Source organism: Glycine max, chromosome 9, assembly GCF_000004515.6.
Source record: "Glycine max cultivar Williams 82 chromosome 9, Glycine_max_v4.0, whole genome shotgun sequence".
Lineage (NCBI taxonomy): Eukaryota > Viridiplantae > Streptophyta > Magnoliopsida > Fabales > Fabaceae > Glycine > Glycine max.
Window position 1 is genome coordinate 5,326,174 of NC_038245.2, and position 72,089 is coordinate 5,398,262.

Below are 72,089 nucleotides of genomic sequence, written 5' to 3' on the forward strand. Positions count from 1 at the left end.
GTGGAGATATCCTTGCTTCCCTTACTTGCACTCAAACCTCCATTCCCTTACTTTGCTGCAACAATCCAATCAAAACAACAAGTGTCGCAAAATCACACACCAAAACTCCTTAGCTCTCACTCCCTGGACTTCCCATACCGAACACCGCCTCTACTCTTCCAACCTCCTCCACGCAATCCGCCGCATCAGCAATCCTACCTCCGCCCTCCAAGTCTGCGCCGCCGTAGATCGCGTCCTCACCACCACTGCCAAAGGCCGAACTCGTTGAGCCACGCCATTCTCGCAAATTCGTTCGGCCGGTGGAGGAAGCAGAAGCAGGGGCACCACAAGAAGGTCAAGAACTACTCCGCCAACCAATAATAAACTTTTCCCAATGTTGTTATATCCTTCATACAATAATAGTATTAGCAAGCTCAAATCTGAAAATGATGGAAACAATTCATTTAGAATGAAAGAGTTAAATAAAACAAACAAAAAAAGTTATACCTTTAGCACATCCATGTGTGAGCTACAGGACACCGTGAACATGAAACCTAGTTTTGATGACATCTAAAGGACACACAAACGTAGCAGCAATAACCCCTGCATCAAATTGAACAAAAAAATTGAACGAATCCAATTGAGCAGGATGGAAAAAGGAAAAAGGAAAAAGGAAAAAGGAAATTGCGATTGGAAAAGGAGAATTGAGGATACCTGCGGAAACACCGGCAGCAGCATTGTAGAGGAGGGGCCTTGGGATTGATATCAAGAGCGACGTGGGTGTTGGCAGTCATGGTTGGCGGAATCGATGGAGAAATCGAAGAAAACGAAAAAGGAAACCTCTCTGGAGTGGTTGCATCGCCTGGGAGAGAGACAGTCTTGCTCGCTGGTTCGATTGATTGAGAGAGACAAAAAAGATTTTTGGGATTAGATTAGGGTTTGGGTTTGGATTCGATTAGATGCAAGAAGGCCAGTCAAAATGCCTCATTTTATTGGCAAAAATTTTATCACAGATGGATAAAAAAAATTCAAGGTGTCTCTCAGACGTTAACACATGATAGTCAACGTCGCTGACCAACCTTACAGGATTTTACTAAACAGGGAACCCAATTTATAAATTAAATTATCAGGAGACAAATCCAAAATTAGAGTTAAAGTAGGGGACCAAAAGTGCAATTTAGCCAAAATAAAATAAAAAAACCCACTCTAAAATCATGTTACACCTAGCTATAATTGAAAAGGATTATGATAAAAGACAGGCCTCAGAATATGACAGCTAATTAAGAGTAAGAGACGGATCTCAAGGAAAAAATAATAAGAAAAATAAGGAGAGTAAAATGGAATGGGAAATATATATATATATATATATATATATATATATATATATATATATATATATATATATATATATAACTCCTGATATTTAGAATCCAAATGTTTCACTAAATTTTTTCTCACATGAAAATATTTCTACCCTTTACAAAAAGGTTAAAAAAAATCATTGATGAATCCTTCAAAGTGCTATAATCAAAGAGCTCCAGACAGAGGTATGCATATATACATCCTCAAGCCCATTCAAGCCTTCAAGCACAAACATGGTAACCATTGTGGGTTCTTAAAATGTCACTCCAAATCGACCAACTCCCAATGATCCTTTATGGCTGTCCGATAGTGACATCGGGCACCTTCTTAATGTGCCCAATATGTACATTTACAAAGCAAAACAATACAGCCACACCATTGAGAGGATGAGAAACTCTTATAGAAAGCTTTCGGTATGCTACTATCATGTAGCTGGCAGGCTGAGCTTCACAAAAAGTGGTCGAATGGAAGTGGATTGTAACGCAAAGGGAGTAACATTGCTTGAAGCCAAAACTACAAAAACATTTGGTGATTATGGAGACTTTTCACCCTCCGAGTCCACCGAGGAACTTGTTCCAAAAGTTGATTATACTCAACCTATAGAGGAGATTCCCCTACTACTTCTACTGCAATTAACAACAAGGTTCCATGGAGGTGAATGTCTTGCCATTGGAGTTGTTATCTCTCATTCATTGACTAATGCAACCGGCATCATTCACTTCATGATCGATCACAGATGGGCAAAGCTGACTTGAGGAGAAGAACTAGACCCTAATGAAATTCCATTTCTTGATCGAACACTACTCAAATTACCACATCAGCCATCATCAAAAGATAAGGGAAGCAGCTCATGTGATTACGGATGAGTTTATAAGGTCACAATTGAATGTTATTTTAGGGCAAGAGCAATTCGATCACATAAGGGCTTTTTAATTTCATGGGACAAGGACGCCGTCTGAATGTCCCCTATGCTGGGGATCATAACATCCTACTATACTCACAAGCTTGATGACCATGCCAGTGTATGAAGCAGATTTCTGGTTTGGGAAAGCCTGTGCTCTTTGGTTTAGTAAGTCATCAGTTTCAAGAAGATAGGGCAGCAATTCTTCCAAACCCAGATGGAGACAGTGTCATTGTCAGCATATTTTTCCAGAGACAGCACTTATGCAGCTTTTCAAATTAGTCTTCTACGAGGATATGTATGTATCCTAGTTATAGCACATATTTGGAGCTACGAAATATCCTGTTAGTTATTGTGTCCAGGACTACTGCAATGATTGCAGTTTAATTTCAAAGTTCTGGTTCCTCGTTTTTAGATGTTGATAATGTATGTTCGGTTTTTCTTTATTAAGTATGCTTGATCGTGGGCTGACTAGAGCACAGAGCACATGATCTACAATCAATAATACATGTGATTTTCCTATATATTGATAGAATAAAAGTCTTTAATAGTGTATGAAATCAAACAAATATTAGAAGGGTTATGTATTTATTATTAACTTAGAGAGTTTTGACAGTACGTATGTTTTGTTGTTGTCTGGCAATCTGTGACTCTGTCTTATAATTCTTTCACTACTCATTAAATAAAAAATAAAATAATTTTATCTTATAATACCCAACTTAATGGTTAAAAGATATATACTAGCTACTATGCCCCAGTAAGCACGGATATTTCGTAACCATTAATAAAACCCACCACCAGCTTCAGCTAATTAACCAAGAAAGACCCACATTCTATACTTAAAACAAGATTTCAACCCACCACAAAAACCAACACCCGACGTACAATCGGCAACACCAGACACCAATATACTTTGGAGTAATTACAAGCCAAAACCATTATAGCCATACACGTGATTCCCATGAAACCCTACATAAAACACTACGCCGAAAGTAACTTTTGGTTCCTTTTACCGACAATGTAAAAGCCACTAAAACTTTTGGTGGCAATTGTCTTAATAAAATAATAGCAAATGCTATTACCCTAATAAAAAAAAAGCTTGTATACTTTACCACTTACCCTAATAAAAAAAAGCTTGTATACTTTACCACCTAACTTTCATGATTATGTAAATTTTAGGATCAAACTTTTTTTTCCGTAAATTTTACTATCTAACTTTTATATTTTTACAAATTTTACTACCCAAATTTCATTTTCACGGATTTTACCTTCCTAAATTTTTTTATTTTATGAATTTTATCATCCAACATTTTTTGTGTATTTTACATTGGTACCCCCAAAAAATTTTCTACAAAATAAGTTTTGAATGAATTAGTATCTTTTATCTTTTATCAGCTAATTTTATTACATTAATTAATAAATTGCAGTAATTAAATGCTTGATTTAAATCATGTTTATAACAAATAGATTGGTATAAATTTTAAAATCGAGACAACATAGAATTTCTTTCCAAAACTTTCAGGACAATCAATTAATATCAAATTGTATAAGGTAATCATATTTATACGATTATGCTTATTATATTCATTTAGCTTTCATATTTTTTATTATATAAAGTGATGTATAATAAGCCTAAACTTATAGGGAAAATTAGATAATTCCAGATTCATAAAATGGTCATTAATACTGTCATCCAATCACAAGTATCATTTGAATTATTTTAAAATAATTATTTTAAAAGTAAATAAATTTATTATACAAATGGATTGTGATGGAATGATTATGTACAACTGTTAAATCCATACATTTTTTTCTCTATTCCTTTTCCATCCCTTTGTGCTCATTCTTCAAGCCAAATCAATTCTAATATTCTGTATTTTCCAAATTTCATCTTGTTATTTACTATTCTTCATTTTATTGAATTTAATTTCAAAAGAAATAAGTGAGCACATTGCACAAACACTTTGGAATTGAAAGAGACAAATTAATCACAATTCGAGTATAGTGTTTACATTGCTTCTATAATAGCGGGGAGCAATAATATTGTTTTAAAATGTGATAGTGGCTGCGGTTGTGTTACAGTGAGTCATAAAATCTTTATATTGTGGAAAAATACGACTGATGTGGTCACAATTGCGGTTGCAATTGTGTTATGATGAGTCAAAATACTTTGACATTGCGACCACGATTGTGATTGCGGAATGTTATTTAAAAGCATGGCGGGGAGGTAAATGTTGATGGTAGTGCTTTGACAAATTCAGAAAAGACTGGATTTGATGCTATTTGCAAAGATCATAGTGGGAAATTCATACTTGGCTTTGATGGCAATGTGGGGGAGTCAAATATATTGCAGGCTGAAAGAATGGCTCTTTTGCATGGGATCCTTTTGTGTTGGGAAGAAGGTTCTTAAAATATTTTGTGTGTCTTTGATACGAAACAGGTTGTCAAATTCATCATCACCATGCTAATGAGTTACAAATCATTTGTAACCTCATAGCCAAGGATTGATCTTTTATATTGCGCCATATCTATCGGGAAGGTAAGTTTTATACGGATATATTAGCTATAAGATGGGTTCCAATTGTGAGGATCAGGTTTTAAATAATTGTGGTTGTCATGAGTAAAAAACCTTTACATTACCGGTAACTTCAGCAAAATGCGGCTGATGCAACCGCAATTTAAAAAAATCATACTGTGAGGATATTTAGGTTTGGTGCTGAATTCCTTGCTGCAATCAGAGGTTATGGGAATTACCTTCCTGAGATTCTAATTTTCTGCTTTTTGTTTTCTTCTCTCTTGAAAAATCTCAGTTTATGGTTTGCTTGTAGTGTCAGTTTTAGTTCCACCATAGTTTTTTTTTTCTTAACCGATTTATCTCCACACCAAAATGGAAAAAGAAAATGAAACCTGTACAGGCACTAATTTTTACTAACCTCTCACCAATTCCAACATGGACAGACATGGATGATGATAGAAATAGTTTAAAAAAATGTGTTCGTTTATAAGTAAAATTCTATACTCCTATCATACAAAAATATTCTCTCTGTTTATAAGAAAAGAGAGGAAATCTTCATTAGTTGATTTGCTCAAAATAAAGACTATCAAATCATAACACAAGTTGTTCCTTGTTTCCTAGATTGATTCTTGGAAGAGATATTGCAAAAATGGTCCTAGTAAACAAGATCATGCAATTTTCATGTGCTGGGTACCTTTTAAATGCCCTTTAATTTTCCATTCCCTGCCATCAATTCTCTTTTATATATGCAAATCACACCTTCCACCAGGTCAATCAATACATATCTTATAAAGCCTAAAGATTTCCTTCTCACTATAAATTCCAATCATGAATGTCTTGGGAGCTATATATATCTACAACCTACCTAAACTGAAACAAAAAATTCAGCCACAAAGAAGATCAATATACAATGACATTTGCACATGAACCATTGCATCTTCTTTTGCTGTTATCCTTATCAACATGTTGTTTCTCATCAACTAGCACCATTTCATCTGTTAAACCTCAGAGACTGGTCTCCAAACTCATTCACCCTGGCTCAGTTCACCATCCCCACTATAAGCCAAATGAAACCGCCAAAGACCGAATGGAGCTCGATATCCAACACTCGGCTGCACGTTTCGCTTATATACAAGCAAGGATAGAAGGTTCTTTGGTCTCTAATAATGAGTACAAAGCTAGAGTTTCTCCCTCCTTAACTGGTAGAACCATAATGGCCAATATCTCAATAGGCCAACCCCCCATACCACAACTAGTAGTTATGGACACTGGCAGTGACATCTTGTGGGTCATGTGCACCCCTTGCACAAACTGTGACAATCATTTAGGTCTACTCTTTGACCCCTCAATGTCTTCCACATTTTCCCCACTATGCAAAACACCCTGTGACTTCAAGGGATGTAGTAGATGTGACCCTATTCCATTTACCGTCACTTATGCAGACAACTCCACTGCTTCAGGAATGTTTGGCCGTGACACGGTTGTCTTTGAGACAACTGATGAAGGTACCTCTCGGATACCGGATGTACTATTTGGATGTGGCCACAACATCGGACAAGATACAGATCCAGGGCACAATGGAATACTAGGACTAAACAATGGACCTGACTCTTTGGCAACAAAAATCGGACAAAAGTTTTCATACTGCATTGGCGACCTGGCTGATCCATATTACAATTATCACCAACTGATATTAGGTGAAGGGGCAGATCTTGAAGGCTATTCCACACCTTTTGAAGTGCACAATGGATTTTATTATGTCACCATGGAAGGCATAAGTGTAGGGGAAAAAAGGCTTGACATAGCTCCAGAAACTTTTGAAATGAAAAAGAATAGAACAGGTGGAGTCATCATTGACACAGGAAGCACTATCACCTTCCTAGTTGATAGTGTTCATAGATTACTATCCAAAGAAGTTAGAAATCTCCTTGGTTGGTCCTTTAGACAAACTACAATTGAAAAATCCCCATGGATGCAGTGCTTTTATGGGAGTATAAGTAGAGATCTAGTTGGATTTCCTGTGGTTACATTCCATTTTGCTGATGGAGCAGATTTGGCTTTGGATTCGGGAAGCTTTTTTAATCAACTCAATGATAACGTGTTTTGCATGACTGTAGGTCCAGTCAGTAGCCTTAACCTTAAAAGTAAGCCTTCCCTTATTGGATTGTTAGCCCAACAGAGTTACAGTGTGGGATATGACCTGGTTAATCAATTTGTTTACTTCCAAAGAATTGATTGTGAACTTCTTAGTGGTGGATGATTGTGGATATATGCATTCACAAATCACAACTTTTGATCTCCAAAATTAGAGCAAGTCCTGTAACATAATTTGTACACTAACAAGATAAACAGCAACGCGTTGCTCTCATAGCATATAAATGGCTACAATTATTTAAAATTTAACAAGAATATGCAATGTAGTGTTCTTTATGAACAAACTTAGATACAAGATTCACGTCAATATTAGAAAAAGACACATAACGTTTTTGGTTCAGGAAGGGCCTGTTAAATCCTGGAGGACTTACGTTTTTCGTAGATAAATCTTTGAGAACAGTGTGTCTAATACATGTCTAAAGTCATACCAAAGGCCATCAGTTCTTGTTTTCCAGCCTCGAAGACATCAAAACGTGAATGCATACTTTTTAATGGCTCAGTGCTGAGTCCAACAGGTTCCTTTATAGCAACTTTATAGGTTAAAGTGCAGACGGGAGAGCATAGTTGAGCAATGAAAGGTAGTAATTATGTATTGGAGCCAAAAGGCAAACTAGCTGCTTATCATCCATATTATATAACTGCGATTTCATACATGATCCAACATTTGAGATGATTCTGTTCCTACTTCTGTTGCTATACCTTTAACCAATAGCTTGAATTCTCCACTATGGATATCGTAGTTCTCATCAATCTCCAGATATAGCATTTACTTCTAAGACATGATTCAGTCCTGTGACTTGAATCAATGGCACAAAATTGGAAGAAACAAACGGAAATGTCAAATGTAAACAATACCTTGAATGAGCTTTCATTGTCTCATCCTTGAAACAATTCTTTATCACAGTTAAAAATCACAAAATCATCACTATTTGTACAGTATATTTTAGGCTAGTTCCCCCTTTCATTTTAGTCATTTGTCCCTTTCAGATCGATGATTAAAGCAACAAGACAGAGGGTTAGCAAATAATTTTTGCAATACCATAAATTAATAACCCTATTTACTAATTAAAATAGATTCAGTACTAGTAAAAGCCCAAGCTTTGGACAATAAAACTAATAACCCCAATCTAACAGTGGGGAGTGACAACAGGAGAGCCACACCCAAATTAACCAAATAAACTTAGTGTTGCAGAAGGCAATAAATTTGATAAAAGAATGGAAATTGTAAGGAACATGGAAGCCATGCCAAAATTGTCTAACAAAGAATTTATTAATTTATATAATAAATAAAAGGTGACATCAATCCTTTAGGTAATATTTTAAGGCGCCGTTTTAGTTTGACCAGTTTAATTACATTAAGATTCATTACTAAAGGAATGGTAAGCATTTATACATGTATATACACCTTAGAAACTTAATTATAACGAACAATTAACCTGCAGGTGTCACTTCTCATCCACATGCTCTCTTTACTACAACACAGGGAGACTAGTTCCTAAAAAAAATTCTTCTTTTTTATCCCTCATGTTCAATTCATAGACTCTGACAGCTCAGAATGCATTTTTTTCGCTGATTGATTTGCTTTATCTAGCTCCCCTTGACACAGAGCAGCAATTCTACAATAATAGAAGTCAAAGTCTTACAACAATAATGGTTGTCATATAACCACCATTATTTGTTGTAAGATTGCTTACATCTTATCTTTGTCATCACAAGGTCCAAAATTCAAACCACTTTTGCAAGAGGAAGGTGGAACTCTTGAAGATCTTGAACAAAAAATCCTTTCATTCATAAATCTTCTGTTGTTTGTGGAAACCTTGATTATCAGTGGACAACCTTTAAACATCAAAAAGCATACATCAATTACTTAGAGAACTGAAACAGTTTCTTGAACCCTTCCTTGCTCATACAAAGTGGCAAGGAAATCACTTATTGACTTCAGTATCACCTCCTTGTTGATTATGTTATTTAACTGCCACATTATTGTCTGGAGCATTTCTCTCAACAAACTCCCAGCGTCTTCCATACTTCGCTGGGTACATCTACCACTTATCAAATATTTAATTAATAATAATAATTGTGTGTTCAAGTCTCAAGAGGTCCATGTGCCATGTTCAAACTTCAGTTTCAGTTTCACCATAGATTTTTTTTTCTTACCAATGGATCTAAATACCAAATGAAAAAAAAAAATGAAACCTGACTTCTCACAAATATTGCAACATGATTGAAGACGAAAAAGATAGTTTATGAAAGGTGTTTACATGCGAAATCGTTACTCCTATCGTTATGGAAAAAGATCTCCATTTCTTTCCCTTCATTTCTTCCAACATTGGTGTGATGGTGACATCACGAGCACTAAGAGGAGAGGAAATCTTCTTTGGTTGATTTGCTCAAAATAAAGATTATCAAATCATAACACAAGTTGTTCCTCGTTTTCTAGATTGATTCTTGGCAGAGAATGTAAAGATTGTCCTAGTAAACAAGATCATACAACTTTCATGTGCTTGGTTAAAGGCCCTATACTTTTTTATTCCCTGCCATCAATTTTCTTTTGTATATATACAAATCATACCTTCCACCATGTCAATCAATATATGTGTGTTAAAGCATACAGGTTTCTTTCTCACTATATATTTCTATCCTAAATGTCTTGGAAGAAATATATATCTACAACCTACCTAAACTCAAAACAGCAAACACAATAACAAAGAAGGTCAATACTCAATGGCATTTGCATATAAACCATTGCATCTTCTTTTGCTGTTATCCTTCTCAACATGTTGTTTCTCATCAACTAGCACGGTTTCATCGGCTAAACCTCGGAGACTGGTCTCCAAACTCATTCACCCTGGCTCAGTTCACCATCCCCACTACAAGCCAAATGAAACAGCCAAAGACCGAATGGAACTCGATATCGAACACTCGGCTGCACGTTTAGCCTACATACAAGCGAGGATAGAAGGTTCTTTGGTCTATAATAATGACTACACAGCTAGTGTTTCTCCCTCCTTAACTGGCAGAACCATACTGGTCAATCTCTCAATAGGCCAACCCTCCATCCCACAACTAGTAGTTATGGACACTGGCAGTGACATCTTGTGGATCATGTGCAACCCTTGCACAAACTGTGACAACCATTTAGGTCTACTCTTTGACCCCTCAATGTCTTCCACCTTTTCCCCACTGTGCAAAACACCCTGTGGCTTCAAGGGCTGTAAATGTGACCCTATTCCTTTCACCATCTCTTATGTGGACAACTCCTCTGCCTCAGGAACATTTGGCCGCGACATTCTTGTCTTCGAGACAACTGATGAAGGTACCTCTCAGATATCTGATGTAATAATTGGATGTGGTCACAACATCGGATTTAATTCGGATCCCGGGTACAATGGAATACTAGGACTAAACAATGGACCTAACTCTTTGGCAACACAAATTGGCCGAAAGTTCTCTTACTGCATAGGCAACCTGGCTGATCCATATTACAATTACAACCAATTGAGACTAGGTGAAGGGGCAGATCTTGAAGGCTATTCCACACCTTTTGAAGTGTACCATGGCTTTTATTATGTCACCATGGAAGGCATAAGTGTAGGGGAAAAAAGGCTTGACATAGCTCTAGAAACATTTGAGATGAAAAGGAATGGCACAGGTGGAGTGATCCTTGACTCAGGGACCACTATCACCTACCTAGTTGACAGTGCGCATAAATTACTATACAATGAAGTTAGAAATCTCCTTAAATGGTCCTTTAGACAAGTTATATTTGAAAATGCTCCATGGAAGCTGTGTTATTATGGGATTATAAGTAGAGATCTAGTTGGGTTTCCAGTGGTTACATTCCATTTTGTTGATGGAGCAGATTTGGCTTTGGACACAGGAAGCTTTTTTAGTCAACGCGATGACATATTTTGCATGACTGTAAGTCCAGCCAGCATCCTTAACACTACAATTAGTCCTTCAGTTATTGGATTGCTAGCCCAGCAGAGCTACAACGTGGGATATGACCTAGTTAATCAATTTGTTTACTTCCAAAGAATTGATTGTGAACTTCTTAGCGGTTGATGATTATGGATGCAATCATAAATCACAGAACTTGTTCTCCAAAATGCAATTTCCGTGCATTAATATAAGAGCATGTCCAGAAGCATAATTTGCACACTAATAAGGAAATCAACAGTGTGTTGCTCTCTCATAGTACATATATGGCTATAATTATTTTAAATACATCTAATGTTCAAAGTGTTGACATGAGAGACACGTTTTCAATGTCCGACACTTCTTATTAGGCGTTTAATTATAAGAAAAATAATTATTGACTTAAATACTTAAATCGACAGTTTTGCACAATTTAAACACTTGAAAAAATACTTCAATGCAGTTAGACACACATTGATATGATTAAAAAATTATTAATTTTTTAACTTTTGAGGCTTAAAATATAGTATAAAATATAAACAAAAATAATGTCTCTCATTTCTTCTAAAGTTTGTTATCATAAGAAAAACATAGATGATTGGTTTAAAATAAATAAATATATCATTAATTTAGATATTTTGTTATATGTTACTCATATCTCATCTCATTAGAATCTCTGTTTGTATGTGGTATGCACATATCTTATATTTTAGACATTATTAACCTTGTTGGAGTGTTTATGTCAAGTTAGATATCCTTATCAGAGATCATCCTTCATATATCAAAAATATGCAATTTATTATGTTCTTTATGAATAAATTTAGACACGAGATTAAGGGATTAACAATAGTTCGGTATGAAGAGAAAGAAATTAGAAAACAGAAAAAAGAAGTGTCTCACACGTTAAACAATAAGCATGTGTCTGGATCAACGTCAAACACCCATGGTCAATCATGCTTCAACGTCAATTTGCATGGACAATCTCAACTTATGTGGTAAGCAACTTAATGAAAAATTCAAGTTTGCTAAACGAAACATTCAATCATGAAGTTATAGAAGAAACAACCTATCTTTTACTAGTTTTAGTTGTAACTTATACATATTGTTAATTGATTGCATATGTTAGTTCACTTTCTGATTATCCTAGTCTCCTATCCCGGTTACATTTTTACCACCAATATTACTGTCACCATCAACGTTTAATCCACAACTACCAAAGCATGGTCTCAACACATGAGAATTCCAAATAATACAGTTAAAAAGAACAAAGTGAATATTATATGAGCAGTTTAAGTAACTGGACTGAGAAGGAAATTTGAACTATTTATCAGTACATTCTTATATAAAATTTATTTTCAATCACCAACTAAAAACATCTTTTCTTTTCTTTTCTTTTTTGAAATGAGAATTATGAATTTCATTGAAAGATCACAAGAGCATTATAAAAGGCTCCCACGTCACAACATTCTACATCAAAAGAAAGTTGGGGTGGAGCATCCTCCACCCAGACTTGATCAACCAAAACAAAGGCTAACTAAGCTAAAGAATCAGCAACAATGTTTCCTATCTTCTTTGTATGTACCAAAGCAACAGTGTCTATATGTGTTGTCATGTCTCTACAATCCTGCAAAATTGCATCTAGATATGTACAATCCTTTGGCTAGCATTCCTCCAAGCACTTGCAATCTCCCTGCAGTCAGTTTCAAAAAAGACATTCTGCAGCAGAAGTTGGTTCGCCATCTGGATACTCCATTTGAAAGCTAGGTACTCTGCAATCTGGGGGCTATAGCACTGATCTTCCAAGCGAGTTGCAGATGCAAGGACCTCACCCTTATGATTGCGGAACACAAGGCCGAACCCCATCCCTTTACCAATCTTTATCGAGGCATCAAAATTTGCATTGATCATTCCCTCTGGAGGTGGCTCTGATCATCTTCCAAGGTATTGGGGAGTTTGGTGTGTGACTCTGATCATCTTCCCTCCAGATGTTTTTTTCCAGACAGGCATCTTTCAATGCCTAATTCCTCCTGCTTTTTCCATAGTCCAACCATCTTTGTCACAAGTTCATGACACAGCCCATTTGCAATTGCATGCAACTACCCAGTAGAGAAATACTTCTTGGAGATGAGTCCTCAACCTAGTGGAAAAAAAATCAAGATCTACGAAAGCCAGAGAGACTAAGGTAAAAGTTTAATGCTTCAAAGTCAACCATCCTTCAGCTCAAAAGAGGGGTAGAAAGAAGGAAATGCCAGAAGGAACAAAAAATCCAACTCAATCAACTTATTTCAACATGAATAAAAAAAATACTTACATTTAATAACCATAAACAGGGGACACTTTGGTGAATTCAAGCCTAAAGCAGCAATCAGCATGCAATTCATCGCCATTCCTCTTGAAAGACAACATTATGACAGCTCTTGTATTCTGAGTATTGTGACAGCAGCCAACCTATATGTATACCAAGGGCAGTAAATTATAACAGCAGAAGAACCAATCACAGATGACATAAATGCTACAAAATATACAAAATAATGTTCAACACAATAGATGATTCACTAGCATTCTTGTAACACGCTTACTCTACTCTTGGAAGTTACAGAAAGCCATTCTATTGCAAATGTGTTTGGCCTATATAGCGTTTAGTAAAAAATTCATGTTGCCACTTATTAAGTAATTTCAAGGGCAAAAAATATAAAATTGGCCAGAGTCTAAATCAATTGTCAAAAGTTTGTCATCAACACAACACAACCATTGTTCAAGTGTTGCTTTAGAAAATTATAAGTTAGTTGCTCCATGGAAGTTCACAGGTGACAGGTCTAGCTCATCAAAATGTCCATGTTTTAAAAAAACATCAAGATAAAACAGCTCTTATAATCCAATATAAGAAAGAAACCATTTTCCATTCATTTATAGCACGTTAATGTGCTAACTTGCAAACCAATTGAAAACAATCACAATGAAACCATATATAATCCAACCATCCAAGACCTACAAGTGTTCAAAATTATCAGAATTATGTTAAAACTCCCAAGCAAATCAAGTTTCTAAGGTAAACCGAGCCATGACTAATTATAATAATAATCTTGGCCAAATGTTCAGTTCCTCAAAGCCAAGAACCCTCCAGATTCAGGGTTTTTAAACCAATACATGAAAAAACTAGAAATCACCTAGTATATAGAACGTATAACTAGAAATCACTAAGTATATCAAGTATAATCAAAATCAGAATCTTCAAGTTAATGAAAGGTAGAATAAAGGCATAACATTTCAGTAGGCACTGGAAACAACATAGTCAGAGTCAATGGAGAGAAATGACTATCCACTTAGATTTCAAAAAAAAAAAATCAGGAAAAAATTACAGTTCAAAGCAGCCATTTCCCTCATCAAAATGCAGATTAAAATTTTCCCCATGAATTCACAATTTGTAAAGAAAACATAGAGATGAAAAATTTAAGTTTATGGAATGAAAAAAGAAGGCCGGATGATTTGTTCATAATGTGTCTTCTGTAATATTTCCAGGCATTCAGGTTTCTTATTCTACATTTCTTAACCAATAAAATTTTATTTCTTTTTCATGTTTAATAAAGCCTATTTTATGGGGATGTTACGATTCTTGAGTCCATATCATTTATTGTATGGAAAAAAAGGTGTCAAATAAATAACAGTTGGAAAGAAAATGCAATCATGACACTATCACAAACAGGCAGTTGTCTTTTGCTAAAAAAATTACTTTACACAATTAGCTAAAGAAAAGTATTACAGTCTTCTCATGTAGAGCCTAAGAAAAATATTCCGTTAGTTCTTTTACTTTTTGGCATAGAAGCCCTATTTTAACCACGGCACATATCACCACTAGATGAAAACCACATTTAACAGAAAACAAATAAAGTATGAAACAAATTGCATCACTTATTGTAAGTATATATAGTCTATTTTTGGTACAGTAAGTATATATAGATTAATAAACTGAAAAATATTATAAAAAAAACATTGAATGGTTTGTTGCAGGGGAAACCACACTAATGTTTGAAAAGGAATAAATACAGAAAAATAAAGGTCCGATTATATCTTCATGATGTGTTCACCAGAATTATTGCTGTAGTCTGTAACTGAAGTCCTTTCCGGGCAACAATTATAATTTAAGCAACAAACCCAAATTAAAAAAAAAGAGTAAAGTTTACGCACATTTACCATTTCTATTAGCAGACCTTATAATGGCTCAGTGTTGAGTCCAACAGGTTCCTTGATAGTTTATAGGTGAAAGTACAGACAGAAGAGTAAAGTTTAGCAATGACAGGCACTAGTTATGTATTGGAGCCAAAAGGCAAACAAGCTGCTTATGGTCCATATTATATAACTGCCTTTTATACATGATCCAGCATTTGAGATGATTCTGTTCCTACTTCTGTTGCTGTCCCTTTGACCAATAACTTGAATTCTCCACTATGGATATCATAGTTCCCAATCTCATCAGCCTTCTGATATAGCATTAACTACTGACTCAGGATTCAGTCCTGTGACTCCAAACCATGGTGCAATTATCAGAAACAAAATGGAAATGTCAAATGAAAACAATACCTTGAATGAGCTTTTGCTGTCTTGTGCTTGGAACAAAATTTTATGATAAGGTTAAAAATCACAAATTATCATTATTTATACAATATATTTTAGGCTAGTTTGTCCCCTTCATTTTAAGCATTTGTCCTTTTCAGTCGGTCAGTGAAGCAACCAGACAGAGGGTTAGGAAATCACTTTTGCAATACCATAAACTAATACCCCTATTTACAAATAAACTTAGAGCCTGTGCTAGTACTACTAATAAGCCCAAGCCATTGGACAATAAGACTAATTAACCCCAATATCTCCCAACAGTGAGGACTGGGAACAGCAGAGCACATCCAGATTAACCAAATAAAATTGAAAGGCAAAGAATAAAAGCACACAAGCCAACAATTATAGGCACTTACACAGAATAAATTTAGTGATGCAAAAGGCAATAGATTTGATAAAAAAAAAATGAAAATTCAAATGGATGCCATGCCAAAATTGTCTAACAAAAAAGTCTTAAATTTATATAATAACTAAAGAGTGACATTAATCCTTCAGGTAATATATTAAAGCTCGATTTCAATTTGACCTGTTTCATTATATCAAGTTTGAGTACCATAAGAATGGTAAACCATTATACATGTATATAAACTTTAGAAGCATAACTATATATATTGAACAATTATGTACCTGCAGGTGTCATCAGTCATCCATGTGCTCTATTTGCTGGCACTACTGGGAGAGTAGTTCCTAAAATAAAAAGAATTCTACATTTCTATCCCACATGTTCAGTTCATAGACTCTGTCAGGTCAGAAAGAAATTCTTTTGCTGATTGATTAGCTTTCTGCAGTTCCCCTTTGGCACAAAGTGGGGCCATTCTAGAATAATAGAAGTCAAAGCCATGCAGCTGGGATCTTGTCATATAACCACCATTACTTGTTATAAGATTCCTAACATCTTTGTCATCGCAAGATCCAAGATTCAAACTACTTTGGCAAGAGGAAGGTAGAATGCTTGAAGATATTGAACCAAAATCCTTCCATTCATAAATCTTCTGTTGTTTATGGAATCCTTGATAATAAGTGGACAACCTTTGAACAGGAAAAAGTAGGCATGCAATTTGATTGAGAACTGTAACAGCCTCTTGAACCCTTCCTTGCTCACACAAAGTGGCAAGGAAATCACTTATTGATTCAGTATCAACCTCCTTGTTGACTGTGTTAATTAACTCTACCACATTCTTGGACTGGAGCATTTCTCTCAAGACACTCCTGGCTTCTTCCATCCTTCCCTTGGTACATAGACCTCTTATCAAATACAAGAACCCAAAAAAATCAGGTGACATATCCTTCCTCTTGAACTTATAATAGAATTCAAGAGCTCCATGCATGTTGCCCTTTTGGCAATAACAATTAATTACAGCACTAATAGTCAGACTGTCAGGCTCAATATATTTTGTCTCCATATCATTTAGAAGCTCAAATGCCTTTTCTAGTTGACCAAACTTAGAAATTCCATCAAGTAATGAATTGTAAACTTGTGCTTTTGGCTGAAAGCCCTTGAGGACCATTTTCCTATAAACATGCTCTGCATCTAACAAAAATCCCTCCCTACATAGAGCATAAATAACTGTAGCAAAAGTTATTTCAGACGGTACCAAATTAAGTTTCTCTAATGAATAATAGCCGAAATGTTTCAATAAGACGTCCCTCATGGCACAATCCATTTATTATTGAATTATATACGACTATGTTCAAATTCATCCCCTTCTTTTCAACAAGTGCACAAAGATCCAATGCTTTATTGAGATATCCCCCCTTGCACAAGCCATCAATCAGCATACATGACTGGTAAATGATCTTGAGTCTCTGTGACAAGCCTATATGCATCTAAAGCTCTACTCTCCTTTATGAAAATCTTGAGAGTAGAGGCAAGAAAAGTGACTGTTGAAGAATTATTCACAGTTTTCCAAGAAATATAAGGGCACTATTGACATCTTTCAGACAGAGGTAGCATGCAATTATTGTGTGTACCATTGGTTCTAGACCATAATCTTTCAGAAAGCAATTCAAAAGAGGCAAAATTTGCTCCCTATTCTTATTATTAAGATGCCCTCTCAAAATCGAATAATAAGAATTGCATGTGACATATAGGCCTTTCTTTTTCATCATCATCCACATATGATTTGCATCATCAAGTAATCCTCTTTGACATAAAAAAAAAAGATGAAATCATTACATACTGCACTATATATGTCTGGTCCCAAACCTTCCATTCTGTAAATTAAATCTACAGCCTCTTTTGTATTGTTTTCTTCAAAAATTGTCTTCATTAACATCCTAAATGTACCTGGATCCAACTCAAGACCTTCATGATTGAGTTCAAGCAAAGCCTCAATGGCCATTTCTGTCATACCATTCTTGCAAAGGCCATTAATAATGGTATTGTAGCACGCAAGTGACAAGATTGAAGTCTTTCTAAATTCATCAAATACCTCAAGTGCCTCGTCAATTCTACCTACCTTGCAATACCCATCAATCATTGTGCAGTAAGTCACAGAATTCGGAACCAGATCCATTTCAGGCATTCCTTTGTAAAGTGCATAAACATCTTCAAATGCCCCCATCATAAACAGGGCTTTGATCAGCACATCACAACATCCATAGAAATTCCAGATTCTTCCAGTTGCCTCTTTGTTTGCAAAATCCCCGGAATGTTCTTCTCTTCTGTATATCCATGCAGCAACGTGCTGTACGTAATCACATCCACAGCGACATTTTTCGATAACTTGTCCGCCCCGGACGTCCGCCTGTGCTTGCACAAACCATTCATAACAGCATTGTATGCAACAACACTGGGACCAATCCCACTCCTCTCCATCTCATCAAACAGACAAAACACCTTATCGAAATCCCCTCTCCTCCCAAACCCGTCAATCAAAATCACAAACACATATTCATCCCGCACAATTCCCAAACCTTCCATGCTCTCAAAAACATCAAATGCTTCCTCCAACTTACGCTTCTTACAATAAGCAGACATGATTGCACTATAAGTAACCTTATTAGGTCTATGCCCTTCTTTTATCATCTTGGCCAAGAAAGTAAACGACTTTTCCACATCACCAAGCTTGGAAAACCCACCCACAAGCACAGTATAGCTCACAAAATCATGACCTCCCTTCCCCACCATCTCCCTCATCCTCCCAAAAACCTCCCCTAAAACCCTCTCCTCAACATACCCACAAGCCCAAGCACTATACAAAATAACATCCAATCCCAACCCTTCCTTCTCCATCCACTGCACCAAACCACAAACCTCACCAACCCTCCCCATCTTACAAAGAGCCGCCACAAGAGCAGTGCAAGTCACCACATTTGGCCTCAACCTACCACACTCCGTAACATTCTTGAAAAACCCCAACGCAAGTTCCGGTTTTCCAATCCTACAAAACCCCGAAATCACAGAACTACAGTCAAAATCATCAAAAGAGTACCTAACTCCATCACCAGCCATCAACTCCAGCGCCTCAATGGCCCTACCCATCAAGCCCTTCGAGCTCAATTTGTGAACCACTAAAGAAAAAGTGGAAGAAGAAGGAACCACACCACGGTCTTTTACGCAGCGTTGCAGAACAGAGAGTGCTTTCTCGGGGTCGTGGAGGCCTTGGATGAGGGAGTCCCACATCGAGGAGTGGGTGTGGGTGTGCATGAGTTGCTCTGCTTCTTCGAAATTTCGGGATTTGAGGAGTGGCCATGTAAGGAGGGAGAGGGTTGTGCCGTGGAGACACAGGTAGGGGTGTATTAAAAGTCCCATCCAATTCAGATAAATTATATATAAGTGGGAAAGAGTTTGGATTTTGTAGGATTGAATTAAGTTGAAGTTTTGCATTCTTTTTTTGTTTCCTGCACCCCCAAAGGACTACAAAGACAAAATATCTCTTTACTCAAGCACCTCTATTCTAAAATGATCATTCTCCAAGATGACTTTATTCCATAAAAGTCATTTTGAATTAGATATTCTATAATAGTATTTTTATTTTTAGAATAGTTACTTTGGAATAAAATAAATAAAGTCAAAACTTATTTTGAAATAGGTATTTCTAAATATGAAAAATTATATACTAGAATAGGGTACTCTTCCAGAATAAAAATTCTAGAATAAGGCGGAAAAATGTTGGACGCCCAACCTCGACATAACTAGAGTAGGTAAAAATACAATGCACATTTAGGTTATGCATTTCATTCATTCACTCACTCCTAACAATCATTTTCTCTATGTTATAATATTTCTTGCCCAGTCGCCCCTCCAACTCCATCATTGTCGCCTTCCTTGCCCAGCCTCACTGCAATCCTATTGTTGATGGTGGTAGAAGAGGTGGTGCACTTGGCATGGTGGTGGAGAGGTGGAGCATGCACACAATGCAAAGGTGGGATAAAGGCGTGCGACACAATGTGATGGTGGGTGGCTGTAGAGTGTGCAAGGGGGTCTAGGCGACACGTGTGTGCGGATTAGGGAGTGTTTAGAGGGGATGTGTTGGTGAGGGTTTCTATGGGGACATTGAAGATGCTGAAGCATATGAGTGAGAGAGGGAAGTAAAGGTAACAAAAGGTTATTTTTGTCTTTTTTGGTACAGGAAGCAAAAAAGGAGGTGCATGAAGAAATTCCTCATGATGCTTCCACCACACACTTCCATTGGGCCTAGCCTAATATTGTCCAATCCTCTACATCCACGGTCCATTCCAACACCTAGGCTAACAACATATTCTTTTATACAATTGTTATATGGACTCTCCCTTCCTACTAATACCCTCCTCTTTTAATTTTTCATTCCAATTATACCTAAGCACATATACTCCCTTGATCATCGGAAAAGCTTCTCTAGCCCAATCTTACCCGTATTCTATATAGGTTGTACTTTTTTGGCTCAATCTAGCTTGTTGGTGAGTTAAGTCGACATGAATCGTGTTATTTTGCTTTTTTTTTTTTAAATTATATAAATTAAATTAATGTCAGATTAAAATATGTCTGATTCATTCTGGGCTTATAATTTTTTAGCTATGCTAAAGTGGATCAATCGAGATTGATTTGTTTCTCTTTAGGTCATCTTTTCTTTGACTCATCCAAACAAGCATATTCATCATGTTGGACCATTTTGAAAACTCTAATTTTTATTATTAACTTGAATTTATTGAGATCATAAATTTACATTAGTGTTAATCTTTATTTTATATGTTTCTACTTATGATTTTATAGTTTTCAATAATATTATAGTATAAAAAATGTGATACAAGAGATGTTAGTAATGAACTAATAATTTGTATTTTTGATTATTTTAGAGTAAAAAAAAATACTCAATTACCCTAAATTTTATTGCTTATATAAATTAACTTGGAAGTTGGAACTTTTTCTTCATTAGTTTGATTATTTCTTTGCTAATAACATTTGATTTGTTAAATTCAATATGACTATGAGAAAATAGAGAGAAAGTAGAGAATGTGGGTTTAAAGAGAATGATTATTGTTTGTATTCATTCCAAGAGCAATAGCCTATTTATAGATGCAAGAGGTAATTGAAGAGTTACAATAGATAAATACAAATAAAGATAAAGGAAGATAATGACATCCATAAGAGATTATTCATATCACTCCCCTTTGGATGTCCATTATCTCAGAATGTGTCTCATTAAAATCTTATTAGGAAAAATCCTATGGGATAAAAAGCTAGTGAAGAAAAAAGAGTACATCATTTTTCAATACGTAATCATTTGTCTCATTAAAAACTTTGTCAGCAAAACCCAATTGGATAAAACTGTGGCTAAGGAAAAAAGAGTACATAACATATTATTTCTCCTCTCATGTGGACAATTATCTTTAAGACGATGAAGTTCAATCTTGTTAACCAATTGCTCAAAAGTCTTCTGAACATTTATATCATCATTCTTTTAGAGATCATGGGTGAAAAAGAACTTTGGTAAAACATGCTTTATTTGATCTCCTTTGATGTATCATTCTTTCAACTGAGTAATACATGTAACATTGTCTTCACATGTGATTGTCGGTATCATTTTTCCTCATGTTGAGCTAAAATTTCTACATGGTTAGCTAATGCGCCTATTTTGGCTTGTTTCACATATTTTCATGGAATTGTTGTAACACTTCATGTACACTTATGATATATCATTATGGGGATCTAACAAATAACCTCTAAAGTAACAAAGTACATGCCTAAATGTCTTCATATTGGTGACTAATTATATTATGCTATTAAATTATGGTGGAGTACAAGTGTGAGGTGAAGTTCCACATCGAGTAGAAGTGGAAAATTCATAATCCATTCTCCATACATACTAGGGCTTATTTGGTGTCATATGGAACGAACACCTAGAATCCATAATCCATTCTCCATTAGATTTCCCAGGGCCTACCATTAAAGCTTCTACAAATTCATAACCATCTTGGACTATCACTGCATTTCCTCCTTCCTTTGATCTATGAGAATTGTAACCATTCGCCTTTTTGGACAAAATCTTCAAGTGTGACCTTCCTTTTTGCAGTGGTAACATCTTATATTAGGCACATTTCAACTATTTCCAGATTGCGGCTTTGATTTCTTCTTCTCAAGATGGTTGTCTTTCTTGGTTCATTTTCCTCGGACTATTAAACCTTCATCACTCATAGAAGCCTTTTGCTCATTTCTTTCATTCAATTCCTTTGAGTTCAGGGCTAATTGAACCTCTACCAGGGACAAAGATTCTCTCCCATATAAGAGAGTTTCTTTAAAATGAGAGAAAGACTTTGGTAAAGCACATAATAGTAAGAGGGCTTGATCTTCGTCATCAATAGTCACATCTATATTTTCTAGATCAAGAATCAGTTTATTGAAGACATCCAATTGAGATTTCACGGTTCTATTTTCTTGCACCTTGAATGAGTATAAGGCTTGTTTAAGATAAAGATGATTTATTAAAAATTTGGTCATGTACAAACCTTCTAGTTTTGATCAAATTCAAGCTGCTATCTTCTCTTTCGAGACTTGTCTTAGTACTTTGTCTCCAAGACTCAAGATGATTACAATGTGAGCCTTATCCATCAAGATCTTCTTATCCCTTTCCTCCAGCTTTGCATCAAGAGAGGTTTCACCTTGCAAAGCTTTTTCAAGACCCTGATGAACAAGCAATGCTCTCATTTCAATTGCCATAAGCCAAAATCATTTTGGCCTATAAATTTTTCAACCTCATACTTGCAGACGCCATGACTGATCGTTCCATGCTCACCGCACCAATTTGTTGTGCAAAGTATCATAGAAAAGATACACAGAAAAAATCAAAATTTCTTTTCTCAGGATGAATTTAAGATTACAAAGAATTTTCTAGAGAGAATTGAAAAGAATCACTCTCAATCTAAAGAGTAGTTGACCTAATTATACTAATTTTTACAAATGAACAACTCACTAACTTTAGTAGTTTGTTACAATTGTTTTAACTACCAACTTAAATTTGTTAGTTATGTAGATCAACTTATCAACATGTTCAAATTTGGAGGGAACACAATGAGCTCCAAATGTAATATGCAACATGTGGTATCATTGTCCATTATAGTGGCTGAATTTATTGTTGTGATAAAGGCAATAAAAGATGAAAGATGGATGAAAGAATGGTCACAAAGCTACGAGTAAAAGAAGCAAATGTAAGGACTTATAGAGACCATGAGAGTGGTATTCATTTGGTAAAAAATCAAGTATATCATGAACGAACTAAACACACAGATGTGTGGCTTTATTTTGTTTGGGAGGTAATTTCCAAGAAAAAAGTGACCTTGGAAAAGGTGTGCACAAGTGATAATCCAATTTCACAAAGGTTTTGCCCAGTGAGAAATTCAAGCGAAGGTTTTGCCCAGCGAGAAATTCAAGCATTGTCTTAGAATTCTTCAAGTGATGAAAAGTAAATTCAAGCTAAGGTGGAGAATTGTTAGATAAGTGACTTTTGACTTTAGCCACAATTATTGTTACACGTGACTAATAGCTTGTACACGTGTCTTACTAGTCTAAGTCATTGTTTGAGTTATAACCAAACTGTGATTAATGTATATAAAAGAATACAGTGAGTTACAAGTTAATGGGTTGTTGTACATTTCTAATTCAATCAATAGAGAGTGTTTTCTACACAATCTTCTCTGATTTTAGTTCTTTTAGTTTTGAGTTACTTTCAGATCTGTTCATAACATAATATCAATATATAATTAGTATCTTTTGAGCGAGAAACTATTAAACGTTTTATAAAACTATGATTTGACCAATCTATATGTTTTACGTAACACATAATTGAATCTTTTTAACTTTTTTCATTAAACTGAAAAACCCAATTATGTGCATGTAAGGGTTGTTTGGGATCATGATCATTTACGGTCCGTTTGATTTGCAAAACAAGTGTAGTACCATGGACAACACAACTTAGATGATGATAGACAAGTCAAAACCTTTATTTATTGTTACTCAATAAATTATGGGAAAACTTTTATTTCAAGTATAAGTTATTTAAAAGTACAAAACTCAATAATTCAATAAACAAGTTATAAGGAAAAAAAAATACTGCAATTAAGGAGAGGGTGGGAAAGCCCCAATAAAGGTCATTCTATGGTAATAACATACCACATTCAATTCAACGTTTTCCCACTGGGAACAGGCACAACATCGCCACTCTTCTCACCTCACGTCAAATTCCTAGATCAAAGATTTTCAAATCCATCATATTTTCAACAATGTTTTCTTTTTGGTCTCAGGTGCTGGAACGACAAAACAAATATAATAAAAAAAGAAAATGAGTAATCAATAAACACGAATCCTTACCTGATGAAGAAATGTATTGTGCCACGAGTGTACGTTATGAAGGAATTAACCTCCGTTTGACTTACGATTGGCATTGGAAAATAATTTGGATGTTGAAAATTGATTTTGTTTACATCAAATAATGTTTGGAGTATTTTTCTTTTCCATTTTCAAAGTTCATTTTGCGTTGAATGGAATAAAAATTAATTTTGAAAAAATAATAAAAAAATATTAATTGTTTTATTTATCGTGAAGAATTAAACCATTTTTTTGCGTAGGGGAAAATTTTACATAAAAAGCGTCACAAAATAGCTTAATTTTGAGAAAAATCACTTGTTCGTGCTTTGGTACGAAAATCATTTCCGTACTAAATAGTATTTTCCTTTTGTAAATTGGGAGGTAAATTTCACCGGGACAAAATTTGGGACATTGTAAAACTTTAGAGGCAAGAAATATAATTAAGCCTAGATATAAAACAAATCAAAAGATATGTTTATATATTTATCTCTTTTGTAGACATAAATATGTTTTTAGGTTTTCAATTAATTTTAAAATTTTATCATTTTTTAACAAAAACCAATGTATCATTAAAATTAAAAATATGTAGTGTAAATATTAAAGGAGTATTTTTATGAAAATAAATAATAATATTAAATAAATGGTAAATGATAAATTTATTAAAATAATAATAATAAATTATAAGTTCAAACGTAACTTAAATACCATCTAAAATAAAATTATAAACTAATGAAATAAATTCGTTTATTAAATAATTTTATTTTAATTAAACAATCTTATAAAGCAATCGAGCAAATTTAAGTACATCGTACGAAAAAAGAGAAAGGACAACCGTACATTATCCCTCCATAAAAAAAAGTGAATTTAATTGTACCAATAAAAAAAAAAGTGTGTAACTAACTAACTGTATACAGAGAGAGAAAATATTTTATACTATTATTTCATTACATATTATTCGTAACATAGTTTTTTTAAAACTATTGTTGTATAAATAAATAAGTTTTTCAATATGATGATTTATGATTAAATAATTGTATAAAATTATTTTCACTATTTATTCATAGTCTTTTTTTCAAATAAAAGAAAACTAGATAATAGCATAATTACAAAACCTGTTGGCACTCACACTATTTATCATGTTCAGAGCACATGCCGGCACTGTAGGCTGTGTAATAATGATAGTATAAAAAAAAATCAGCATGCTTAAGTTATCTGATGCTTAGCAATTTGCATACAAGGTGCAATTTCTTTTTCAGAGATGTTTGCGGGTATAATTGCGATATGTATTATAAAATAATGAACGCGTACGTCTTACTCTAAAGTACTAAGTAAGATAAATGCATTCAAAAATCAAAATAAGATTACCTACACATACATCTAAGCTTGAACTTAGCACAAAATAGAAGGCAACACGGCAACATCAAGATAGATAACTGGCATAAAACCAAAAGGCTCAGTCACTATTAATAGAACTAATAAGTGATTTGGTCTGAATATTATTGGGTTCTATAAAAATTTGTCAAAAATGATTAGACATATTTTTTAATGAAAATTAATTATCAATAAAATTAGTGATACCCGTATCATTTATAAAAAGTTCACTAATAGATAGTAGAAAGTTTGTGTTTCTTATACTTGTCAAGACTTTGTGTTCTAAGTCCACTTTAATGTCTATTTCCATCACATTCAAAGGGGCCAACCATATACTATTGGCAATGCTTCTGACACTAACCTCACGGCCAAGACATTTCCATTTCATCCAAAAATAAAATCAAAATCAAATGCTAATTATGCCATTATAGCCTTGTAATTGTTGAATTTACATCTCCATGTATGATTATAAATAGTAATTTGGCTTTAGTTTGAATGTTTCAACGGTTCAAGCTTGCATCATCTTTTAGCATAGAAAAAGGCAGGTCCATTTGGTCAATTACCCATTTCATACGGTTGGGTTAGAAATTATGGTGTTTGAAAGAATAGAATTGGGTGCTTTCTGATTATTGTTGAAATTGGTCATTGCACTACTACAGAATTTCTCACTTAAACTAACATAAATAAATATGCCTTTATTGGCCACATGAGGCTTCAGCTTTGTGTTTCCAAGCATAAGCACTTTCATTAAATAGCCACCCTTTCGTGTCCTTGAAGTTGAATCCACAAGTAGATAAACACAAGGAACCAGTCAGAAAATTCACTGCTTAGCTAACCAAAACCATCCATTTCATTTCTATATGTCTGCTGAGGCATAAAAAAAACTAGAAACTTATCCAACCACGCATCAATAATCAAATCCTAGTTGTCTATTGTATATGGTTAATTGATTAATTGATATAGTCATATACATAAGTATACTACAACCTTAGTAGCAATACCCTTTCATTGTGCATCATTTACAAAGAAAAAAGCACACATGGGAGGTTGTTTTTCTTCTAAGCCATCCTTCACAATCAACAATGTTCGTTTGGTTCATCTGAGTGGCTATGTGGAGGATTTTGAGAATCCAATTTCAGTGAGCCAAGTCACAGGCACCCCTCCAAAGCACTTTGTTTGTACCTCAGTTCAGCTTCTTTCCTCTTGCTCAAAGCCATTGAATGGAGACACACAACTCCAACCAGGGAATGTGTACTTCATGCTACCATACTCAATCCTTCAAGCTGATGTTTCTCCTGTGGACTTGGCTTCCCTTGCTAAGAGGCTCACTGCAATAGCCAAAACTAGAAGCAGGAAGCTTGAGGGCAAAAAGTCTTCTTCCCTCAAAGATGGTTCCTTTTCAAGCAATGTTTGGAGTTCACCTTCAAGGAGTCCTGGCAGGCTTGGTGGTGTGGTTGAGCAAATTGGCATGCCATATGGAGGGCCAAGCCCGTGTCGAGTGCGTCCGTGGAAGCCTATCTTGGACACCATCAGAGAGAAGTCTTTCAATCGGAGAAGCGAGTCAGATTTGCAAGAACACAATTGATGTTTCAAAGACCTTGGATGGAGGTAGCACTAGAAAGGAAGAAGGCATGTTAGGTGGTTTGGTGTATCTTTTTTTACTAGGGAAAAAAAGTGAAATTTGAGACAATTGCTCTTGAAAATTTATTGTGTATAGTTCTTCTATTTTGTATTTATGAATGTTCCTCAAGGCATGATCCAAATGATTAAGCACTTGGTATTTCAGTTTGCAGATTTCATAAACAATCTTTGGTCTAAGCAACCTAATGGGTATTTCAAATATGTGTCTTATAATTAAAATTAATGAAGCAGTCACATAAAGAGAAATTTTTGCTAGTAGATTGTAGATTAGGATATGCAGCACAAACTTTTTATAGTATTTTAACAACTGATGATAATTTTGTAGTCCAAATGAAGGGAAAGGAAGGGGATTAAATTCAATATTTCGTTGAGTCTGGTAGCCAAACTTGTATTCTACAGATAATTTCTTCCTTCTAAGCACCAACCCAATAAGGGGCCTAATACCAGATAGATTTTCGTTGTTCTTGTTTTTAGGAAGGTTGACCAAGCAAATGATGTCTTTGACAACAACTTTCACATGCCTAATTTTATAAAATAGTACTAATAATGTAGTAGTGGAACTAGTGGCAAATATAAACTATATAGCAAATTACAAGGTGACAATAGGAGATGCCGGGACCCACTTTTGAATAGGAGAACAGTCCCAGATCCCTTCTTTGCTTTGAGACAGAATAAAATGCTTAGGAACCCAAGTTTCTCCTTTTGATTCTCTCTCTCTCAAGAGCTCCCTCTGTCTTTCCTCCACAGCTTTCTTTGCTTCTCTTGCTTTTTCCCAGTCTTTGCTTAGAATGGCTTGGCTCAACTCACTCCAAATAAGAGCTGATTCAGTTAGCCACACACTCTGATGAAATACACACAAGAAAAATCTTAGATTAACTTTAGGAACACTAGAAAACTCATCCATATATTGCCTAAAAGTATGCTTTGTCATTGAGCTAACATATGCATGAAACATCATGATTGCCGGCACACTACTTTTCATTTTTTTAAACATTTTTACTTTGATTGGAACTGAAGGAATCAAAATCTGTGTGAAGGAAGACAAAATTTGATTTGATTGATTGAAAATAATAGTTTCTTCTGCTATAATGTGCTTGGATTTTGGTAGAACTGATAGTGTGCATATGAAAAATCAAGAGCTAAATATTAGAAATGATTTCAGTCTCACACTTTCGTTCATATCAAACATACACACAACATTAATACAAGAGTGGTGTGGTATATTACTCAAGATACTGCATGTGTTACTTCATAAAGGAAAATAAGATCTCCTTTTGACACTATCAACTTCGTGGAGGGAAAAATAGGAGATGTATCCCTTAATTTTAATAATCTAACCATTATTTTAATATTTTCTCAATGGTCATGCACTTATATGTGTGTTGTGTATATCATTTATTACCTCTGCATCCTTCAAAGTAGGAGCTTGAAGCCCTGAAATGACTTCTTTGGCATCATATATCACTCTTATTTCTCCACTTCTTGTTTCCTTTAGTGTTACGGTACTGCATAATGTTATGAGATTTGTAACATAGCATCATCAGAATATTAGAAAGGACCAATTAGTTACTGCTTGTTAAGTAATGTAAGATAAGGTAATGCTTTTCACTTTTCAGGTAGGCAATCAAAACTATCAAAGTTAGATACCTATCCCAGTGACCATTAACTTCATGCAGAATCTTCAATGAAGATGAATCAATGATCTTCCCTTTTATCAATCTTTTACTCCCTCCAAATCCAAAGAAAGATTGACTAGTGTAGCATAATTCAGCCACAAGGCCTGTTTCTATGCACTTGATATTTACATTGCCAACCCAATCAATTCCAGGCACTGGAAGAATTTTGATCAAGAGGTGAGGAGAATTCATTTCATATGTCTCTCCATGATTGATGAGCTTCAGCTGCCGTTTCCCATGCACCTGAGCTTCCACTGAAGTACCTGCATATTTGATTGTTTATACATGTGACAGAACATTTAGAGTATACATGTTCCAACTCAATTAGGAATATAATAAGGGGAAAAATAGAAGAGCAGACACTACCCATATATTTGCATACAAATTTATCAAAAGTAGTAATTCATGTAAAACTTTAGAACAAATTACATTAACACCCCCGAAGTTTTTTTTAATTACTCACTATCCCTCCTTGTTTAATGTGCACAAAAACCTCCCTTATAGGGGGTGTTATTGTAATACATAAGGGAGTTTTAGTATAATGTTTTCAAACATTAATAAGGGTTGGTGTACTATATAAGAGATGTCAGTGTAATGTTTTTAAACATAAAGCAGATTAGTGTAAGAAATAGAAAAAAGAGTGGTGTTATGTGTGATTCAAAAAAAGCTTAGAGGGTGGGAGTAATTTGCTCTTTATTTAATTCCACGACAGATATCATGTCAAAGAATTATACCATTGAACTTTGGAACAGGATACTGGCACCATATAATTTCTATATTTTCTTTCTCATCAGTTGCATGGAGGGCAGATACAGGAGGGTGGTGTGAAGCCTGCAAACAAATAAATAAAATAGCTATCCATGATATGTCATGATGACACATGAGAGGCTCAAAGATTATAACAACATAATGAAATAATCAAATGTAATCATTTTGTGACCACATTGAGCATGTAACAGAATGTAAAAGCATGTGCCTGCTCTAATAAGACATTAAGGTTTCCTTTGGAAACATGATGGGTCTCTCCAAGAGTGGGGTTGTAGGGAGCAACTCCAAAAATTGCTGGTCGTGTGGTGGATATGCTCCATGCTACAACAAATATGAGCCTTTCAAGTGGACTCTGCCCAGTGTTACACCTGCTTAGCAAATCTGAAGTTGAGGAATATATAGATTCTCCATAGCACTGAAGTTGTGACTTAGGGAAGTTGAATTGAGGAGGCAGCTGCATGTAGGAAGGAATAAAAGAATGTTATTTATTTTTTGCTTAAACATATTTTTGTTACTTCAAAGTTGGACTCTATCTTTTTTAGTCTCTCAAATTTGGCTTAAACATGTTTTCATAAAATTTACTTTTTTTTATTTCTCAAATTTGCAAAATGCTTCTTGTTAGTCCTTCATGACTAATTTTTTTTTGGTGATTTGAATGTATTATTTGTGGTGGGTTTTTTTCAGTGCAAAACTAAAAAAGCATTTTGCAAAATTGAGGATTAAAAAAATGCAAGCTTTAGTTAGGGGGAGGACGATAGACCCCCAAAATTTGAGGGATTAAAACATATTTAAGGTTTTCCTTTTTATGGTACATAAGAAAGAAAAAAAGAATATAGGTTTATTTGAAAATATTTAATTTAAATATGTTTTTCGTCCTTAATTATAAAATTAAAATATCTATTTTTTTAGTTCAAAGTAAGTTCATATATTCAAACTCGAACCTACGTATATAATTTTTTAAAATTATGTGAATAACTAATGTAAAAACATTACATTAGTTATAAAACCAAAATCATATGGTTAAAAAATGATATTCTTCTTAATTTTTTAATTTTCATACATACTTATAGGAAAATAAAATAAGAAAAAAATAATAAATTTCTTGTAAGCTCAAATTAACTTATTCACAGGTTAAGAACTAATTTTGAAAAAGCTAATATGAAAAAAAAATCAATTTTAAAAATTATAAATAGCCTCGTAAAAATAAATATTAAATTAACCTTGTATATTTTATGATATTAAACATTTTTAAAAAAATCATTTATTAAGCCAATATTTTTATTTTATTTTTCCAACTGTAAATGGGCGTTTAATGGTGGTGAAATGTAACTTGCCTGAAAGCGAGTGAGATCAGATCCTGGCCGCACATTCGTAAGCAGACTTAATATGCGCTGCAAAATATTTGGCGCACTATAAACCTCAGAATCTGATTCATTCCCATTTCCTAAAGAGAATGGCTTCGTCAGCACAATGTTTGTCTCACTCTCCTGCTCCTGCACCTCAACACCCAAAACTGCGTTGTTACCTTTAATAAGTGGATTTAAAATGAGATTAGGTGCCACTAAATTCATGTAATCACTATATAAATCCCAACCCTACGTCATTTATCAGAACAATTCCCCACCCTCATGGTTTATCTTCAAATCACATATTACACTGCATATAATAATGTCACTTAGAAAAAAATATTAATATATAACATACTATATTAGTAATATATAGCAATTTCTTGAAACAGAAATAATATATTACTAATATGGTTTTATAATGCAATTCTAATGGTTTATTATTATGAAATAAAAATTATATTACCAAAAACTGATCTAACGCACATGAGAATTTATTTTTAATCATACATCCAGAAAAAAATAACCTTAATTGCATAACAAGGACTTTAATATGCATAAAAAAGGACTTTAATTAATTTATTGCGTTTCTGGTTATACTTGCCCCACCGTATTTACCCGATTCATATGCAACTAGATTTCCACCAAGAAATCGACGAACACAAAAGACATAAGACACGACACGTCGACACAACTGGCTTATTTTTCAATGTTCTATGGAAGTTATTATTCTTAAAGGCGAAGGGTAAATGGTACTAATAATAAATAAATTGTCCTTAATTTACCACTAGCTAGTCAGCTGTTTTAATAATATGGGTATTGGGTAAAGTATTAGGTATTGAAATTTCACGTTTTTTTTTTGTAATATGATTTCAGATCTTTTCCTATTATTGAATAACACACCACGTAATTATGTTGAAGGGAAGAATATATAATTTGATATCAACAAAGATTTTTCATAATTAATTAATTATAAGGCTCACTAATTATTATATGAGAAATTACAAATTTTGGTGCATCTTCTTTTTCATTTAAATATTCTCCTCCTAATCTAAAAGTAAAACTCACTAAGATGATGATTTTAAACATATTTTAGTCAATCAGGAAGAAAGTTGTTATTAATATTCCTCTTATTATATTTAATTATATTTAATAGAAAATGTGTTTTTTCTTCTTTCATAATCATAAATGTATATCATATTATAATTTTTCTAATCTGTCTAATATAAAATTTACATGGCTACACTTTATAAATAAAAAATAAAAACTTACATGTTACCATGAAACTAAAACTACTAATTAAACTCTGGCTTATTTCTAAAAGAGACCCTTGAGGATTACTTCCATGGATTTCTCTCTATACTCAGTTAACACCAGGAAAATTTCCGATGAGGTCGGTGGATAATCATTAAATATCAATATAAGCGAAACTACAACTATTGTCATATTCTTCACTCAGCGTGAAATATACGAAAAGATGAAAAGGAATCAACAAAGTATGATATTCATATGCATATATATACGCGCGTACATGTATACATAACATATATACATACATTTTTTTTTTCAGGATCAAATACATATATAAAAAAGAGAATAATAATCGTGATAACATGATAATCCATATGCATGTTCAAGGTAATAGTATAGAAGAATCCACTAATTAATATATATATATATATATATATATATATACATACGCGTGTTCTGTACTGAAACAAAAAAAGATTGCCGGAACGCTGCTTTGTGTTCTTAATCTGTTCCGGGCATCATATACATATACAAATACATATATATATAATGTGCAAAAAGGTGTAATATAGAAAGGAAACATGAAATTAAGAGAATCAGAGAAGGTGCGTACCATATTATCTGAAAACTAACGAGGGATATGTACGTGAAGATGAATGAATATATATGTTGGTCTTGCTTTGATCGGATTGTGAAAATAAATATATATGAAGAATTAAAGAAACTTTGCCGTTTGCTGCATATATAACGCAGGATTTTGGACAGCAGATCACAGTTGATGCTATTGCTGGCTTATAATCTTCATTTGTCAACTATGCTACCCCTTCTTCTTTGTTTGTATTTATACAAGGGAGAAGGGATACAGCCATACAGGCTTTTTGGAAATCAGTAATCCTGTTCAATGTACTTAAATTATTTTTTATTGAAAAGTTAATAAAAAAAGAGATAAAGACTTTTTTTTTATACTTATATTTTTAAGAACAATTAATATGGAGAAAACTAAGAAGCACAATAATAAGGATTGAAGATAAAAAAATACATGGCAGATAATCAAGAAAGAAGATTAAAAAAAAAAAACTCAAAATGGAATTATATGAGGAGAGTTATTTAATGGAGTATAATGAAACTTATAGTATAGATTTGATACATACTAAGATACAATACAAGAATAACAGTGTAAAATTATGGAACTTTTAATTTTGACCATTATTTGATAGAGAAAAGACAACGCAGGCAAAATAATGTGAAATTTATTGCAAATCCCATTTTAATATAAACTATTTCAATATTTGTATTAATTATTTTAATACAACAATATTAGTGGTGATGATGATGACAAAGACATCAATGATAATGATAATAATTGTGGTAACAATGATAATAACAAAAAATAACGACCATTACGATAGTGACAATAATTATAACAACGATGATGATAACAATAACAATGAAAACTTGGATAGTAAAAGTGATGGTGGTGATACCAAGTTGTGGTGGTGGTTGCAATAGCATAAACCTTGGAACAATCAAGGTTGTAATTATAATAATTGTCGTCTCAATGATGATGGCATAATAATGATGAAGATGGTAATGTAATGATAATGATAATGATAGTGATGGTGTGGTGAACTGATGATAACAAGAACAATCATCGAAGAAAGATAAGAGAGAAAAAATATAATTATTAAATAAGAAATAAAAGTAAATATTTTTATCTTTTGAGTATTTTATATTCAAGACAAAAAGTTATCACATAATTTACTGAGTAAAAAAAAAAATTAAGTTTGTGTTTTTCCATCATCACTTGAATTATGTTCCCTCCAAAAGATTATTGTTAAAGACTCCACATATTACAACTAATATTAATTTTTTGTTTGTTAATAAATAAAATATTAATTTTTGTTTGAAGTTTTGGTAGACTGTCTGTTTCCAAATAATAATAATAATAATAATAATAACGATTTACAGCAATAATTTCACAATTTAAAAGAGGAACAAAGTTATTAAATATATTAATAATTGTAACTTATCAAATTTTATAACAATTAATATGTGTTTATAATATAAAACGGTGTATATGCATTAATTTTTTGACACAGACCTTAATACAAACTTTATTCTTATTTTAATATATCTTAAGTTTTAACTTATTGGAGCAATAGATATTGAATTGGTTTGTTTAAATTTAATTATTTAAAAATTTTATTTTAATAAAATCAGTAATTTTTTATTTTCTAAGTATATTTGTCTAAATTATTTTTATTTAAAATAAATAATTTTCTGTATATTTTAAGAAGAAAATTCTATTTGCTTCTTAGAAATGTATTTTTTTCAAAAACTTTTATTTGAAAGTTTCTTTTTAAGTTTAAACATATTCCCCCATTATACTCAACTAAGAATTACTCTTCCCGTAAAAGAAGTGACAAAGCATTGCATAGTATATCCACACCAACTCCAAAACAATTAGCATTCGAACTTTATTTTCCCATTAAACTTGTCCTCAGTCCTCACATAAAAGCAGCCTTTATGTACACTAGATGTTTGATTTACTTCTATCTTGTAATTTACTTGTGAATCTGCATCTGTATCAGCAATTTCATGATATTCCTATACTCAGTTGGTTGGGCCTTCTTAATACACATATGAAGTTCAGAACGGGTTTGTCCTCGCTCATGGCTGGTCTCATTGCCGGGAGTTGCTAGGTGCACCAGTAACATTGCGCTGGTGCACCCAGCAATTATGTGAATGGGTAAAATTGTCCTTATTTAAAAAATGTGAATACCTTCATACGGAAGAAGGTTTTTCCATTGTTATTATTTTCAACTGCGGAAGAACCTTCTTTCGTGTCATCTTGTGGTTGTGGAAGAACTTCTTCCGCAGGAAGCCACGGAAGAAGGTTCTTCCACTGTTATTGTTGTTATTTTCAACTGCGGAAGAACTTTCTTCCGTGAGTTAATTTGTTTTTTTTATTTTTAAATTTTTGGATTATTTTGTATTTTCTATTTTTTATTTTACTATTACAAAATTTAATGATATTTAATTCGGGCTATTATTACAAAATAAAAAATATTTATTTAATATATATTAAATTTTGTAATAGTAAAAAAAAATTATGATAGTAAATATTTTTTATTTTTAAAAAAATATATAAATTAAATATTTTTTATTTAATTTGGGTTACTATTACAAAATTTAATGTATATTTAATTTTTGGATTACTATTACAAAATTTAATGTATTAAATATTTTTGTAATAGTAACTCAAATTAATGCATTAAATATTTTTTATTTAATTCGGGTTACTATTATAAAATTTAATGCATTAAATATTTTTGTAATAGTAACCCGAATTAAATATGCATTAAATATTTTTTATTTAATTCAGATTACTATTACAAAATTTAATGCATATTTAATTCGGGTTACTATTATAAAATAAAAAATATTTATTTAATATATATTAAATTTTTTAATAGTGTAAAATTTGTGAATTGTGATAGTAAATATTTTATATTTTTAAAAAAATATACGGATTAAATAATTCGTATAATTTATATCAAAATTAATTATCACAAAATTTATTATTTAAATTTACATGCGCATTAAATATGCATTAGAAATTATAGTGATATCTATAGTAATATTATTTATTTTATAACCTAATTGGTTCATTATCTCAGTTGGTTAGAGCGTTATGTTAATAACCTATATATTTTTTAATGTGTATATTTTTTAAAAATAAAAAATATTTACTATCACAAATTTTTTTTACTATTACAAAATTTAATATATATTAAATAAATATTTTTTATTTTGTAATAATAACCCGAATTAAATATGCACTAAATTTTGTAATAGTAACCCGAATTAAATAAAAAATATTTAATGCATATTTAATTCTGGTTAATATTACAAAAATATTTAATGCATTAAATTTTGCAATAGTAATCCAAATTAGGTATACATTAAATTTTGTAATAGTAACCCAGATTAAATAAAAAATATTTAATTTGTATATTTTTTTTAAAATAAAAAATATTTACTATTACAAAATTTAATATATATTAAATAAATATTTTTTATTTTGTAATAATAACCCGAATTAAATATGCATTAAATTTTGTAATAGTATAATACAAAATACAAAATAACATAGACAAATACAAAATAATCCAAAAATTTAAAAACCAAAAAATAAATTAACTCACGGAAGAAGGTTCTTCCGCAGTTGAAAATAACAACAGCAGAAGAACCTTCTTCCATGTGATCTCGCGGAAGAAGGTTCTTCCGCTGTTGTTATTTTCAACGACGGAAAAACCTTCTTCCGTGCGATCTCGCAAAAGAAGTTCTTCCGCAAGAATTCACGGAAAGTTCTTCCGCTGTTGTAATTTACAACTACAGAAGAACCTTCTTCCGTGAGATGGTACGGAAGAAGGTTCTTCTTCCACAGTTGTAACATTAAATGCAGAAGAAGGTTCTTCCGCAGAAACATTAAAGGGTATTTTGAAAATTAAAAAAAATTGATGGTGCCCCTAGCAATTCCCCTCATTGCCTGTTAACATTATAGTGTGTTTTTGGATTCGCGCTCAAGAATCCAAAATCACACAGAAATACCCATTTACTTGATTGTATCATGTTTGGTTTGATACTAACTTCAAGAATTGATTCAATTTTAGAATTAATTATAAGTTAAAAATACTTTTAGGTGTTGTTTGTGTTAGATAAAAAAATTATACTAAATTTTATAATTAACTTATTCTTAGAATCAAGACATTTAAACATAAATCATATCATTTAAAATTAATTTTAACTAATTTTTTTTATAAAAATAATTTTATTTAGAATTAATTTTACAAACACTAATTCAAACACACATAAGTGTCTTATTTTTTAAGAAAAAATTCTTTTAACACCCAGCATCATTTGACAACTTGAGAGAGATGAATAAAATAAAAAGAAAAACATTGATATAATAGATGATACAATGTGTTAAGAAGAAAGAAATAGAAAATAATAAGAGTTATTGATTAGTTGTTTAAAAAGTAATATCTTCTTAAATAAGTAAAGAGCACCTAAAAACAAATATATATATATATATATATATATATATATATATATATATATATTGTCTAGATAAGAAATTTACATATCTGATTCTTGTTATTTTTTTACGCATGTCAAATCTAAGGATACTTTTGACATTTACCTGGATTTTTGTCCTTTTTCAGCTTTTTTTTTTTAAATCAACGATTAAAATTGTAACTAATTTTAAATTTTGTTATATACTTCATTGTTGTCAAAATTTCAACCATTAAATTTTTTTATGAACATTCTCTTCTAAAATGTACTTTAATGCTTTACACTACTTGACAGTGACAACAATTATAGGGCTGTGATGGGGGCCGCAGGTACACTCTTATGAATAGGTGAACATTGCCACCCTTCTTTGTTGTTAGAAACTACAAAATGCTTAGAAATCCATGTTTCTCCTTTTGATTCTCTTTCTCTCACAAGCTCCCTTTGTCTTTCCTCAACTTTTAGCTTTGCTTCTCTTGCTTTCTCCCAGTCTTTGCTCACAATGGCTTGGTTTAATTCACCCCAAACATGAGCTGATTCTGTTTGCCACACACCCTGATGAAAAAGAGAATCTCTGGTTACATTCATGAAAGCATGGCACAACACAATTACTTGAACAAGAAGTTTAATTGTTTAATTGTTTAATGTGTATCTAACTAAATGAGTTTTGTTAATTTATCCATCTAAATTCTATATAATGCACATTGAGTATAGAATGGGGGGAGGAGAATATAGAGAGAATAGGATTTTTAGTACCTCTATGTCCTTGAGTATAGGAGTTTCGAGACCTGACATAACTTCCTTTGCATCATATATCACTCTTACTTTCCCATTATTTGTGTCCTTCACTTTTACGGTCCTGCATAACAAAATGGATAAGAACGTGCACTATATAGTTAAAAAGGTATACCGTTCTTGAAAATAACTTTGGCTCATAACTAGTGAATAAGTTAGGTATGTTTGGATAAATTTCTCCACTTTTATGAAAAGAAAATAAGAAGAAAAATAAAATAAAATATTTTTTTATAAACTAAAATTAGCTTATACATAAGTTAAAAATTATTTTTCAGAAAAGTTAATATAATATTAAAAAACTTCTCTAAATTAGCTTACGGAAAACATGTCATTTTTTCTTCTTTTAGAAGGGTTTCTGAAAAAGTTTATCTAAACATGTCCTTAATTGTGTTCCTCTACTATTATGCACTTTATATATTTTTACTACATATGATTAAAAAAAACATGTGAAAGTTCTGACATGTGCTTGGAAGGGAGATAATACCTATCCCAATGACCATCAACTTCATATAGAACTTTCAATGATGAAGAGTCAAGGATCTTCCCTTTGATCACTCTATGATTCCCCCCAATTCCTAGAAAAGAACTTGATCTGTAGGATAATTCAGCTACTAGACCTGTCTCTAGGCACCGTATATTAACTGTACCAGCCCAATCAGCACCAGGAACTGGAAGAATTCTAAGTAAAAGGCGAGGACAATTCATTTCATATGTTTCACCATGATTTAGGAGCTTCAACTGGCGTATTCCATGCACTTTAGCTTCAACTGATGTGCCTGTACATTTAATTTGCAGACACATACATTAATCTACCCAATATTTTACAGTAAGGACTAAGGAGCAACATTTAGAACATGATAGTTGAAATTGGCATACTTAGAGTCAGTTTGTTTAGACTTCTTTCCACATGTTAAAACCAATTTATGCACCTTAACTTATTGAACAGTTAAATGAAAAGGTTTGTTTAATGTTGAGGTGCATAAGTTAATTTTAATTTTTGGGAAGATGAACTCATTTTATTTTCATTTTCTATAAATGTTTATTGAGAAGTTTATTTAATTCGGGACGTATTTTAAATCATTTGTGAAAAATTTCAGAAATCCAAGACAACTCATTCAAAATTGTGACCAAAACTTCATTATAAGCAATGTAATGCACTGTTCAGGATTCAAAATCAGAAAGATCTATAAAGGGTTAGATAAAGTTTGACAGTATGAGTTCCTAATAATTTTTCCAAAATGCAAGTAATTTTTTATAGGAACAGAAAATGATCAAATGCAGCACATGATAGAATGGATTGATAACAAGTGTTTCTAAGTAGAGCTGCTTCTTAGATTTCCCTTTGTTGACATATGATTAGTAGCCAGACAAAGGCATAATATGAAAAATATGTTCTCTGCATTGATTCTTTATTGATCTGTGACATGTGAAGGTTTATTATTCAGATGGACAATAGTCTATTTGAATTAATTATGATCCTAGAAAAAGGTCAAGAAGTGAGATACCATTAAACTTTGGATCAGGTCGCTGGCACCATAACATTTCAATGTTTTCCTTCTCATCTGTTGCATGGAGAGCAGTTACTGGAGGGTGATGTGAAATCTGCAGACAAGTAAACCAACAAATCCAATTAACTTGGAAATGAATATCAAGAAAAATGGTCAGGCCAAAAATTATGTTTGAAGTTTAAACTAATTAATAAAGACTGGTTCAGAAAAGCCACCAATGAAGAGATCAGGAAAGATTGGATTTGCACAAATTGTTGTACAACAAAAGAAGAGAAGTATATACTACTTATATAATAAGATGATTGATGTGATCCACAAAGATAGAGAGAAAAAAAAAAGGGTTACAGAAACTATTTCATGAATAATATTACTTTATATCATGTTTTTAGCATTTTGTGACCAAACTAAGAATTTAGCCATAAGGTTAGGCAAAAATGTGCAAATGTAGAAGTGAGAAGCAAGTACCTGCTCCAATAACACATTAAGATTTCCCCTTGAAACATGGTGTGTCTCACCAAGAATGGGATTATAAGGAGCAACACCAAAAGTCACAGGGCGAGTGGTAGATATGCACCATGCTACCACAGATATGAACCTATCAAGTGGACTCTGACCATTGTTGCACATGCTTAGCAAGTCCGAACCTGTGCAATACACTGATTCACCATAGCACTGAAGTTGTGACTTTGGTAAGTTGAACAGAGGTGGCAACTGCAAGTAAGGTCAAAGATTTTCATCATTTTCTGTAATATGTTGACTCAAGTAATAGCACTATCTTTTTTTTTTAAAAGCCAATGTTAGTGTTTGTTGGTGGGAAGGATTCGTATCCACAATTTCTCCTTCCCCTCTTTCTCTCATAACCACCAAGTTAACCTTATAACTATCCGTAACACCAATTGACAAACTAATGAAATATACCCTAACACTCCTTAATTTCATACCCTACTATCAAATATACCCTAATACATAGTGCCAGCAGTTATTTTCTATAAATAAATATCATCAAGACAGTTTCTAATTTTGATACAGAACAACTGATACTGGGCAAGCCATTTTCTGTCAAATATACCCTAATACATACTGCTGCGAACTTCTGCACTGCCATTATTGTTATACTTATATATCACTCCATGACGAATTATGATAGTTATTATCGGTTCCCATCACATATATTATCATTCACATATTTTCATTGTGTTAGCTGCACATTTTACTCTAACCAAGCATTACAAATTTAAGATTTTTACAATAAGGAATGCCAATGACACTCTATTTCTAACACTTTCCATAATTGTCAAAAATTTATTGAAAATCACCGAGAAAGTGAGTCTTTAATGGAATAATAAGTCCTACTAAAATTAAAGACTTTGAATAAATTTCATCAATCACAAAGAAAGCGTCAAAATATGTGTGGTTAATTAACATTCTTCTTGTTGCAATAGATATGACATTTTAATTTTTTATTTTATTATGAAAATATATTTCTTTTATAAATAAAAAGAACCATATTTACCAAAATATTAACTCTATTGACAAATTAACTTGGATACCATTTGATTGAAGAATGAAAAAAGAGTTTATTTTAACAAAAATTAAAAAAGAAGACAAGCATACACATTACATTTTTTTTATTAGAGTTTCTAATAATTTTAAAATAGCATACGTCATGATCACTATTGCGTAGTTGGAACATTATTAATTTGGTCCAGGAGGAGTGGCTCTGGTAAGCCATAAATGTAGATAAACAGATATTGACGTCGGAGTCCATAGTATTTTACACATAGTATTTTAGCATACACTTTTTTTAATACATTGATTAAAGTTTATTGAAAATTTTTAAAAAATTATTGTTCCCACGACTCTCTCATAATTTTATAGTTTTAAATAAATTTCAACCAATATTAGGATATTTTAGGAAATGTGTTGCTAGCACTTGTGAATTAATTAGAATAGTTAAAGTTTAAGCAATAATGAATAAATAAATGAAAAAGAAAAAAAGGATAAAGATAAACGTGAAAGAGAACCTAAGAAGTGAATGAAGGTACCTGGAAGCGTGTGAGATCAGAGCCTGGGCGTACATTGTTGAATAAACTGAGTATTCGTTGCAAAAGATTAGGGGCTTTATAAGACGCGTCTGAATCAGATTCCCTTCCTATTGTTAGTGGCCTTGTGAGCACCACTTTTGTTTCTTTCTTCTCTTCTTCCATCTTAACCTGCACCATTACGTTTCACATTCTTATTTCTAAAGAGCGTATCCTAAAATCCCAAAAAGAGTTGCAAGAATATTGGTGTAAAGATGCTAATTAAATAGTAATAACAACCTCGGATTACTACAATGCTTGCAATTAATTATTTGGGTACCAAATATGTATGTATATTTTAACTAATTACTATAATTATTGTTATCATTATTATGATAGATCATCATCACTGGTTGATGTGAGATTTTTTAATCAAACACTCAAAGTATTCAACCAATTGTTCATAGGTTGATCAGATCATATAAATCATACCACAAACACTAAGGCTAAGAGGTAAAAGGCCATCAAAATATAAGCTTAAATTTGGCCATATGATGCTAAGAAAACCCCCTTATAATCCACTAATTGACTAAATTAATATATATATATATATATATATATATATATATATATATAAAACTAAATAAAATAAAATAAAAATATATATGATAGTGACTTTTAGTTTCTATGACACGCCATGTGAGACTTCTTAACATTCTTTCAAAATTAAGACTGGGTATAGGTTCTGATAACACGTTAAATTTCAACTTAAAATTATTAGATATATAAATTGTACTCTAAAAATTATGACAGGCAATATGATATTTCCTATAAATAAACTATGATTCTTGAATGTTAATTTTGTTTTCTTTGCTGTAAAGTAAAAGCAACGACGACTACAATGCACTCTTGGCCTGCAAATTGCGAATACAGTCCAACATCCAAGTGGACAAAATTTGACCATAAACCAAAGCCGGAGAAGACCAACCCGACACCAAGTAATAGCCAAATTAAGGTCTAACCGTGTCCCATATGCAACCAAAATATCAGAAGCCAGGGTCAAATTCTTCTCTAGTAGAAATCAAAATTTGGATTTCATTTTTTTATCGGTAGAAAATCAAAGACAAATATTAAAAAATTTATAATAATTCACGCATTGTTGAATCAATTGAACTAGATTTATTGGTAATTTGGATTTCCTTTAATAACGAACTCATGTTTTTTTCAGTAAAGGGGTTTTCATAAAAGCTCGTAGTGTGGGTTCACTTACTTTACAAAAGAGAACACTAATTACGTAACTTGCATAGATAATGGTTGATATTTGCATAAAAATAATACTACTCAGCGAAGGACGTCCACGCTTGATACGACGTCGTTTTCCTAGTAGGTGAGGGACTTAAAGAGTTTACAAAAGCCAATCAAAACACATTCAACTATAGGGTTGCCAACTCGAAATTGACATATTCCAAGGCGTTGTGCCCGTGAACTAAGGAACAATAATATACTATTAAATAACATCAACTTTTATTTATTTTTTTTCTTTTTTCTTCTTTCTTTTTCACATTCACATGCATGCCTTGAAGAGAGAACCAATATATATTATTGTAAAACATACCCCCCACACAACGAACTGTTATATTATTATTTATATAATGATAAAGATGAATTAGCTTCCAAGTTCAGAAACTGGGCATGTGTGATTAGATGTATGCATGCGTCGGAATACCACTCATTTGGCCCTTAATTAGAAGACTAAAACCATCTTCTTATAATAGGTGCCCAAAAACAGCCATCCATGCATGAGAAAAGAAAATAATGTATGCAGGCATAGAAAAAAGGAATTTTTTTTTTAATAGACCATAGATATTGATCTTCACATAAAACAATTCATGTTTGAGACGAATAAAATTACTGTGAGCGATTAAATTTTTGGGTTAAACTGGAATAACCTTGATAGTTGATCCAGAAGCTCAATGGTTTGAAACAAATTAGGGGACTAATTCATACAAAAACGTATATTGTATATATACCTAGCGAAGATAATTAAACATATGAAACGGAAAGAAACATGTGCATATAAGAAAACAAATTAAAGCAAAGAGACTAGAGCTAGCACATACCATCTCTATGTTGAAGAAGAAACAGCAGATTGAGAGAGAAAAATGTTGAAAGATGCGAGAAGTGAGATCAAATTTCAAGAAGAAAGTGCAGAGTGAGAGAGAAATGGCAAAGAGGGAGAATATGCGCAGTACTTTGGTTTTGGTGCTGAAAATAAGGAAACGGAAATGAACTGGCGTTGAGGCTTACAGAGAGAACCAATAAGACATGCAATGGGTGGGGGAGGTATATATATATATATATACATATGTGTGTGTGGTTGTCTTTTCCTATTTTTATATAAATGTTTGCAATATTATCTATTATCTATCCATACTATCGCACATGATGTGATATACATGTATATATTATTTGTCTTTACTTTTAATACTTGAGTTTTTATTATTCTTTGTTATAGTTATAATTATCATTCTAAATTATTTTATTATTTAATAAATAAATTAAAAAAATAATAATCTTATAAAAAATAAATGTTTTTATCGTTGTTTTATTTTTTTTGGTTTTATAATTTATGTTATTTGTATTATAAAAAATATAAATAAAAATAATTAATATTATATTAAAAAAATTAAAATAATAATTATTTTGAGATGATTTTTTCTTATGATGATTATTATGAGATGGAAGAAATAATAATATATCTTTCAATGAATTTGTTTAATATATCCTCATAATTATTAGTTAACTAAGTGTAAAATGTTGTTTATTAGAACATTAATTAATAATTAAATTTTTTTATTGAATAATTTTGTCTTAAGTAATTAATTAATATTTGGAGAATTTGCTAATAGGATTTATCATCATTTTTCTTAAAAAATAATTAATTACTAAAGATAATTTTAAAAAACACAAATGGTATGATGATTTGTGACGCTTTTTTTTTCATTGTTTTTTTCGTTTTCATATAGACTGTGAGTTGTGATTATGCATTTTCTATAGTCTATAAATTAAGTGTCATCAAATAAAATAAAAATTATTGCAAGGCAAATGATTGATCCATCATACAAGGGAGATAAAATAACAATTATTAGATGCATTTTATGCGAAAAATATTCTAAAGTTCTTTTCTGAATATTTATAACATCGAAAGTCAAAAGAATTTTACGCGCTATATTATTATATCATTGCATGAACCTTCTAACATATGATATGACCTAATATTAACGAGGGAAAGAAACACTTGGACCTAACTCATGATTGAATAAATGAGGTATCTTATGATTACTTTTTTTTAATATAAAAAGTTAATAAAGAAAATAGAAAAAAGAAAGTGTTGCTAGCACACTTTTGGCCTTCTCCTTTTTAATAATCAGCTTTTTGGATAAAATTATATTGAAAGTTGAAAAATTAATTAATAGATAAAAATTAAAAAATTAACTTATTAAATTATAAATATTTGATTAAATTAATTGAAGTATTTGAAAAAAAATATATAAAAATAATAAAATCATAATTTATTTAAAAAAGATAATAAAAAACTTAATAAATATATTAAAAGATAGAAAACAACATATAGAGAAGAATTTGAAACTAAAAGTCACTATTAAAAAAAAACGTTGCTTTAAGTAATATTAAAAAATGTTAAAAACTATTAAAAAGTAATTAAAAAAAATTATCTATCAGAGGCTGAAACAAATTTTTAAGTTGGTAAAAAAAATTCAAAAGAAAATTCAAAATATCTTTACAATGTGCTTAAATAAAGAGATGTGTGATTTAGCGATGTTCCACACAAAGCGTCTAAATATTTTGACGTATTCATTGACGCGTTACAACTAATTAATATTCCGTCCATTCTTGTAGCTCCAAAAAAATATATACAATGTTCATTTTTTCTTATGCGTATAAAATGTTCATTTTACACGTTGAGAATGTCGATATTAAATATTAAAGGTATCGCATAAATACTCTATATATTAGTAGTAACGCACGCGTCAATGAAGACGTCAAAATATTTTTGTACATTTTTTTATAAGTTGAACATTTTAGTAAAATTTTGTTTTAAATATTTTACATTTTTCTATTTAAATAGTATCGTTTTCCTAATTTTATTATATTATTATCTTTTGATATTTCGGTTAAATGAAATAAAAGAAAACATTACAGAAATTAGAGATCAATATATACTTTAACATATTAATTTCCCAAAATTGATAATATTTAGTAACTTACTCTATACTTATTATTAGTTATCATATAAAACTTACATCTTGTTGCAATAAAACTGAGTTGGGATTCCTTAAATAAGGTTTTAAATTTGAAATTTTAATTTTAAATAAAAAAAATATAATTGAAATAAGAGATTTTAATAAGTTTTTTTATAATGATTAGTTATTAATAGAATTGGTATAGATAATTCCCACCAAAGGAATTGGTGACAAAAAAACACACTTAACTCTGATAAAAGCTTTGAAGAACTAAAGTTTTCAAAACATATACTAATGAATATTTCTCCTAACCTACTTATTAAAAGTTCTAAAATATAAATCTTTAAATGAAAATTATATTTTCTTAGTATATTAACTATTATAATTGTGTAAAAAAACTATTATAATAATATTTTATTTAAAAAGCGTGTTTAGAGAACTTATTAACATGATTAACAAACATAATTTGTTTGCAGACAACCTGACATCAACCAATCCTTCCCTTTTCTCACAAAAAAAAAACAATCTTTCCCACTTTTTATATTCGTATTTGGTAGTGTGTACCAAAAAGAACCATTATTCATTATTTGTTGGTATATATCATTAATCAATTTTATTATTAAACAAATTTATATTCAAAAGAAATAAAATGTAAAAAAAATTGTGATTAAGCTTTAGTAGCCAGCCACTAACTCTTGATATAAGTGGTTTAAGATTGGAATGTAATAAGAACTTAAATATGAAATAAATTATGTTTAAAGAAAAATGTCCAACTCATCTTGTATTCTGTTACTATCCTCAATGAAGATTAGTCAACATTTCAAATGCAAATTATTTCATACTAATATCATAGTAAAACTATATATATATATATATATATATATATATATATATATATATATATATATAATTTACTCATTTTTAAAAAAAAGATATATATTATATATATATATATATATATAATATAATACTTATCTTTTTAACTCGACATATCCTCGCTCTCAAAAAGTATAATGCAAAAAGTCAAGATTAATATGACAACAAAAAGGTAAATGTTAATCAACTTTGTGAAGAAACATATGGGGGGAATGATAAAAAGAAAGTGTTCATATATATAAAGTAGAATAAAGAATATTTTGTACTCATAAAAAAAAGGAAATTTAAAATATGTATTCGGATAATAATTTTTGAAACATAAATATTTTCTTCAATTGCATAAAGATTCTATATCATATTCACATTAAGACCAACATTTGCTATTACTTCTTTAATTAATGGAACCAAAATAAAAACAAAGCAACCTTTTGTAAATATTTCGTGCCTAACGATTATAAAGGAGATAGATAGTCAAGGGACGAGTCAGTTCAACAAATATGGATGAGTTCTAAATTTTAATTTTCTTTAATTCTCATGGATTAAAAAAGAGAAAGAAATACAAATATTTGAAGAATTTGAGCAATTTTGTTATAATAGTAATATATAGTCATAAATTAATGGTTGAATCACTAAAATTCACATTTTATATTGATAGTATAATAATTTGTATAACTTATATTCATGTAATTTGACTCATTTAAAATTAAATTATTAATTTTAAAAAATATTAATCAATGTTCTTAAGGGCATTAGTCAAAAAATTAATTAAGAGTAGAAAATTTGAATAATTTTTTTTATTCCTTAAAGACACTAGTCAGCATGATTCTCAATTTTTTTTAAAGAAAAACTTATATTGTTTTATTTGCTGCATGGGTGGGGAAAGAGCTAAGAATACCCAAACTCAGGAAAAATTTTGTGGTGTGAATTAATGGAGCAAATTCTAATGAATGGCCCAGTTTCTGTTCACATACGTTACTTTGAAAAATGTGGGATATGCTAGGTGCACCCAGCAATATTGCTGGTGCACCCAGCAATTCAATGAAAGGTCAATTTTGCCCTTCAGTTAAAAATATAAAAAGCATTTTTTTTCTTCCCGGAAGCATTCTCTCTTTTTTCTCACTGTGTCTCTTCCGCAAAAGCTTCTTCTCTTCTCTCTTCCCGACAAGCTTCTTCTCCGCGAGCTTCTCCGACAGCCCTTGGACCCATTTGCTTCCAGGGAGGGGGCCTTCTTCTTAGCTTTGGTTTTGTTATGCACTACATTAGGGTAGGTTAGTGTAACGTTAGGTTAGTGGAACCTTAGGGTAGAAGACGAAACCTAGGGTAGAAGACGAGAGGGGAGAAGACGAGAGGACGCCGGAAAAAATGGCGGAAATCGCTGACGGAGGAGTCTTCCGGAAGACCCCTTAGGGGTTCTTCCGGAAGTTCCGGAAGAACGTTTTCCGGAAAGTTTCCGGAAGAAGTGTTCTTCCGGAAGTAACCAAACGTCTTCCGGAAGAACACTTCTTCCGGAAGACTTCCGGAAAACGTCTTCCGGGAACTTTCCGGAAGAAGTGGTTCATCCGGAAGAATTCCGGAAGACTCGCACTTCCGGAAGAAGTTTCAAACTTCCGGAAGACCTTTCCGGAAGAACCCTTCTTCCGGAGTGTTTCCGGAAGAACCACTTCTTCCGGAAGTGGTTTTTTTGTTTTTTTTTTGTGTTTTTTTTTAAAATTTTTTTTAAACAGAAATTGTTTTGTTTTTTTTAAATGAATTATTTTATTTATTTTGGTTATTTTGTTTTTTAGATTTTATGAAAAATGAAGTTTGGGTTTTTGATGTCATATTTTTTTTATAATTTAAATTGTGTATTTTTACTAAATATTAATTTGTAAATTAATTTTTTTTTATAAAAGTAGTTGTGTTTGTTTTTGTTTATTGTTTTTTTTTAAATTAGTGTTTTTTCTTTAAAAATGAAGTTGTCTATTTTTATAATTAAAGTTGTGTGTTTTGGAAGTTTTATAAAAATACTAATTTTTTATAATTAATTAGTTTATTTTATTATAAATGAAGTATTTTATTTACTAAAAAAATTGTGGATGTTTACTAAATAATTTTTTTTTTACATTAGTTGTTTAATTTTTTTTAAAAATTAAGTTGTGGATGTTTAGTAATGAATTATTTTTATATTAGTTGTGTTTTTTTTTTTTATAAATGAAGTTGTTTAATTTTTTAAAAAAAAAATTAAGTTGTGCATGTTTATTAATAATTTTATTTTACATTAGTTGTTTTTTTTTATATAAATGAAGTTGTTTATTTTTTTTTAAAAAAAATTAAGTTGTGCATGTTTATTAATAATTTTATTTTACATTAGTTGTTTTTTTTATATAAATGAAGTTGTTTAATTTTTTTTTAAAAAATTAGGTCGTGTATGTGTGAAAATGATTTGATTTAAGTTAGTCTTATTTGTTTATAAATAAAGTTGATTTTTTATAAAGAAAATTGTGTATATTTTGACCGAAAAAAAAACGTGTTCGACATGATTTACAGATCATGGCCAGAACACGAGGTTTAGGTCGTGCCATAGGTAGATTTGTAGGTAGAGATAGAGCTGCTGGCGAGGATGCTGGCGATGTTCCCGAGAGGCGTAGGCCTACTGCCTCAGCCCGTAGGCTACGCGTTCATCAGATGATTACGGAGGGACGTGATATGGCTGAGGACGTCGCTGACATGACTGATGATGTCCCTGAGCAGCCTACGGAGGCACCTGAGATGCGTGCGGACGCACAGGGTGCTGATAGTGGTGAGGGGTCAGATGGTGATGATGCTGCAGAGGGATTCCCTGGTGGTCCACGTGACCCGTCAGTGCTCACATCATTTGCCGAGCATGTTGCACATGCCGTGTGGAGTGGACAGGTATTTTAATTTGTTAATTATTTGTCATTGTTTATTTATTTATTTATGATTAATTTTTTTTTAATAATTGTATAATTTGTACTTCAAATCAGGAACGTCCTGATTTGAAGTTAGTGTCACATGGGAGGAAGCTGACACTGATTGGGAGGCCAGTGCCTGAGATTGAAGGCCTGGTGGCTGCCACAGGATTAAGTCCACTGATAGATTGTTCAGTTATTACTGGCGATCCTGGACTTATATCCGCATTTGTGGAGAGGTGGCACAGTGAGACTAGCACCTTCCACCTTCCAGTAGGAGAGCTGACGATCACATTGGATGATGTGTCGTCCATTCTACATTTGCCCATCACTGGCGCCTTGCACAGTTTCCACGCTCTTTCTACGGAGGAGGCCAGATTCTTGCTCACAGAGTTGCTGGAAGTGTCTGCGGAGGAGGCCAGAGCCGAGACAGCGCTCACACGTGGAGCATATGTACGATTAGGATGGGTTCGTGACATTTATGAGACCAGATGTCAGGCCCGGCGGTGGATTGTCGCAGCTCGCGCTTATTTGCTGCACCTTGTCGGTTGCACTCTTTTTGCTAATAAGAGTGCAACATACGTGCATGTGGTCCACCTTGACGCTTTCCGGGACCTCGCTCATAGTGGTGGTTACGCTTGGGGGGTTGCCGCGCTGGTTCATATGTACGACCAGTTAGATGAGGCTTGTAGGACCACCACCCGACAGCTTGCGGGGTACTTGACGCTATTTCAGGTAAATTTTGTGTTTATTAATATGTTAGGTTCGATTATGATTTAAACATGTTTTTATGTTATGTTAACCTCAATTATTGTGTAGTGCTGGATCTATGAGCACTTCCCTAGTGTGCATCAGTGCGTGACTGACGACACATACCAGGAGACGTCCCCACGTGCTTCCCGGTGGTTGACGTCGAAGGCGCACATGAAGGGCATCACAGGAGCACCCTACAGGGCACGTTGTGATGGTTTGACCGTCACAGATGTGTCCTGGTTGCCGTACACGGAGCATCGGGGTGTTAGGGCGTTTCAGGAGATTTCATCGTTCCAGGGTCAGCTCAGATGGGGTCCTATGATCGTCGCAGTTCGACCGGAGAGGGTGGTACGCCAGTTCGGTTACATCCAGAGCATCCCTCCGCCGCCTGTTAGTGCACGATTGTCACAGGAGCAGATAGATGACAGGTGGATGGAGTTTGCGGATCACTTACTACCTGCGGGTCAGCCAAACGAACAAGCGAAGTCATTGCATAATTGTTACACTAACTATATTCAATGTACCTGAACAAAATGATTTCCAAACACGTGACCGACACATATGATGCGGTGGCCAGAAGAGTCAGGTGGTGGTTGACTTCTAAGAGGGAAAAATGTCATGCTTTGTTGTTGGGACAACGATACAAGGATTACGTTATACCGTGAAGCAATCACATATCCCATGTCTGTTATATCCATCCACTTGTCCACACTAACCTGAATGAACCAAACATACACATGTAAGTTATTTAAACATTGTTATTAAAAAAAATTAACCTAAAAACATACCTTTGAAAATCCATCAACAAGTAGGGACAACTTTAATTGTTCAAATCTCTCTGTGCCACCGAAGAGGTTCATGTACTCATGCGACCACCTGCCAAGTTCTTTAAGCAATTCATTACGCACTAACGGCCACGAATCTTCCCCCATACCTAATAAAGCGCCAATGGACCGATATCCACAGTTACCGTCCGCTTTCACATCCACAACGTCACGAATGAAACCTTGAAAGAATGACGCAAATTGATCCAACATCGGGATGATCCTTGTTGGCTGACGCGGTTGAGAACATGATGCACTTCGTTTCACTGGAGAGTTGCTGCTTTGAACAGAATGAAAAGCATCAACATACTCCCAGTAAGACGGATCACGCTTTGTGGATGTTTGACTTCTTTTCATCGGTTTCTTCGGTGCACCTTTTGTGTTCACCTTTGATGGAGGAGGGCACATAGAGTTATGATCAGGGTATGCGATTTCTCGAAGTTTACTCTTCAGATTTACTTTGCCAGCCACATCAAGTTCATCAAACCTTTTAGATATGACCTCTATTTCTTCCTTGATGGTGACTTCCGTCTCACATAACCCTTGGTCTGAAAAGCAAAGTCTCCTCCAAAAAAGATGGACTGACTCCAATGGGATGCTGCTAGCAGTATACCTAGAAAGCTCACATGCACAAGGAAGCCCGTGCGTGCTTCTCATCACACAACCACAAGAAGAGAGATTGTTGCCGAGATAACGTAGACGGTCAATCTCAGAAGCAATCTGATTTAAAGCATCCCTCGAAACCATCCCAAGAAGCCTCTTGTATAAGGTTTTTTTATATACATGGCCAACCACATGCGTACTGGTTTCAAAGGATGCTTTAATTTCGACGTGTTGCAGCGTGATCATGTTGTTCATGGCATCCCAAACACTACATAGGTCTCCAACGCTATTTTGTAGTACTCTTTTGAGAGCCCAATGAGCTGATTCAACCCTACATTTAAAATACACAACAAACATGAAAATATACAACAATTAAATACCATTTAATATTAATCGTTACTAACAAATAAAATCAGTTGTTAATACCTGTTTGTTGTTGTGTTGCCTAGGTGCATGACCTTATTCGTCCATGCTGTAATAAATTTTTCCTTGTGGGGGATAATCCATGTGTCGTTAACATAGTCAACGAACATCGGCCAAGGCGAACAAGCAACTTGAAACTTCTGATATGACTCATGGAACTCGTATTCGGACGGACAATCAACCAAAGTACCCCAGTTATCCATTACATAGTCCCACGCATTTTTTTCCCCGATTAAAGATTTGCACTTCGCCTTCACATTCTTATCGATATGAAACCTGCACAACAAATTAGTAGACTCGGGAAACACAGTTTTCACTGCATTCATCAGTGCTAGGTCTCTGTCAGTGACAATAACAAGAGGGAGGCGATCGTGTCTTAAAAATAGGCCTCGAAATCGTTCCAAAGCCCATACAATATTATTAACACGCTCAGCCTCCAGATATGCAAACCCAGCAGAGAATGTCATCGCCGTTGGTGTCACTCCAACAAAGTCAAGTAGTGGGAGTCTGTACCTGTTTGTTTTGTAGGTACTGTCTATAAAAAACACCAGATGACATGCATTGCATAACTTTACTGCATCTGGGTGACACCAAAACAGATCACGCACCACAACTTCATCCTTCAATCTATGCCAATGAATGTATTGATCACGTTCGAGAAGCTTCATCAGATGCTGCATTTCGGTATCAGCTCCTCTTATTGAAGAACGATATGCACTTCTTGCATTGTAAATTTGCTTTATCGTGGTGTAACTGTCGACATTATGTTCCTTCAACGTTAGCAAGATGTTTTTCGGTTTCACCATCGACTTTGTCATATCAGCAATAATTTTCTTTTCTTCCTTAGTCAATCGCCCGGCGTATGGATGTCCAACTAAGGACTTCGCCAATTCATGATTATGAATCCCACAGATCAACTTCACCATCCAACCTTCCCCTCCACGCACTGGTTTCCCACGAAGCCTGAAGGGACAACCACATTTCCTACTCCCGGTGTCTTTTCTAACGAATTCTTTATTTCTACACTTGTACGTACCACTCCTTTCGCACCCAATTAACACAAATGAACTTCTTCCTCTGCTACCGGTCTCTGTGTCAGATCTCATAATCACTGCAACAAATCCATTTTCATGGGCAACTGTTCGAGCCCATTGCAAAACATCATCTCGAGTAGTGAATACCTACAACGCAACCCTAACACATTAATTTTCGTACAAACCATCAATTCAACCAATGACTCAAATTATCTATGATTACCTGAGATGTATTAAAAGCATTTGAACAATCGACATGTCGTTCATTCACTCCACATTCTTCTTGATTATCATAATCATAATCCATATCAACTTCTTGTGACATCGCAAAGTCATACCTCCATTGATCTTCGTCCATCTTAAGGACATATGCATCATACACAAGTACATTCAAATTATCATATAACCACATCCAAAAATTTACTACACCTTAAATAACAAACATATTAATAGGACATATGCATCATACACGACTATATTAAAATTATCACTATATTCTAAATTTATAACTACATTATTTACTTAAACTAAACTTATCACTATAATAAACAACTAATAAAACATTTTTGTACCATTATACATTTAAGTTACCTAAATCATTTAATATTATACCATTATACCTAATTAAATCAATAATCCACAACATATATAAACCAGAAATAAAAAAAAATTATAAAACAGAAATATATATACCATTATAAAACAAAAAAAATTATAATCCACAATATATATCATTATACCTAATTAAACCAATAATTCATTATTAACTAACAGAAATATATATAAAACAGAAATTAAAAAAATTATAAAACAGAAATTAATAAATTAGTAATAATTTAACATTCCGGAAGAAGTTCTTCCGGAAGTTACGAAGGCCAATTCCGGAAGAAGTGCTTCCGGAAACTATTTCCGGAAGACCCTCTTCCGAAATTGGGCTTCTTAACTTCCGGAAGAAGGTCTTCCGGAAGTGGTCATTCCGGACCTTCCTCCTCCTGTGCCTAAAATTTCTTCCGGATACATTTTTTACTGTTTTTCTTCTCTAAAAGCTAACCGGAAAACGAAATAAACTTGTACCTCCGACAAAATAGGAACAACAGCCACTAATAAAACTTCAAATACGGAACACGGGACCACCAAATCTTCAAATACTTCACTTCACTGGACCACCAACAGACTGCTGAAGGGACCACCACCGAAACAAGAGCAAACGGAAGAAGAAACAAAGTAAACGGAAGAAGAAACAAAGCAAACGGAAGAAGAAAGAAAGAAAGCGCAGTAAAACACAGCCTGAAGACGTTAATTTAAAGAAATTTACACAAGGGCAAAATCGTCATTACGTACGCATTAAAAAAAAAAAAAAACCTCCGGAAGAAGCTTCTTCCGGAAGTCTTCCGGAAGAAGCTTCTTCCGGAAGACACCGGAATTCTTCCGGAAGAAGCTTCTTCCGGAAACATTCCGGATGACGTTCTTCCGGAAATTGTCTGTGAGTTTCTCCGGAAGACACAAATTATTCTTCCGGAAGAAGGTTCTTCCGGAAGAATAATTGCTGAAGGGCAGTTTCGCCACTTCACTGTTTGCTGGGTGCCCCAGCAATAATGCTGGGTGCACGTAGCACCTCCCGAAAAATGTCCATCAGAATTGGAGTATAGGACCACGCACCACCCCCATTTGCCCATATTGTTTAGAGAATCCATCACTATATAGCCCACTCCGAAGTGTCCAATATTGTTTATGAAAATTACTTTTATATATATATATATATATATATATATATATATATATATATATATATATTAATTTCTAGACATTCTCCACTGGATGTAATCATGTTTGAGTACATTTATAAGTGATAAAATTCTCTCTCCAAACATTTGATGCAAGCATACTCAAGACTCTACCTCCAAATCTCAGATTAAACTAAAACAAATTCACACCAATTAATCTACCTATTCGGTAATAATAATTAATTAAATATCTAGTACAAATAGATTGATAGAGTGATAGTGATGGATCTAAATATTAATCTTATCACAAAAAAACAGTGCAAATAAATACACTTCCTAGTGATTAGGTGCACATGCATGTACCACATTGGCTTATCTTTATCCAATTCACCTTTTTCTTGTGCAAGTTAGAGTTGGATGTTTCCCAGATATGCAATGTGAAGCAAATTAAAGACAATTTTACAGGAAAAGCAAAGATTAGAAATTTTAAATCTCGTCGAAATAAAGATTGTTTTATACTATCAAGTAACATAAACATATTATATATACGAAATAATTGCTTAATACAAAATGATTAATTCTTTTATAAGCAATCAATATGATTAAATATTAACAAATATACAACGTATATCAAAATGAATAAATTTTTTGGCTTATGAAAAAAGTATATCAAAATGAACACTTCGATAAAAAAAAATTGTATTCATAAATCTAGAAATCAAGTTATTGTCACAATAGACACTATAATTTATAGTATATGCGTGAATCAAATGATAAAGTAGTAAAAATAGAACTATTTTTAAAAAGAATAAAGTATACTTCAAAACCCCAGTAGTTGTGAGTTTGAGTTAAAAGTTGAGTTGAAGCGCACAAACACACACATCAATTTGATAGAACTAATCAAAGAGCCAAAATGAAAAAAAAAATTAAAAGTATTACTCAAATTCTAACAAATAAAGGTGGAGAAAAATACTATTATCTATTTTTTTTTCCTTTAAGTGTGTAAGAACACTGTTTTCCTTTTCGTGCATGAAATGCTTAAGATCGTAGGGAAAAAAAATGTTACCCCATGAAAAGCTTAAGAACAGTGTACATAATTTTACATAAGAAGCCTGTGATTGATTGTATACGAACGATAGCATGGGGCTGAATAAATTGTCGGCTGAACAATGTCTTTTTCTCGACTTGTTATTGTTAGTTAGTTGTTATTAGTTAAAAAATATTAACTTGTACCAAAAATTCTAGAACCACAACATGTGCATGCTACTAATTCAACCAAATGTCACGTCATTTTTCGGGGTATTAAGGTTGTGCTAGTTTCCGAACTCCTGCATGAATGTTTTTGTCTTTTTCACTTAATTGCGTTTTTTATATTTGTAGTTAATTTGGATTACATATAATTTTGGTCCCTCATTTTTTAAGTAAATAAAATGTCTCTATTTTTAAAATTGAGCAAATCAGCAGAATGACTGAGTTGAAGATTATAGAGAATACATGCCTCAAAGTATTGAATTCAAACTCATATTAGAAATTTGTCCAGAAATGTTGATAATAAGAGCAACGTATATATAACTCCATACAAGAAGCACATGATTCTATATTAAGGATGTCATGGGCACGAGATTGCGTAGGTGCAAAACATCATTGTCTATGCCTCGACTTGTTACTAGTTAACATCATGCAGATGATACTGATAGCTTGTGGATGGATTCTTGTCCAAAAACATGGAAGAGTGAGCAGTGTGGACTATAAAATTAAGTGATTTGTTTGACTAAAAATACCTGATATTTTGAATATATATTCCTCCTTATCAAGGTTTTAAAAACGGTCCACAACTATGACTTGGACCGTAATATCAAGATTTTTTAACTATTTGTGAATACGATTGGAATCACATTAATCGTATTTATCCGTAACATCAACAAATACAATGAAACCACAACACGACCCGTGAGTGATATTTAAAAGCTTACTCCTTACTTTATACTCTTTTAACTTATTTTTATTAACCCACTAATGTGGGGTTTGTTTTCTAACTTGGAATTATTAGATGATGTGGAGAGACAAACTTTGAGGTGCACTTGGTGATGTGAATAGTTGATGTTTAATGTCTATCTGGGCCACAAAGCAGAGGACACTGTCCACGGTTGTGGTAGTGGCCTATACTACGTAAAGTTTATGAATGGGGTGGCTAAACAATAGTTTTCATGATGGTCTAGATAGGCTATGGCAAGTTGAGGTGAGATGGATCTAAAATAGATTGAGGTTTGATGAAAACGGGTTGTGCGAACAGATTTAGAGTATGTATAAGAATCCGTTACAAAATTAGCGTTTAAGACAAAAATAATTTTATTAACGAATCAGAATCCTTATTTCTGCATTTATTTTATTTTTTGTCCGTTGGATTTGCATTGGAATGTGTACTACTTTATTTTCAACTACAAATCAAACATGTGCTTTTGTTGTACAATGAGATCGTGATATTTTCAAATGCTTTTAATACCTTTAGTTTAATCACTTGATGTTTCAAGCTTGATGAATTATATAGCTTGTTTAGAGTTGCGGTCTCTAGGTTGAAGAAAATAGGGATAAAGTTTTTGGTTGGTATGTTGATAATGAACCACTCCCTAGTCAAACATTGTCTCTTTGCAACTGATGTTATATGTCATACTCTAATTATTTTCGAGAATTGCAACCTACTATAAGCAATTGATTGTGGGAAATGGGCAGAGACAAGCAAAAACTTTAGAAGAAGAAGCATTTCAATAAATAACAAGATGTTATTAGCAAAACTTTATATGCGGAATAAAATAAACAAGGAGTCTCCTCCTTACACCTGCTTCTTACCTTTACATCTATTCAACACCATACATTATATTTTCATGAATAAATCTAACACTGTACCTTCCTTATTATCACAAGTTACAAAGAATATTACAGAACTTTTCTTTGCAGACCAAACTAAAGCTATCTTGAGTATCCATTGGCAAGAACAGGGATCCTCACCTTGTGCCCTCTGCTTCCCTTCATTAGCACCTCTCCAAAACTATAGGTTCCTGTCACTGAGCGAACAGTGAGTGTCACAGTAAACCTACGCGATGCACCGGCTTTGATGGTCATTGCTGGAGGGTTCACCTCAATGGCAACTGCTGGTTGCATCCTGCCTGAGATCACATAGGTTTCTTCCTCATCAGCAACATTTGTCACAGTGCGTGTGACAATTTGAGTTCTTACTAGATGGGAAATTGTAATGGAGGGAGTGTTTAGATTTGATGGGTGGCCCATGGTGTTGTTACATGGCGAGTTTGTGTAGTTCTTTATCTCGTTAACATCAATGCCAGGTGTTGTGCACAAGAACCCTAGATAATCCTCGTATCCTGCATAATGATTAGCAAATTAATCAAACAGATTTTTTTGTTGTTGCTTTTTCTTGTTGTATTGATACTAGAATTGATTACAGGAAAATATTGTTTTTAGTAAATTAAAAACAAATGCAGAAAAGAGAACTTCTACACATTTTGAAAGACATTTAAGAACTTATTTTGGTAAGGGATGATTCCAAAAGAAGAACTCTTGATACAAATATTCACCATAAAGGAACAACAATCACTTAGAGTAATTATTTTAACCCTTCTTAAGTAACTTTTCTTTTATGGCACCGTTTAATTGCATCTCCCAGTGCGACCACAGCCATAATGAGAACCTCAAAAACCTTGACTTTGTGGCCACAATGGCAGTTATGGATTATTTTTTAAAATTTGATCATGAATAATTTGGCCACATGTCGATTTTCTATATTGTTTTAAACTTTTTTGTTGCGATTTGGACCCAATGCCAATTTCTTGCCACAGAAATTCCTGAATTTTACTTACCTTGATTCTCAGATACAAGAAAATTAAAAAATTATTGGTCAACTCAGAACACAAACGTGCCAAGACAAACAAAATAGTTACATTAGAGAGAGGAGGTAAATAAACCTGCGTCAAAGATGAGGCCAGGGTCCAAGGCAGCTTGTGGATTAACGTGTCCACTCCCATAATCAAAAGGAGTGGCTTTGACCAGCTTCATAGCTTCTGTTTCAGAATATAGCTGTGCTAGAATAGGATTTCCTGCTCTGTCTAGAGTTGTTGATGTTGTCATCAAGGCTGATTTAATGGCGGCAGGGCTCCAATGTGGATGTTTCTGCTTTATCAGAGCAGCAATTCCAGCTATATGTGGTGCAGCCATACTAGTCCCAGATATCATCGCAAACCCCTCTCCTGCACAAGGAAAAACTGCTTAAATAAATCAAATTTTATAGTATACTGATGATGATATCTTTTATCAAGTGTTTTTCTTCTATCTTCCACGCTTAATCATGCAATAAATCTTCCAATAATACTAAGGAATCCTACCATGTGTAGGGTCCCACAGTCCTTCAAAGAAGTAGTTTCTATGAAAAAAATTGAAGGTTCTTTTTTGGATATTGTTAACTGAAGCCAACACCTCTACCCTACCTAGAAATCTTCACTCCTTACTTACCTGCGCTAAGCACAGTAGTTGAGGTAATTGTTTAGTTGTAGGCAGAAATTTTCAAACATCAACAATTAAGAGGCAACTAAGTCAAACCTCAAACCATTACTTACCAGCATAATTTGGCTCATCAGTTCCATTTAGAGACCATGCAGCCCAAATCAATGAACCCGGAGCTAATATATCTGGTTTGAGAAGATCTGCCTCTTGGAAGATAAAGTCCTTTATATTTGGTCCTCTAGCAGAAAATATTGCTACTTGTGGTGCAGATTTATGGAGAATAGGCATCAAACCGTCCTCAATTTTACCTGTACCTTCGAAAGTCTTCACCCTTCCAGTCCAGTCTCTTGGTGTGGAGATATTATAATAATCTATCAGTTCCTGCAAAATAAGAATTTGCATGTTCCAAATAATTATAAATAGAACATACTTTGTAATCATAAAAAAGTATTGATGAAACCATACAAAAAGGAGACTAAAACAGCAACTGAATATTAGGCTGTGGAGTAAATAATCGGCTACAAGAAAACAGATGGAAACAGTCAGCATTCATCATCGATATCTACCTAGATGTGATTCAAGTACCTTTGATTTGCTGGCATCTGTGATAAGAATCCCAGGAATGCCAACAGGGACGGGATCAAATTTTGTTCCAGGGGAAACATTTTCAACACAAAGAACAAATCCAGCTGCTCCAAGGGCCTTTGCTGTTTCTGAGACTTGCTTTATTGATGCAGAACCAATAACAAAATTGAAAGAATAGCCACACAGAAGAATATTTCCCTTTATCAAGTTCTTATTTAAAAGTTGTGGTCTCTGGCAATCAGTGGGGCTGTACTTTGTAGCTGAAGAATCTAGAAGCACATCAGTTGCAGCAACCAATGTGTATGTTTGGTTTAAACGTGTAGAAGCTGCAAAAACCCATTAGCAACAGACAGAGTATATAAGAAAACTAGAACATATCAAATGAATTGGGGACAACCATAAATATGTTTTGGTACATAAGCATGAACTTTGTAGAACACTAAAGAGACTTTATTTGTCTAGAAACAACTCATGAATTTGCTTTCCCACCTGCATGGCATTTATAGCAGAAACCCAATTTAATAAAACTAACCTTATGAAAGAATATTTCATATCAAATGACTTATCCCTCCAAAATGCCTTAGAAAACCAGAGGTGAATATCACTCAACAATTCTGATATTTATTTGATAAATTAAACATGAATGAGGAAATACCAATACTCAGACTTTTTTCTTTAATAACCTTAAACATACTATACTACAACTTGATACAATTAAATCTAGTAAATGCTTTTTGCAAACTATTCTAAAGAATATACGAAGATTATGCCAAGCCTTTGTCTCAAAGTGATGCACATCTACACTCGAAACTAATTGATGTTATTTGCAGAAGAAAAATTTATGACTGCTTTCTCTTTGTTTTTCTATTTTCTTTTTGTCGCACATGAGAACAATGCTGATATAATCAATTATTTAAAGCATTAAAATGAAAAGACTTATTCTACCTGAACTGAACAATGTGTTACTTTTTAAACTTTTTTTCTTTACCTTCACAAGTTACCAATAAGATAGATTTCCACCATAATCATCAGCATTTTATCTCCTAGTACCAGTCCATGATTAACAAAATTACATCCTAAGAAATATAGTAGGAAGTTGGAAAACTCACGTGACAATCCAAGTCCGGCTAAGATTTTTCCATTTCCAAGGATCAAATGGTTTTTATATCTACGATCATCAATTGCTGCTGCTACAGTTGCTATCCATGGACTATATGAAACTAATGACTTAGGAAAAGGACCACCATTTCCTGCAGCCTGTGCGACAAACACACCAGCTTTCACTGCTCCAAGAAGTGTAGCATCAAAAGGGTTCAAAAATGTAGTTTTGGTGTTTGACGGAGGACTATTTGGTCCAACTGAAAGGCTGAGTATATCCACTCCATCATGCACAGCCTGTTCATTTTCAAATTTAAATAATTAGACATCTTGAGATAAAATACTAACGCTTTTAAAAAATTATAAAACTGTATAACTGATTGTTTATGTTGAACTAGAATGCTTAGTTATTAAGTTTGAGCTTTATTATTCAAAAACTAAAAGACTGCTGAGGAAGCATATCTTCATATGCAATACAGTGTATTGCCTCAAGATCAGAGATTTGGTAAAAGATCATCAGACAGATTTTCATCCAGAATCAATGAGCCAAAAAGAAATTTCTGACATCAATATGCTGTAGGACAATAAAACATTTCGAGACAAAACACCATGATAAACATACAGTAAAGTTGCATACCTGATCAATTGCAGCAACTACATCAGCAATAAATCCTCCAAAGAGTCTATAGAGTGCTTTGTACACAGCAATCCTGAAGACAAAAAAACATCAAGTACTTCCCGGTTTTCATCAGAAGTTGAACAATTAGGGGGGGCGTCATTCCTCACCTGGCACGGGGAGCCATTCCACTTGCTTTCCCAAATTCATGTCCATGCATCCTCACAGGAATTCCATTTCTTCCAGCTGCAATAGAGGCTGTATGACTGCCAGATGAAGATGCAAGAAGAATGGGGGAATTGTTAACAGAACAACCGTTATCAAATTGGTACTACCCATTTCCTATGTTTATAAGACATAGAAACAGTTTTCTTTTATTTTGAGCACAGCACCCCTTATAAAGAGAGCATCTGAAGAATCCTACTTCCAAGTGAAGAAGTTAATAAAGAAGGAAGCATGGTCTAACCTCCCATGCCCATCTCCATCGAGAGGTGAATCAAAATCAATAGAAGGGTTGAACGCCCCAGCAGCTATTGCAGCTTGAGCAAAGTGTTGTGCTCCAACAATTTTCCCATTGCAGAAACTCTTTTTAGTGTCAGGATCGACTTCACATTTTCCTCTATACCTTGAAACTGGACCATACGGTTCAGTATTATGAGTAGTAAAACTTGGGTGGTGAGGGTAGATCCCAGAGTCCACAAATCCAATCACAATGTCTTCTCCAGCCCTCTCATATCCACCTCCTGTTGGCCACACCCCAGTTGGAAGCCCCAAAAATTGCGGGGTGTGTGTTGTGAGCCTCTTCACCTTCCAGTCCCTCTCAACAGATTTCACCCCAGGAGCATGTCTAAGAGTTTCTGCCTACTAATATAAGAGGACAAAACATGCTTACATGAAGTTCAAAAACAACAAGCATACTATAATTAACCAAAGAGAAAAATGATTATACACCGATAATGCAAAAAGTCATATTAACGGCAAATTATGATTGGATGACATTGTTTTACACTATTAGTGCATAATCATTAAACTCTTAATCAAATCATAGTACAAACTAAAAAGATAACAACCCAAGACATCACCTGTTCTGGGGAAAGATGAACTGCAAACCCATTTATAAGGTGTCTATAGCTATAGAGCTTGTTGTATGTCCCACGCTCAAACAGCAAACCCAGAAGCATGTCATGTCTCTTTTCAAGGTGCCGAGCATAAGAAGTCACCACCTCACTGAAACATGATTAAAATAGCACAAAAATTGAACAAAAAAATCACCATCCAGTCCTCAATTCACAACGCCCTTACCATTAATTCATGTAAAGCAAAAAACTTTGTACAAAACAGAGTCATGCGGTGAATAGCACACCAAAAAAAAAAAAAAAAAACGAATTCACAAGTCACCCACCCTAGGAATATCACCACTTTATTATATTTAGAAAGAGAGTTATATTGTCCATTAATAAAACAATTTTTTCAACACTTTTTTTTTTAATTTCTCAGCATTACATCAACATTTTATTTTACACTTCCCTCTCTTCTCTTCTCATATCTCTATATTGTATAAAATTTTGCACATAACAATTGTATAAATAAAATTTCTTTATTTGACCAATAGTTGACAAATTTCTCACCACAACAAACTTCATTAAAAATTCAATTTTAAAAAATGGGCAAATAACAAATTCAACAACTTGATACCCATAATTAGTAAGAATAACACAACACAGAACAATTAAAAAGAGTTGAGAAGAATATTATCAAACAAAACACTATACATACCTTGTGGAATCAAGCTTCTCATCATCATCATCATCATCAGATTCCACAGCGGTGGCTTCAAAGCCATCGATTCCTCCCTTGTAACTTATGACAGGCTCTCCCTCAACGGTGACTATGTAAACCTCAGCCTTGCCAAATTTCACAAGGCCAAACAGAAGAACTACTAAAAATACACACCCAAACTCCAACAACCTCATTTCTCACCAATAAATTATTATACTGTTACAAGCTCGAGATCTGCTTCATCATCACACCAAATCCATTGCCAGTGAGTTAGACAAGTAAAATCAACATAACATTAATTAATTAACAAAAAAAGATCAAGAAATAAGTACAAAACTTAGATGCAGTTCCTTAGATAGTACTTTTTTGGTACCGTTGTCCGATCAGAATTGGAGTTTGAGTTTCACCTCGGTAATCAGAGTAACAAATGTCTGCATTATAGCAAATTTATGCGTATTATCGAAATGAAACTTCAATTCTGATTGGATAACAGTAAGAAAAGTAAGTGAGTACTTAAGGAAGTGCATCTAAGTTTTGCCGTAAAAACAAATAAACAGAATAATCTATCTATTCCAGTGCTATTAGAGTACCACGGGAGAGAAGCGGAAATTGGTGAGGAGAATGAAAACAGAGCAAGTGGCATTGAGGATGAGAGTGTGTGTGTGAGTCACTCCGATCCGAGTGGTGGAGAAGAAGAAGAATAAAGGAGTGAAGGGAAGAAAAAAAGTGGAAGCGAAGAAAGAAAGAAAGAAAGAATCGTGAGAATGAAGCAAATGAGAGTGTTAAAGGAGGAGGAGGAGGAGTAAGGAAATGAAGCTTGATGATTGATTCGCATACAAGCCATTCCAGTGGGATCGGGTGATCGGAGAATCAGATCCAACGGTCACCGTTCGTTGATGTGCATAGTGAGCTATGAAGCACGGATATTTCAGCCCGTGTCTGGTATCCAACATGCGTCCGTGTCAGTGCCCGACACTGACACGATATCCGTGTTACCTTCTATATTTTGAGATATTTTGAGATATTACAGATGTCTACACGTCCATGTCGTATCTGTGTCATGTCTGATATTCGTATTAATATCGGTGCTTCATGGATAATGAGTGATAAAGGAGGAGGACTACTCCTTATGTAATGATGTATGATGTTAGTTTTGTTATTAAATAGAGAGGAGGATTAGGTGATATATTCATGTTTTTAATCTAGTTTTTTATCATTATAGTATATTTATATTAAATATTTATCTTCTAATTATCTAATTAATCTTTGTGTGAGACTATAAACACATATTAGAATGAATATTTTTCTTTATTTCACATTGAATATTAGATTAGAACTTGAATTATTTTATTAAGTGACACAAGTTTGCTATTACATGTTTCAATTATTATTTGTTAGATGTCTTTGTTTAGAAATCTAGTTTTTGTTATTAGATAAATAAAATTTTAATTTTTATGTCGGTTGGTTTTACGGTCAAATGAAATTCTTCTCCATTTTCTAAAGCAGCGCAGGCGCAAATTTAGTGAAATTGTTGCTGATTGTTTTTACCGGTGGTTTGTCAGAGAAATTCACAGACTTGTCCAAGACTCATAATTAAGTAATCGATTTTATTTAGATTTCTTCTATAAATTTATATTATTTTTTTATTACACCACCGGTTTTACTTCTTTTTTTTCCCTCTTATTTGTTTGTAAAAAAGGTTATAATAGGATGTATGGTGGGTAAAATTATCTAATAAGTTAGCTAAAAACTTATAAATTGATTAAAAAATTATAAAATAAGAATTAGAAGTTGAGAAATTAAAAATTTATAAGCTGACTAATTAAATTGGAAATGTTTAAGAAATTAACTAATATATATAAAAATGACATAATGAGTAAAAAAATTAAAATAAAAACAAAAACATATTTTAAATAAGTTAATGAGGATAAGAATAGAAGAAGAAAAATGGTTGCTTTTAAGCTAAAAGATAGTTAAAATAGTTTCTAAAAACAGGTTAAAATTATTAAAATAATCTTGTATAGAGTTCATTTTTCTCCAATATTAACACTGATGGTTAGTGATATAGATTTACTTGTGTTTTAGAAATAAAAATTTTGTTAATAAACTATAACTTATAATTTTTAGAAAAAATAACTTCAGTTGAGCTTTTTATATCTTTATTCTTTATTATTAAATTCTTAGATGAAATAAAGACATGTGATTTTTTTTCAACATTAAATTGACTTTATTAAGGAATAAGTTCTAGAAACTTTAGCACATAAATTTTATGTTAGTCCTATTAAATAAAGAGTAAGTATATTTTCTAATAAAAATTAAGTTGAAAAGAATGTGTCGTAAAAGTGTCTTAATCCTATTAATTGTTGAGAACGATAACAAAGGTAATTAAGGGGGCACCTTTTGATTATTCTATTGCAACTTGACCTAATTGAGAAATTATCCGTGATTAACTACTAGTATAATAATATAAAGCACCCATGCATATGCAAACCTATTGGCTATTACCACTATATATAAAGTACTATATAAGCAATTTCCCATCTTGAGATTTTGTTGCCCTTTTAAGCTTGGACACTACTTTTTATCTGTTGGGGTATCATTTTGATTAGCTAGTTAATATGGTGATATCAATAGATTAAGCAAACATTTATTTATGCTTTCAAGACAACGAATTCTGTAATTAATATAGTGATATCTTTTGTTTTTACAAGAATATAGAGATATCTATAGATTAAGCTAACATTTATTTATGTTTTCCATAGATTTTGGCCTTGTTAACGTACGTTTTTGTGAACATTCATGTATTACTCTATTTTAAAATAATTATTATCATTTTAAACATCTTTAGTTTATTTAAATTATTTGTCATTTTCTCTTTCAAAAATTTATTCATTATTTAAAAAAAACTGGAAATCATAAATCATTTTTTAATATTTAATAGTATTAACTATTTTTATTAGCATATATGATTTTCAATATTTTTAAATTATTATACATAATTTCAAATGACAACTATTTTGAATGGGGACTAGTTTTCATAGTCAAAGACACAATCTTGGCTGGGACAGTTTTTTATTTTTCCCTAGTGAACAAATAAGTACATTTTCTTAATGTTAGATGGCCAAAATTGATGATTGCTTGCTTCAAAGAAAACGAAAAATACACATATATGTACGAATTAATATTAAAAGTAAAAAAAGTAACTATTACTTGTTTTGTAAATTAAAACTACTGTAATTGTTATTAATTGATAAGATATATATACTGTACCACAAGTAATAAAAAAATTTGCTTGTTTGCCGTCAAAAATCTCACATGTTATTTCAACTGGCTTTTAATTTTATACCCCCAAAAAAAACACTGTAAAAAAAAATTATTTGCATACAAGGATTTTGTAAAAACGGACGCATGGACACAAATTATCTACAAGTGGATTTGGGCTTAATTATTATCAAATTATTTTAAAAAATTCAATTTAATCATTAAATTTTAAAAAGATTAAATTCATAAGCAAAACAAGTAATACATTGAGCATTGACTGTATCTGAAACTCCAAATCTAAAACTTGGAAGCTCAGGTAACGACCACGTCAAAGACTTTGTCACTGGCCATGACCTTCGTTGCAGACGCACCATTGCTCACAAATCATGAAAGAGAAAGTGACAGCGTCGACCACACAAGGAGACAATATGTTGAATACAGAAGGGGCAATATCGGAATATGCAATGAACATGAGAGTTTCTTCGCCTTTCTTCTTGATGGAGCGAAGAAATTCTGCAGTGTGTGCCCCGCGAAAATTTAAAAAATTATGTGTATTTCGCTAGCACCAAACCGCAAAAGTTGCATTGATCCCTACGCTTCTCTCCTCTTCTTTGTCATTTCGTCTTCACCAAACACACACTACAAGCCTATGAAGCCCCGACTCGCATCCCAACACCGCAACACGATTAAATTCTAAAACATAAGATATGGGATACAAAATATATATATATATATATAAAAGCATAAAAAATTATATTTTGAAAATTTCACAAGATAAAAATTATCTTTTTAAAAAATAATTTAAAAACAAATTTACTAATATATTTAATAAAAAAATCTCACCTAAAATTTTTTTAAGATAAATCATCATAATTAAAAAGATAAATAAAAAAATTGTTAATCCTAATGTATCTAAGTTTTTTCTTTTTCTTCTTGACCATCATCATTGAAAAACATAATTTCTAATTCTGGTTCATCAAGAAATAAATTAGCAACTTCAAGAATTTCATTCTCATCAAGTGATCCAAACTCGTCTCTTACAATGTCCCACATTTTAGTTTCTTCTTAATGATATTATGGGGAATTTCTTGAAAGAAGACGAAGATTACTATGAACAAATACTAGATCCTCTACCCGATAATGTGTCATCTTGTTTCTTTTGATTGAATGAATGAAAGAGTAAGTAATTTAGTTTCTTTCACAGCATGATGATGAACAAGATTGCCCTAGTAACTTAAGAGTAATCTTTTGAAGTGTTGGTGCATAAGCACCATGAACTAGCCACCAAGACTTTGCCTCCATTAGACCTCTATCCCTTAAAGAGTCAATATCATCAAAGTCTTCTCTTCCAAAGTTTGTAAACTCTACATTCACTTGTTTTCTTTCATTATCATCATCAAAATACCTTTTGAAGCATTTCAATCTTTCATGAGTAAGTTCTCCATCTTGGTGGGGAAGAATTCTATTTGAATCTTCACTTTGTCATTCATGACTATAATATCTATGATAAAAAAATGATTATAAATTAATATTACATATAGAAACGTTTGGAAAAAATAGGCTTTATAAATGAAAGAATATAATGTATCACCTTGGGTTTAAAGAATGAGCTAAACAATGAAGATGTGAGCTACTCTTAGTCCAACGATTAATTAATATTTCATGTACTACCTTATAAAAGGTAGATTCTTCACCTTCTCCCTTTCTTTCATGTCGATATATGACTTTCTTCACATTTTCAATCATCGAGTCTTACATTTCATACACCAAATGAAGACAAGTTGCATCTGTATCTGTTTTTCTAAGAACATCATAGATAGGAGTAGTGAAAGAAAGTATATAATCATCCTTATCCCACCAAATGTCATCCAACAATGTCTCTTTCACAAATTTTGCCTTGTTAATATCATCTTCCTTATAAGAAGATCACTGCTCACTAATAACTATCTCTTGAAGTCCTTTTTTCAAATGTTTAAACCTCTTTAGCATCCCTATGGTGGAAGTAAATCTTGTGGGAGCAAGAGCTAGCAACTTCAATGTGTTGAATGAATTTAATGATAATAGTCTCATAGAATGACCCATGATAAAATTTCTAACATACATGACATCATTAGTAATTTGTGTGATCCAACAAACCTCATTATTTTTGTGTGTTCTTGGCTACACATTTATTTTTCAATGCAAGATTTAAGATGTGCATACACAAGGAGTCCAATAGATGGAAGGAAACTTAGTCTATATGAGCAAACCTACTGCCTTACATACAGGTGCATAATCAATAACAATTTGTACTACATTCGAGTGACCAACATCCATAATTACATCCCTCATTTGTACAGCTATGAAATCCCTATCTTTTACCTCATCAGAACAATCTAAGGCCTTTAAAAACATCAATCCACTCTCGATGGCAACCATGAAATTGATAAGATGCCTTCTTTAAGGATCACTCCACCCATCACTTACAATGCTCACACCTTTTTCTTTCCATGTATATTTTATTGATTGTAATAGGTTCTCTACATATCTTTTTTCGTTTGCAAGTAAGTTGTTCTCAACTTATTGTAACCTAGAGGTTGCTACCCAGATATACAATTATTGTTGGCAGAAAAAAAGAATGTCTTTCTATAGTGAGGATTCCTTACTAAATGAAATGGTAGTCCTGAAGAATAAAACATTCTAGCAATTTCATAATAAAGGGTCTCTCTAGCTTGCATATTAAAAGAACCTTCAAGAGTCTTTCTCTTTTTTGGATCAACATTAGTTGTCTCTTGGTTAGACACCGGAAGTAAAAAGACAAATTTTTCTTTGACCTATCTATTCTTAATGCAGCTTCATTATCCATCTTTGTAAGTTTTGCAAGCCTTGAAGAAGTTATCTTTTAACAACTTTTAACTCATTTTCCTATCATTTTTTACAATTGTACTCTTACTCTAGTGTAAGATCCATTAAAAACTATTTCACAGAAATTGCATCTAACTTCAAAATTTCCAATGCCTCCACTTAAACCTTTAATCTTCGAAACATAATTCTATAAAGTTTGGTGTCATCACCTTGTTCTTTAACTTGATTAGAATTACTCATCTCTACAATTAATCAATATAATAAAATAAAATAAATAAGAACACAATGCCCAATTTTAAAAAAACTGAATGGTTAACTATTATGTTTAAAAACTATTATCAAAATAGGACATAAAATTAAAAATTAGAAAGTATTAAATGTATTAGTAGGTAAGAAAGTAAATAAAAAATATTAAACTAAAAATTCTTACGAGCCTACGGAAGATGAAGAAAAATTATAAAAATTGGAAAGTAAAGAAAAAGTTTCAAAGGTGCTAACCTTACAAAGTTACAATGCATTCGGCCAGAACCAAAATAATAAGTCGGAGTTCAACAATCATAAATGCAACAAACAGCAAGTTAGAGTTAGTAACCATAAATGCTACGAAGGTTACAAGCTAAACGAACGACGACAACAACAAACTCAAACCAATAACGAATAGACATGAACAATGAAACCAGTGAAGACGTATGTGAATGAAGGAGTGGCACGACTGGCATGAAGAGGAAGCATTGTTATTCTAATTTGATTTAGTCTAAATTCTAATTTGTTATTATAATTTAAAATATAATGTTTTATCTTTAAGATTTAAAAAAATAGGAAGCGTAAACAGCGTGAAGAGGAAATAATAAAAAATCTAATCTATTATTATAATTTAAAATCTAATCTTTTATCTTTTAAGATTAAAAAAAATATGATTTTGAAAAAAAAATAACAAAAGTCGTGTTTGTTGGCTTCCCGTGTCCAGAATGGTGTCGAAGGTTTTTTTTTTAAAAAAAAAGTTGGACATAGCGAATGCGTGCCCAACACGTGTTCGACGAGTGTCCGTGTGTTGGCATGTCAGAAACAGGGACACTGCTATTCGAGGCTGTGCCAGTGCTTCACAGCTACAAGCCTATCCTGACAATCGTAGACAACGAAGAACTCCTATCTTCTGCTTCCTTTGCTTGTTTCTCGTTCTCTCCATGTGGTCATGTCATCCTAACTCATACTCATCACACCATCGCACTTCCACGAACAACATCACATCTCTCTCTCTTTCTCTCGCTCCCCACAGTTTTTCTCTCCATTCTCGCAGTGCTCCAACATGATGACAGTGCTACTGCAAACATGGCAAACTAAAGACAAATCTCCTCTCCTTCACTTCATGCTTCCTGCTCAAGATCTGGGAGGTGGCTTGTGGCGATTGGGTTGGTGATAGGTTTCGTGTTTTGAAATTTTTTGTGATTTTTAAAAAATAAGAAAAAAATATAATGTCATTTTTCGACTGCCACAATTTGTAAATAAAACCGCTGGTATTTCAATGTTAATCACGTTAACATCAAATTGATGGAAAATATCAAACTGGTGCATTATAAAAGACTTAAAAATCAAATTGAATCTTTTAAGAACCTTGGGATCAATTGAATCTTTTAAAATAATTTGTGAACCAAATTGATAATTAAGCATAGATTTCGAGACAAGGATATGCATCATACTCCTTGATATGTAGGATTCTCAAATATTAAAAACAATATACCTATCCATTAAAATGAAAGGTCTACGTTGAAAATGTAAGAATTCATTAAAACTTTATGAGACTATCAAATCTCTAAAAGATTCATCTAACAAAAATCAAATCACTAAAAGAACACAATTATCATATCCTAAAATACATTAATTATTGCATCACTTTTCTTTTGAAATTGTTGTTAACCCATAAATGTTCTTCTCACCATGAACACCACCGCCACCACTCCATGATCATTGTTATTATCTTTGCCATGACCATCGCAACCGTCACTGTCATCATCGTCATGACCATCACCTTTTGGTATCAAATATAAGCAAAAGGCTGAAATGCAATTGTTGCCCTCCTATTTTTCCAAATTTACGATTTTAGCCCCCTATTTTTAATTGATACATTTTGTCCACTACTTTAAAAAATTTGTGGTTTTAGTTCCTCATTTATAAATTGAGATAGTTTGTCTCTCACTTTAAAAAAACCGTAATTGTAGCCCCATGGCCAATTAGGATTAGATGCAAATAAATACTTAGTTTAGAAAGTTGTGTCTTATTTGCCAATAGACGATAGCATTGAATTTGCATTTGA

The 72,089-nt window shown here is 32.8% G+C and overlaps 6 protein-coding genes and 2 pseudogenes across 8 annotated transcripts; 4 read left to right on the forward strand and 4 right to left on the reverse strand.

The window, feature by feature from the left end:
* The first annotated feature begins 1,574 nt into the window (after window positions 1–1,574).
* Window positions 1,575–2,333, forward strand: LOC100778249 (spermidine hydroxycinnamoyl transferase-like; annotated as a pseudogene).
* Window positions 2,334–5,667: 3,334 nt separating this feature from the next.
* LOC100778792 (aspartic proteinase CDR1) lies at window positions 5,668–7,017 on the forward strand. The gene has a single exon (XM_003534847.4). It carries the CDS (start codon window positions 5,668–5,670, stop codon window positions 7,015–7,017), a length of 1,350 nt encoding a protein of 449 aa, XP_003534895.1.
* Window positions 7,018–9,635: 2,618 nt separating this feature from the next.
* Window positions 9,636–10,976, forward strand: LOC100779317 (aspartic proteinase CDR1). Its single transcript, XM_003534848.5, has one exon. It carries the CDS (start codon window positions 9,636–9,638, stop codon window positions 10,974–10,976), a length of 1,341 nt encoding a protein of 446 aa, XP_003534896.1.
* Window positions 10,977–12,244: 1,268 nt separating this feature from the next.
* LOC100779852 (pentatricopeptide repeat-containing protein At5g57250, mitochondrial-like) lies at window positions 12,245–19,194 on the reverse strand (annotated as a pseudogene).
* Window positions 19,195–26,314: 7,120 nt separating this feature from the next.
* Window positions 26,315–27,363, forward strand: LOC100780386 (uncharacterized). The gene has a single exon (XM_003534849.5). The coding sequence runs from the start codon at window positions 26,633–26,635 to the stop codon at window positions 27,176–27,178; it is 546 nt and encodes a 181-aa protein (XP_003534897.1). The 5' UTR covers window positions 26,315–26,632; the 3' UTR covers window positions 27,179–27,363.
* Window positions 27,364–27,565: 202 nt separating this feature from the next.
* LOC100780927 (oxysterol-binding protein-related protein 4B) lies at window positions 27,566–33,134 on the reverse strand. Of its 2 annotated transcripts, none has more exons than XM_003534850.5 (7): window positions 32,889–33,134; window positions 31,013–31,177; window positions 29,887–30,132; window positions 29,645–29,741; window positions 28,882–29,173; window positions 28,637–28,739; window positions 27,566–28,075 (listed from the first exon to the last, which is right to left on the reverse strand). In XM_003534850.5, exons 1-7 carry the CDS (start codon window positions 32,889–32,891, stop codon window positions 27,824–27,826), a joined length of 1,158 nt encoding a protein of 385 aa, XP_003534898.2. In that variant the 5' UTR covers window positions 32,892–33,134; the 3' UTR covers window positions 27,566–27,823. The 2 variants fall into 2 exon arrangements, with proteins under 2 accessions (XP_003534898.2, XP_006586990.1); XM_006586927.4 differs by having other exon boundaries at window positions 31,013–31,171; window positions 32,889–33,133.
* A 4,404-nt stretch (window positions 33,135–37,538) lies between these two features.
* Window positions 37,539–44,002, reverse strand: LOC100813724 (oxysterol-binding protein-related protein 4C). 2 transcript variants are annotated; one of them, XM_006586928.3, is made up of 7 exons: window positions 43,796–44,002; window positions 41,700–41,867; window positions 40,120–40,365; window positions 39,652–39,748; window positions 38,631–38,922; window positions 38,108–38,210; window positions 37,539–37,906 (listed from the first exon to the last, which is right to left on the reverse strand). In XM_006586928.3, exons 1-7 carry the CDS (start codon window positions 43,796–43,798, stop codon window positions 37,658–37,660), a joined length of 1,158 nt encoding a protein of 385 aa, XP_006586991.1. In that variant the 5' UTR covers window positions 43,799–44,002; the 3' UTR covers window positions 37,539–37,657. The 2 variants fall into 2 exon arrangements, with proteins under 2 accessions (XP_006586991.1, XP_003533732.1); XM_003533684.3 differs by lacking the exon at window positions 43,796–44,002 and having other exon boundaries at window positions 41,700–41,876.
* Window positions 44,003–57,843: 13,841 nt separating this feature from the next.
* Window positions 57,844–64,526, reverse strand: LOC100814261 (subtilisin-like protease SBT2.6). The gene is made up of 11 exons (XM_003533685.5): window positions 64,264–64,526; window positions 63,671–63,907; window positions 62,977–63,121; window positions 62,361–62,755; window positions 62,065–62,160; window positions 61,916–61,988; window positions 61,290–61,575; window positions 60,181–60,506; window positions 59,709–59,976; window positions 59,061–59,342; window positions 57,844–58,460 (listed from the first exon to the last, which is right to left on the reverse strand). The coding sequence occupies exons 2-11, from the start codon at window positions 63,865–63,867 to the stop codon at window positions 58,051–58,053; spliced, it is 2,478 nt and encodes an 825-aa protein (XP_003533733.1). The 5' UTR covers window positions 63,868–63,907; window positions 64,264–64,526; the 3' UTR covers window positions 57,844–58,050.
* Between the last annotated feature and the right edge of the window lie 7,563 nt (window positions 64,527–72,089).

Coding starts and splice junctions, on each gene's coding strand:
- LOC100778792 (XM_003534847.4), top strand. CDS start 5,668: ATGACATTTGCACATGAACCATTGCATCTTCTTTTGCTGTTATCCTTA.
- LOC100779317 (XM_003534848.5), top strand. CDS start 9,636: ATGGCATTTGCATATAAACCATTGCATCTTCTTTTGCTGTTATCCTTC.
- LOC100780386 (XM_003534849.5), top strand. CDS start 26,633: ATGGGAGGTTGTTTTTCTTCTAAGCCATCCTTCACAATCAACAATGTT.
- LOC100780927 (XM_003534850.5), bottom strand. Junction 30,133..31,012: donor CTGATCTCACTCGCTTTCAG/GCAAGTTACATT, acceptor TCCTACATGCAG/CTGCCTCCTCAATTCAACTT. Junction 28,076..28,636: donor CTACTTTGAAGGATGCAGAG/GTAATAAATGAT, acceptor GTATTTCATCAG/AGTGTGTGGCTAACTGAATC.
- LOC100813724 (XM_003533684.3), bottom strand. CDS start 41,876: ATGGTGCAGGTTAAGATGGAAGAAGAGAAGAAAGAAACAAAAGTGGTG. Junction 40,366..41,699: donor CTGATCTCACACGCTTCCAG/GTACCTTCATTC, acceptor CCTTACTTGCAG/TTGCCACCTCTGTTCAACTT. Junction 39,749..40,119: donor TTAATGTGTTATTGGAGCAG/GTACTTGCTTCT, acceptor ACTTGTCTGCAG/ATTTCACATCACCCTCCAGT.
- LOC100814261 (XM_003533685.5), bottom strand. CDS start 63,867: ATGAGGTTGTTGGAGTTTGGGTGTGTATTTTTAGTAGTTCTTCTGTTT. Junction 63,122..63,670: donor GAGAAGCTTGATTCCACAAG/GTATGTATAGTG, acceptor ATCATGTTTCAG/TGAGGTGGTGACTTCTTATG. Junction 61,576..61,915: donor TAGTTGCTGCAATTGATCAG/GTATGCAACTTT, acceptor GAAAATGAACAG/GCTGTGCATGATGGAGTGGA.